This window comes from Cnephaeus nilssonii (genome assembly GCF_951640355.1).
Source record: "Cnephaeus nilssonii genome assembly, chromosome: 14".
Lineage (NCBI taxonomy): Eukaryota > Metazoa > Chordata > Mammalia > Chiroptera > Vespertilionidae > Cnephaeus > Cnephaeus nilssonii.
In genome coordinates this window covers 46857930-46930018 of record NC_137085.1, presented here as the reverse complement: position 1 = coordinate 46930018, position 72089 = coordinate 46857930, and the positions used below count along the sequence as shown (strand labels likewise).

Genomic DNA, 72089 nt, shown 5'->3' with positions numbered 1-72089 from the left:
GCCATATGCTTTGAGTCTTCTTTAGAAGCTACTCTAGGTACCTGTTATGGACTGAATTGTGTCCCTTCCTCCAATTCACATGTTGAAGTCCTAACCCCCAGCACCTCAGAATGTGTCTATATTTGGAGAGAGGGTCTTTTTCTTTTAATTCTCACTTGACTGCACTGGCCAGAATGATTGTATTTGTTAGGCACCCACAAAGGAAGGACAGATGTAGCCTACATCGAGCCTAAACACCTGCTCCCATATTCCAACTCTACAATCTTCCCCACCTGTTCTGCATCCCAAGGCTTCCTTCCAGCGTGAACTTGACAAGACAGTTGGACAAGTCTGCTTACTGTCTCATTCGCCCCACCTCCCACACATGCTCTGCAGGGTTCAGCTTTTAGAAATACATACTTCACATCCAGCTTGTAATGTGCCCAGGACCTCCACCTGTCCAGCCTTCAAGGCCCAATTGCTGACTGTCCCTCCAAGGGGCTCATCTTCAAATGCCTACCTTGCTTTACATTTGGGCCACACTGTTCAGGCTTGATCCCCCTTTCTCTGTTTTTTTTACAGCCTACCCAATTTTTTAATAAAAGTATTTCAGGGAGCTGACACAGGTACATAAAACTCAGCAAGATACCAAAAAAAACCCCCCACAAAAAACATGCATTTGGCATGGAGCAAAAGGAAAACAGCGGCAGAGTTATAAAAGGGAGCCAGGAATGAGACAAACACCAGAAAGCAGACTAGTCTTGCTACAGATTTGGCTCACTTTTCAAGAAACCCACTTGAAAAATGGAAACTTAACAGTTACACAGTTCTCACTGTATGTCACATGGAAACAAATCAGTTGCTCAGAAGTACAACTGTTCCTGGTGTTATCACAAGAAAGACATTTCTCCTGAGAGTTGTTAAACTGCTTTATGCGATGAATGGCATCTTTGACGTCTTGACAGTGGCCAAGTGATGAGGTTTTAGGAAAGCCCTCACAACTTGACACCCAAATTGAATTCATTAACAGTAGTTCTACGGATGCTAAACAGTGGGATTCAGGTAGAATTCCTCCTGACTGGTCTCCTTGAGTTTAGGGATCGGTTCCAGAGGTCTTAGAGAAGGAGAGGGAATCCATGTGCTTCTGGAGGTCCATCAAGCTGTTTCTCTCAACTGAGCCTTGATGAATGCTAGACAGCAGGGAGCGGTTAATTCAGTTTTTGTACAATGGCAAGAACAGATTGTGGGTTGCTAACTAAATTTCAGTTGCTTGCCCTAGGATTGACCAAAACCAGGAAGAAAGATGCTATTTCATTTGTCCGTGTTCGAAAGCTAAGGACCACCTGGAACACCTGCAGGCGAACTGAGGTGGGTTTCCTGGCTGTCGAGGGAGACCACGCACCAATGGGAAGGCACTGTGGGGAGTCTCGGTAAAAAGATACCAGGAGGTTTGTATTACAGGATTTGAGTTCATGTTAGGTGATTTTGGGGGAGCGGTCAAGGAAGCAGGAGTTTGCTCTTGATTGGGTGCTCTCAGGAATTTGGGGACAATCTTTGATTGGGTCTCTAAATTTTTATGTAGAATATGGGGGACTGAAGCATAGCTAACACTGTGATTGGTAAGAAGTGGCAACCTTGCTTATAAGCTGAGAGAGAAGGATATTTTGTTATGTTGGTGGTATTCACAGCTTGTTTTTGTCAGATATGATTATGAAGTGGGTTTATTTTTATCTCACTTTATCACAGTAATCGAGTGACCTTGTCTGACATTGCCTCCTAGCAACATCAAGACCAATTTGCTAATGCCCGGCCAGCTCCCTGCTGTCAGTGCCGCTTTGTCTTTTCCACAGTGTAAAGCTTGAGGATCATCAGGATGGGGCCCCACTAAATTGGGAGGTGGGGGAGAGAATGCCTTCAAGAAGGGATAAGATTTTTACTTAAAACTTTGGTTTGAATCTGCTCAAATTTGCAGGAAAATGAGGGAATTGGGGCCTCCTTTATTCCATATAACAAATAATTTAACACCCCCCCCAAAATGTTTTAGGCAAAGTCCTGCCTTAGGCAGTATCAATCTTAAAAATTAATATTGGCATATTGATGCTGCAGCCCTGAATCATCTGCTCTGGCTGCAAGATTATAATCATGATTTTTTGTTACTTATTAAAAATATAACTCCTTTAAAAAACTGAACTTTACATTAACCATTAACTCAGAAATGATCAATATACTATTATTATACAAAGTTTATAAAACAAAGAGGAAAAAGTCTCATAGTCCTTATTAGTCTAACTCAACTATTGTCCTCTTTTGTTTTTTCCATCTTTTTATGTACATTTTAAAACATATTTAATCATACTGCACAGAGTTTCATAAGCTGCTATTTCACTTTATAATGTACAGTTTCACCTTACATCTGTGCTTTTCCAATAACCGCTGAATCATTTTAATGATGGTTTTTAATGGCTATATAACATTTCACATAAACTTACCATTTTCTTTTCTTCTTTTTTTAAAAATATATTTTATTGATTTCTTACAGAGAGGAAGGGAGAGGGATAGAAAGCTAGAAACATCGATGAGAGAGAAACATTGACCAGCTGCCTCCTGCACACCCCCTACCGGGGATGTGCCCGTAACCAAGGTACATGCCCTTGACCAGAATCGAACCTGGGACCTTTCAGTCTGCAGGCCGACGCTCTATCCACTGAGCCAAACCGGTTTCGGCATCATTTTCTTAGTTACATTTTTACTGTGGAAATGTGTAATTTTTTTATTTTTCTGTTTTAAATAGCACTAGAATAAAGATTTTTTTTTCAAGCTATAGGCTTCTCTTTTAAAATAACTGTTCTTTCTACTTAGAAACTTTCAAGATTTTCTCTTTACCTTTGTCTGGACCTTGGGAATTTTGCCAAAATATGGATAAAAGCTCTTCTTTTTTCAATAATTTTGCCTGAAATCCATTAGGCTCTTTTGAGCTGAAACTCAAAACATTTTTCAGGAAATTTTTAAAAATTTTGTTTCTTCTCTATCTCTTCCCTTATTTCTTCTTTTCTTCTATGGCTCCTGTTATCCACGTTAGTTTCCTGAGTTTCTTGTCCAGGTCTCTTTTCCTTTCCCTCATGATCTTTGGTTTTACTTATTTCTCCCTTTTGATTTTTTTCCAGGCCACTGAATTTGAGTATCAATGCCTTCTTATGGATTTTGTATTAAGTGAAAGGACAATTTTAAAAAATACATTTTTATTGATTTTAGAGAGAGGAAGGGAGAGGAAGAGAGAGATAGAAACATCAATGATGAGAGAGAATCATTGATCGGCTGCCTCTTGCACACCCCACACTGGGGATCAAGCCTGCAATCTGGGCATGTGCCCTGAACAGGAATCTAACGGTGACCTAGTTCATAGGTCTATGCTCAACCACTGAGCAACACTGGCCAGGCATGAAAGGGCCCTTTCTTTTTAATGATTTAGACAGTAAAGATTTTTATTGCTTATAGCCAAAATCATCCATATGTCACTTTTATAGTTATTATGCAGATGACTTTGCTGAACATTAGAGCCTTTATTGCTGTAACTTGGAGCTTAATGGGTAGAAAATAAAGATGAATTTTTCTTGTTCTTTCTCATGCTATGGAAAATCATAAGCAAAATTAAAATAGGGAAGAGCCTAGTATTAATTTTTAAAAAGGCATATTCATTGCAATTTCATAAATCATGTAGAGATATTACAGATCTGTGTATTTAAAAATGATTTGTGGGAATAGATGTAGCAGAATATTTCTACTTTAAAATGGGGTAACATTTGTAATTGGTTACATAGATTTATTTGGCTTTGATTTTTTTTTAAGGTTTTAGGCAAAAGCTATTTGTTCCACATTTTATGTGAAATGCATGGCAAGAACAAGATGCTGCCATTAATAACTGAATCAATAAAATACAGGCAAAGCATACAGAGCTGTGTCAGCATCTTTAAAATAGAGACATGTCAATTCAGTATCTCAGTATCCCACTCAGAGTAGGAAGTTGGATGCTGAGGCAAGCTTGCTGGAAGTCCAGGCCTCTACATGATTAGCTCTAGTATTATAGGACCAAATTATAGGATTAGCTGAGGATAAACTATTATTAGACCTGTCAATATTTGTTAATTGCTGGGTAATACATACATCTAATGTTTACGCCTCAGCACAGCGCCTCTCTCTCTCTCTCTCTCTCTCTCTCTCTCTCTCTCTCTCTGTCTCCCTTTCTCTCTCATACACCATTGCCATCTTGATTTTGACCTGGAAATACTCAAGTTCACTGAGTTCTAGCTGGTGCCCTGAGAAGATCAAGGAACCCCTGCCGTGTGTTGCCCACAGACCAGCTGGGGCTGCACTCACCCAAGACTTGCATTTGGGTGATGCCAGTTACTCAACCCTAAACCCATGCCCTTTGGGGAACCTAATGCTCTAGTTTGCAGCAGCACTGATACTTTCCATGTTACTTCAGAGCCAAAAAGACAGGGCTCTTTATAAATAGTTTGCACATACCACATATGATGATGCTAGAAACTTCTTTTAAAAATATAAAAAATAATGTTCGAGGCTGTGCCTTTACATAGAGCAAAGTTGCAAAAAGACATCTTTTCCTATTTGTCAGAGAAGGAAAACTTCCTTAGTGGACTTTGAGTCCAGTAGAAAGTATTGCCTTCCATGTGCTAAGTGATCCAGTAAAACCACTTGGGGGATCTAAACTTTCAAAGGTTGTGATGAAAGGACCTGTACACCTTTATAGCTTTCTCCTGGGAATGAGACTTATCAAAGGGAAAGGTGCCATTGCTAGAAGGAACTAGGACTCTTGCTTCATCCTCTTCTTTCTCTTCCTGCTCTTCTGCTTTCACCATTTCTTAGGATGGTGTGTGTGTGTGTGTGTGTGTGTGTGTGTGTGTGTGTGTGTGTGTGTGCTGTGTGTTGTGTGTATGTGCAATAACCACTCTCCTTCTTCTGAAGGGGTCCAGATGTCTTCCATCAATTCCCTCATATTTGAGAATTGCATTCTTGTATGATTAACATTCCTTATCTTCTCCTGTTCTATACAAACCATTCTGGTGATTGGGAAATGATAAACTTGAGTCAAAAAAAAACCTACAGGTAGAATGGGAGCTTAATGATGGCAGAGATGTTTGTTATGTTAATTGAAGTATCCCAAGCACTTAGAACAATGTCAGGCACAGCATAAGTGCTCAGAATATTTGTTGAATATTAAAATAATTAATGACTAAAAATGCAAGTGTGTTGGTCATTAATTAAGCAGTTCTGGAGAGTAGAAGGCGCTACTGAAAAAGCAGACGTTCCTCTGTTCTACCATCATGGTCTGAAGAGGTTTGAAGCATTGAGCAGGGTTGGAAGAACTGGTTGAAGAGAGGTCTCAGAAAACTTGGAATTTCGATAGAACAAGGTCAAAGGAGAAGGAAAGGCTTAAAAATAAATGAACAGTATATATCATAAAGAATTAAAAGCAGGGACTTGAAGAAATACTTATACACCAATGTTCATAGTTGCAGTTTTACAGTAGCCAAAAGATGGAAGCAACTCAAATGTCCATCAACCGATGAATGAATAAACAAAATATATTGTATACATACAATGGAAAATCATTCAGCCTTTAAAAAGAATGAATTTCTCATATTTGTCACAACAAAGATGAACATTGAAAACATTACGTAAGTGAAATAAGCTATAAACAAAACAACATATTTGGTTCCACTAATATGAGGTCGAGTAGACAAATTCATAGAGACAGAAAGCAAAAACAGAGGCTACCAAGGGCTGGGGAAAGAGAAATAGGGAATTGTTTAATGAGTGTAGTTTCTATTTGGAATGACAAAAAAGTTCTGGAAATGGATAGCGGTGATGGATTGACAACATTGTAAAATGTACTCAGTGCCACTATTTTGTACACTGAGAGATGGTGACAATGGTAAATTTTGTTGTATGTATGTTTTGCCACAATTAAAAAAAACAAACAACCACAAAACCTAATATTTAATATGCCCAGGAGGCCAAGGAAGCTCCCTCTTTTTTTCTCTTTTCTTCTGCCGTGCTACAGAGGACTCGCATCAGACAAAAATGGCTTAATCCAAGCCCCTCCACTAATGGTGTGGTCTTGATCAAACCAGTTAATCTCTGAATTCCAGTTTTCTCTTTGGTCAAAAGGAGATAATAGAAATTATGATGATGATATATTATTGTGATGTGAGAATAAAAATATTATCATGTATATAAAATGCTTTAGCACAGTGCCTGACACATGGAAGGCAGGCAATAAATGGTCAATTCATAGCTCTCCCATGCTCTCCCCCATCTCGATATTCTGATCACTCTTCCCAGCATCCTCTTTCACCTTTTTAATTTTGTCTCCCATTTTGCCAAATTTGGTTTCCTGATCCAGGGTGTGGATCTCTAACAGAAGGCCCTCTCCCTGGTTGGGCTCAGGGAAGAGTTGCCAAAAAGAAAGCAGTTCCTGGTCCAGTATGTGTTTTGAAAACTTTCTGTGCAGCTATTTCAACGAGGGCTCATGTTCCTTTTCTTGTGCCTCTGGCATTGCTGACTCAGCCTACACGTTCCTCAATGAATCATGGAATTCAGAGTCCAACCTGTTTCTTTGAACATCATCCTATCTCCCTTACACCAAAGCATAAAGGAACTTCCCTCAGCCCTATTATATAGGCTTAGTTTTAAAAATCAAAAAGTTCTACATTGATTATAATGAAACAGTGATTCCCTTCCTCACCCCTGATCCCAGCCATCCAGAGACAGGTACCATTAACTGCTACTGTTCTTATTGCTAATCTTTCACTCCACTTTCTAAATGATAAAACTTCATTGCTATCGTTTTTCCTTGAGCTAGACATTATCCATTGACTTAGCACAATAAAAGATGAAACTTTTATCACTTAAAAATCTTCCCCAACTATCTCTGTATTTTCCCTCTCTACATGCTTTCATTTCACAATTTTAGGTTATATTAACAGTTGGTGTTGATATTTTTAGAATACGTTTTCTTTTGAACTATAGTATTTTTATTATTTTTTCTTGTAGAACTACTTTTTATTTCCTTGGAGATAATAATCATTTAACTTTTTGTTTGGTAAATATTTTTTCATTAAAATTTTTTATTAAAGTATAGTTGACATACCATATTATATTAGTTTCAGGTGTACACATAGGAATCACCACCAGTATGTCCAGGAGTCATCGCTCATCATGCAAAGTTGTTATGATATTATAGACGATATTCCCTGTGCCGTACACTACACCCCATGGCATTTATTTTATAAGTGGAAATTTTCACCTCTATTTCCCTTCACCTTTCTCACCCATCTCTGGACTACATTCCCTCTGGCAACCATCCATTTGTTCTCTATGAGTCTGTCTGGTTTGTTTTATTTGCTCACTTATTGTTGTTTTATTTTATTTTTTTAGATTCCACATATAAGTGAAACCAGACATTATTTGTCCTTCTCTATCTGACTAGCTTTACCTAACATAATACCCTCTAGGTCCATCCACGTTGTCAAATGGCAAAATTTCATTCTTGTTTATGCTGACTAATATTCCATTGTATGTATATACCACATCTTCTTTATCCATTTGTCCTGGTAAGTCTTTTTAAGACTTTGCATGTCTGATAATGTGTTTATTTTATTCACACATTTGATTAATAGCTTAAATATAGGATTCTAGGTTAAACTAATACATTTTTTAGAATATTAAAGCCATCATTACATTTTACTAGTATCTGGCATTATTGAGAAGTCCAGTGATATTCTGATGTCAGATCTCTTATTTGTGACCTACATTTTTATTCTGGAAGTATTTATGACCTTCACTTTGCCCATTTTTCTGAAGTGTTGTGATGTGTCATGGTGTGTGTGTGTGTGTGTGTGTGTGTGTACGCGTGTACAGTAGAATAAATCTGGCTGAATTATTTTGGGAACTAAAAGGATTGGGTTCCTAAAATGGAAAATATTGACTCCCCAATTTTCTATTTTCATCTGAAGTCTTTCTGGTTTATTCTTTCAACAATGTAAACGTGCAGATTTCTATCACGATTAGGGAGAAAGTCATCTAGGCTATGAGAAAAATCTATGAATTTCCTATTTGTTGTATGGGTGGGAGGAGATATGAATATTCTTTAAAATGCCAAGTGTAGAAAACTAGGATGTTAAATAAATGCTCCTCAATAGGGACAAGGTTAGATAAACTGTGGGACAGCCATATCTTGACATAGTTATAGCCTCTAAAATCATGATTTAGACAAACATATTACATAGGAACATGGTCACAATGTATGGCTAAGTGAAAAAATGTGGGTTATTAGATAGGTATAATATGATAGTGTTTTTATTAAAACAAACCCCCAAACTTCCTCACTGAATACCCACTATCTCCATAAAGATTTCAGCAGTAAGACAAGAGATGTGATAAGTTAATTCATGGGATAGAGTTCTTTAAAAATACAACTAAAATGTTGTATTGTCGCATCTGATACAGCTGTAAGGAAATAGTTTATCCGATTATTTTCGCTATTTATTTTCTACTTCTAATTTTTAAATCTGTATGGCTCACAGATGCTTTGCATGATTACTTGGCCAAAGGCCTACAACATCAGTTATCTAGTCCTCTGTAGCAGCCATCTCTGGCACATACACAGAAAACTCAAGGACCCTGGAGCCAAGAGGCATATTAAATGAAGAATAGAAATAAACAAGCTGCAAACATATTTGGAAAAAACAGCATTTTTGTCTTATTCCTGATCTCAAAAGGAATGCTTCTCTCATCATTAAGTATGAAAATAGCTATTGGCTCAAGATTGCTATATATTTTTATCATTTTAAAGAAGTATCTTTCTAATCCTGATTTTCACAGAATTTTTTATTTAAAATAATGCTTAATGACTTTTTTCTTAATAAATCTTTATTGTTCAAATTATTACAGTTGTTCTTTTTCCCCCCCATAGCTCCCCTCCACCCAGTTCCCACCCCACCCTCTGCCCTTACCCCCACCACTGTCCTCATCCATAGGTGTATGATTTTTGTCCAGTCTCTTCCCGCACTCCCCACACCCCCTGAGAATTGTCAGTCTACTCCCTTTCTATGCCCCTGATTCTATTATATTCACCAGTTTATTGTGTTCATCAGATTTTTTTATTCACTTGATTTTTAGATTCACTTGTTGATAGATCTGTATTTGTTGTTCATAATTTTTATCTTTACCTTTTTCTTCTTTTTCCTCTTCTTAAAGAATACCTTTCAGCATTTCATATAATACTGGTTTGGGGGTGATGAACTCCTTTAGCTTTTTGTTATCTGTGAAGCTCTTTATCTGCCCTTCAATTCTGAATGATAGCTTTGCTGGGTAGAGTAATCTTGGTTGTAGGTTCTTGCTATTCATCACTTTGAATATTTCTTGCCACTCCCGTCTGGCCTGCATAGTTTCTGTTGAGAAATCAGCTGACAATTGTATGGGTGCTCCCTTGTAGGCTACTGTTTTTCTCTTGCTGCTTTTAGTATTCTCTCTTTGTCTTTTGCTCTTGGTATTTTAATTATGATGTGTCTTGGTGTGGTCCTCTTTGGATTCCTTTTGTTTGGGGTTCTCTGTGCTTCCTGGACTTGTAAGTCTATTTCTTTCACCATGTGGAGGAAGTTTTTGGTCATTATTTCTTCAAATAGGTTTTCAGTATCTTGCTCTCTCTCTTCTTCTGGCACCCCCATAATTCTTATGTTGGTACGCTTGAAGTTGTCCCAGAGGTTCCTTACACTATTTTCATATTTTTGGATTCTTTTTTCTTTCTTTTTTTTAAAAATATATTTTATTGACTTTTACAGAGAGAAAGAGAGAGGGATAGTGAGTTAGAAACATCAATGAGAGAGAAACTTCGATCAGCTGCCTCTTGCACACCCCCTACTGGGGATGTGCCTGCAACCAAGGTACATGCCCTTGACCGGAATCAAACCTGGGACCCTTGAGTCCGCAGGCCGACGCTCTATCCACTGAGCCAAACCGGTTTCAGTGGATTCTTTTTTCTTTTTGCTTTTCCGGTTGGGTGTTTTTTGCTTCTTTGTATTTCAAATCTTTGACTTGATTCTTGTGATCCTCTAGTCTGTTGTTGGATTTCTGCATATTATTTTTTATTTCAGCCAGTGTATGCTTAATTTCTCGTTGGTCCTTTTTCATATCCTCAAGGGTCTTGCTAAATTTATCGGCCTTTTCTAGAAAATTCTTGAAAAACCTTATAACCGTGGTTTTGAACTCTATATCCAGTCATTTGCTTTCCTCATTTCTTTCATTTGTGACCTGTTTCTTTGTCTCTGCATTTTGGCTGCTTCCCTCAGTTGATAGAGTGGCTTTGTGTGGTAGGTGTACTATAGGGCCCAGTGGCTCAGCCTCCCGTTACCTGAGGTGGACACTCTTGGTGCACCCCTTTGTGGGCTGTGTGCACAGTCTTGTTGTAGTTAAGCCTTGATTGTTGTTGGTATCACTGGGAGGAATTGACCTCCAGGCCAGTTGGCTGTGAGGATCAGCTATGTCTACAATGGGAGAACTTCTGTGCTGGAGTCACCCTTATGAGACAAGATTTGCTTCAGTGGGGCTTTGGTGCTCACTGAATCTGCCCCTTGAGTGCATCCTTTATGGTCTGAGGAGTTGTAATCTGGATGGTCCTACTCTGACCCCTGGGTACATTGGCTCTTGGATCTCCAAGGATGTGCTAATTTAGCCTCTGCCTGAGGCCACCCAGCAGGAGCTACAGAGAGATCTGCAGATTCCTCTTTTTGTTTGGGTTTTGGAGGTGCCCAGATGAGGCCCAGCTGTGAAGCATTGCAAGCTGCTGCGGGGCCTTGGGCCTTCTTTTGGATGTTCTGGGTCTCACTAACTCAGCTGCAGTTTGTTAGGCAAGTCTAGAATTCAAAGGACCAGGCCATTCATATGCAAAAGCATCCACGCTCAGCTTGGATGGGGCAGAGTCTCAGGGCAGAGCAAACAGCAATGGCTTCGTGGGGCAGGATCTCAGGGCGGAGCAAACAGCAGTGGCTTCCCATCAGCCCTGCCCTAAGAGGCCCCCCGGGTCTCAGTGTCCCGTGGTAATCACTGCAAGCACCTCTGAGAGAAAGCCGCCCTCGAGTTCCTCCCGCTGACAGACAGTCCAGTTTCTCCCCGTATGAGTCTGGGTCCCCAGAGTCTCACCCAGAACTGGAGTTCAGAGCACTCAGGAGCTTGTGTCTCCCTCCGGCTTGAAAAAGCCAGCCGCGTACTCAGTTGCCAGCCCTCTCTGCGTGCGGGCTTCCGTACCTCTGCCTTTACTTCCGCAGCTCCTCTGAGTCTCAGTGTGCTTTTCTCTTTCCTTCTAGTTGTAGAATTTCCACTCAGCCAGGCTTCCTGTGGTTCTGGATGATGTCCGTTTTGTCTTTTAGTTGTAGTTTTGAAATTGTTGTGCGAGGCAGCAGTTCAGATGTTTACCTATGACACCATCTTGGTTTCTCCTGCTTAATGACTTTTAATTAATTTTAAAGTTTATTTTATTTTCAATTATAATTTATATTCAATATTATTTTGTATTAGATTCAGGTGTACAGCATAGTGGTTAGACAATCATGTACTTTACAAAGTATTTCCTCCAATGTTTCCAGTATCCACGTGGCACCACACATAATTATTACAATACTAGAGCCCGGTGCAGAACATTCGTGCACTGGGGGGTGGTTTGTCCCTCAGCCTGGCCTGTGCCCTCTTGCAGTCTGGGACCCTTTGGGGGATGTCCAACTTCCGGCTTAGGCCCACTGCCTGCCTAAGCCAGCAGTTGGACATCCCCCGAAGGGTCCTTAGTGCTGCTGCAGAGGCAGGAGAGGCTCCCTCCACTGCTGTTGTGCTCGCCATTCGTGAGCCCGGCTAATGGCTGATCAGTGCTCCCCCTGAGGGAGTGCGCTGACCACCAGGGGGCAGCTCCTGTGTTGAGCATCTGCCCCCTGGTGGTCAGTGTGCATCATAGTGACCAGTCATTCTGCCGTTTGGTTAGGGCAGGGGTCCTCAAACTTTTTAAACAGGGGGCCAGTTCACTGTCCATCAGACCATTGGAGGGCCGGACTATAGTTTTAAAAAAAAACACTATGAACAAATTCCTATGCACACTGCACATATCTTATTTTGAAGTAAAAAAACAAAATGGCAAAAACACCCGCATGTGGCCCGCGGGCCGTAGTTTGAGGACGCCTGGGTTAGGGTTTTATTATATAGGATTATTGACTGTATTCCCTATGCTGTACTTTACATCCTTGTGACTACTTTGTAACTACTGATCTGTACTTCTCAATCCCTTCACCTTTTTCATTAGTTCTCCAGCCCCTGCTCCTCTGGCAACCATCAGTCTGTTCTCTGTATCTATAAGTCTGTTTCTGTTTGTTCATTTATATTATTTTTCGTATCTCACATATAAGTAAAATCATATGTTATTTGTCTTTCTTTGACTGACTTAGTGTTTAATGAATTTTACAAAATGCTTTTTGGACTTGTTTATTTTAAGACTTGTCTTATATGATCAATTGATATGTCATATTCAATTACTTGATACTAAATTATTCTAGCACTAGAGACCCCGTGCACAAAATTTGTGCATGGGGGGGGGGTCCCCTCAGCCCAGCCTGCACCCTCTCCAATCCAAGACCCCTCAGTGATGTCCAATTGCAGTTGGACATCCCTCTCACAATCTGGGACCACTGGCTCCTAACTGCTCACCTGCCTGCCTGCCTGATCTCCCCTAACTGCCCCCTTGCTGTCCTGGTCACCCCCAACTGCCCCCCCGCCAGCCTAGTAACCCCTAACTGCCCCCCCCAGGCTGGCCTGGTTGCCCCTTACTGTCCCCCCTGCGGGCCTGGTCACCCCACGCAGCCTGCTGCTCAGTCGTTTGGTTGCCCCTCACTAACCCCCCTGCCAGCCTAGTCACCCCACACAGCCTGTTCGGTTGTCCGTTCGGTTGTGATGGTCACTTAGGCTTTTATATATATAGATAGCTTGAGAATTATGACTTGATCATGGTTGGCTATGCCCTTTATGATATTGAATTTGAGTTGGGATTTTTTTTTTAATTTGGGATTTTTAAAAAATTGCACTTATAAGTGATGATGGTCTACAGAGGTAAGTGTGATTATGTATTTGTGGGCATGCATACAAATCATCATTGTCCAGTGTGAAACAGGATTATTCTAACTAAAATCAGAGCATCAAATACATGGATAGAAACAGTTATAACTGCAAGAAGCGATAGGCAAATTCACCTTTATTTTTGAATAGTTTGTGACATCATGTGGAGTCACTCTGCCAACCAAAAAGCTTAGTAACTCAAACTGCTATAGCTTTCAATGCTTCTCTTTCAATCATTGATTTTAAAAAAGTAACAGCAAATCTGCATGGATGTAGAAAATATGAACAATACTTTCAACCAGTTTGACCTACTGGCATCATGGAACACTCCACCTCACAGCAGCAGAATACCAATTCTTTTAAGTGCACATGTTACATTGTTTGAGCTATCTGTGTTCTTGTATTTAGGTCCTCCTATCTTTTATCAGATTTGTCCCTAAGTATTTCATATTTTTATGATGTAAAAAAAATTATTGTCTTAAATTTCAACTTCCATTGTTGCTAGTGACTAGAATGACAATTAATATTTGTGTATTGCATCAGTATCCTACAACCAGTTAGATACACATTAATTTTAGTAGTTTTGGGGAGTTGATTTACTAGAATTTTTGACACAGATGAACATAAAAGTTTACTTCTTTCTTTCCAATATTGATGTATTCTTTTTTATTGCCTTATTGCACTGGTTAAAATCTCCAATACAATGTTGAATAGAATTGGTGGGAAAAAACTTCCTGTCTTGTTCCTGATTTAGGGGAAAGCGTTCAGTCTTTCATTATCAAGTGTGATGTCGACTATGAGCATTTCGAAATGCTCTTTGTGGGGTCTAGGAAGCTCTTGTCTATTTTTAGTTTGCTGAGAGTTTTTCTTTTTATATCAGAAGTAGATGCTGTAATTTGTCAAATGCTATTTCTGCATCTATTGAAATGATCATATGTTGAAATAATCTATTAATATAATAAATTATGTTGATTTATTTTCAAATGTTAAACCAATCCTGCATCTTTAAAATAAACCCCAGATAGTCATGATGTATTATTTTTTATATATATTGTTGGGTTTGATTTACTAATATTTTGTTAAGAACTCTTGCATCAGTGTTCATGAGGCAGAGTATTGACTTATTTCTTTTCTTGTAATGTTTTTGTCTGGTTTTGGTATCAGAGTTTCTTGAAATGAGTTGGAAAAGATTTCTTTTCAATTTTCTTGAAGACATTAGATAGAAGGGGTATTATTTTTTTTTTTTTTCTTAAACGTTTTCTAGAATTCACTAGAAAATTCATCTGGAGGGCCTTGAATGCCAGGCTCAAGAGCTTGGCCTTTGCTCTGAAACCTTCCTTGGTTTCCCATGGTAAAAGATGTCTACAAAGTGTGTTCTGGGAAGATGATTCTAGCAGCTGTGAGGAGGATATGTACTGACTGTGGGGCCTAGATAGAAGCACCAGGAAAAACATTATATTCTAACTTCCAAACTCCCTACAGATAAAACCTTGTTCAATCTTTCATAGGCTTGAAGGAATTCCCCACACAGAAGGGAAAGTGACCCCATTTAATGAAAACCACTTATCGCCTGGAAGATGCTTTTTCTTGATCGAGAGGCTAAGAGGGGCTGCAACTGTCGGCACTGAAAAACTACCCTTGGTGCCCAGGGTTTCTAGTTCAGCTGAATAGATGCAACCTGGTCTGACACTTGCTTTATGACGTGCCAACGCCAGTGTTAGACTGCAGCATTTTTAAGTGACTGGAATTTTTTTAAAACAAAAGTTATCATTTGAGGTTTTCTTTTCTGTACAGGTTAAAGGGCCATAAAAGAGACACAAATCTTGAGGACTCGCTCCTAACACAACTCAGTAAAGTTGCTGGCTCCCCACAACGGAAGATCTGTCATTTTGAATAAGCGCACTTTCCTATCCTGGGCATAGAATTCTTCATAATCCCTTCTACATTGTTTCTTATTTTTTAAGAACAATATTGCAACCTGATCATCCGATTGCAGCAGCCACTCTGACTGAGTTTATTGCATCAGCTCTCTGGAAGGAGAGGCCTGTGCCAACGAAAAAGCTTAGTAGCTCAAACTTCACAAATAACACCGTGGGTTTGTTTTCAAACTGAAACCAGCGGATAGTACACGTCCTTCTCAGCTCACGAGTGAAAATGCTTCCCAAACTGTGAGTTTTATGAGAATACCTTTCCACATTTCCTTCTGTACTGCAGCTCAATGCCTGTGTCTTAGTAAAGCCAGCACACCTTTCTCACATAGTAAAGTGCGGTTGGGAGGGTGGCACAGTTGACATCAATGGAAAACTCAGCAGATTAGGGAATGACTTGGCCTTGTCCCTATGGGCGGTGCTGTTGCCACACAACCTCGTGCACAGGGATTTTCATTGTTCACCAAACGTCTGTGATGTCAGGTGATCAGGTGATGGTGGTCTTGAGCCTGAGCCTACGGACCCGAGCTTTCATTCTGTGAGCAGGAAGAAGTCATCTAAGATGGGGGACAGTGACGTAGTTACATTTGCACTTTGAAAACATGATTCTGTCAAAGGTTCAGAAATAGCCAACGTAAAACCGATGACTCACTGAAATAGTCATTGAAAAAAACTTTTTGTGCGCACACCAAACGCACTGTTTGCAAACTGGGAGTGCTCAGACCAAAACATGGAGTGAGGTTCAGGGTTGTGCTGTATTTATACAGTGAGAAAGCAGCCTTCAGTGACTGGTAATTAAGCTAAATTAATGACTAAACTGGAAGCGTCAAGGCTGGTCTCTGTTTGCCTTTGATTTTTAACGATACCACAGTTTGAAATACTCCCAGCTCCTAGAGTCCATCGCAATGATAAATTCTGTATACTGACTAACTAGCAAAATGCTGGGTTCCTACCATCAAAAAGCCACCCGATTCTACCTAATAAATTGAATGATTTGTGACATCTTGTGGAGTCATTCTGCCCCTCAAGCTCCAGATAATATGGGCTTGGATTTCCAATTCCACAGCCTGTAGAAAGTCTGCGGACCCAGCTAAAGAGCTCTGAGTCCCTGGGGTGCTCATGCTCTCTGGGTCTAAGCTCTTGCAGCTACTGAGTTAGTTCAGTTCAGTTAATGGATTACTCTTAAGTAAGGCCCTGTTCTGCTGCCATGTGAACCCAGATCTAGGACTGGGCTCCTCCTCCTCCTCCTCCTCCTCCTCCTCCTCCTCCTCCTCCTCTTCTTCCTCCTCCTTCTTTTTATAATATATTTTTATTGATTTTAGAGAGGAAGGGAGAGGGAGAAAGAGATAGAAGCATCAGTGATGAGAGAGAATCATTGATTGGCTGTTGAGCCTGCAAGCTGGGCATGTGCCCTTGACCGGAATCGAAACCCAGACCCTTCAATCCACAGGCTGACGCTGTATCCACTGAGCCAAACCGGCTAGGGCTGGGCTTTTTTTCTATGATTTTTCATCTAAAGCTACTCACACAAGGTGTAGTGAGTGCCATACACTTTACTGAAGGACTGGATGGGTGAAAGGGTTTGCAGTGAAGAAAATGGAAACAGTCCAAAACTACATATTGGATACTCCTGTTGTTGTCAGCCTCGAGCTCCACGCACAGCCCAAAAAGTCCTTGCACATCAGGTTGCTCCACCTTTTTCTCCCCTCTGCTGCCTCACATCCACTCCTCACCCCTCGGCCCCCAGCCTGAGCCCTCTCCTTGCAGAACGCAGAGGATTCAGTCAATCTATAGCCAACTCCCCAAAGTCAGCCTCGGACCTCCTCTGGCAAATCCATAGATTTTCCTCCTCTTGTGGCAGGATAGAAATTTAATTTCTCTGGACGTTCCCAGCCCTCCTGCCAACAGCTAGTTTTGTTTTTAAATAATCTTTTTCCCAACCCAAATTTCTGGATCGGTACAGACTGATGTGCCACTTTCGGAGAATTGGCCCCATCGAAATCTTCTCTGTCTCATAATGGCCAGGCTCATCGAGTGCTGGGAGCACAGTGCCTGCTGCAGGGGAGGGAGCAGCCAGGGGCGGCAGCACGTACCTCCTGTCTATTCTCGGCCTTGTCCTCTCTCGGGGTTACAGGATCCTGAGACGGAGGAGGTTGCTTTTCTTTCCTGAATGGAAACAGGTACTGGGCGGACATCTGGGAAGAGGCTGTTTCCTGTTTCAAAGCTGTTTGTCAATATTTGGCTTCTCTTCAATGACCTGCATGGATGCCCTTCAGAGACTTACTTCATTCTTAATGCTGTAAAAATAATAAAAGAAATCCTTTCCTGAAGTTGTGGGTCCTAGGAGGCTCTTGTTTTTCAAAAGTGTCATTTTCTGTTTTGTTTTGTTTTTAATTATTTTATTATTTTAATTTTATTTTTGCACTAAAGCTGTTGTTGAATTTCTGGCCTTTTTCTGAGAGTAATTGCTAGTTTGTGGGTAACTTAAGGCATCGTCTGATGAATGGGGTGTGCTTGCTGGATAACTTTAGGCAGACAGTTTTTGCTTCCTCAACTGGGGCCTGTGATTAATTCTATCAGACAAGTACTCAGTGACCTTGGGGTTTGTTTTAGCTCAGAAATACCAGGATCCTAAAATGTCCTGAGTAAAGTAGTTCTGATGATGCTCCAATGCCATTAGAGGACCACGCAGGTAACAGGGGAAATATACAGAGGGTGGATAGATGGAAAATGCTGAATTCTGTCTAAAGCCATTATATTAAAAAAAAATGTGCCACCCACAGAAAGCATGCTTTTAGAGGCCATTACTCAAGAGCTAGCACAGAACTCTGCCAAAATGACCCTGCCGAGAGGTGTGGCTGGAAGGGCTCTACCTTGAAGGCAGGCAAGGACTCCCTTTGAATGGGTGAAACACTTCACGTCTGTGGACCGGATTTATGTTCCATGCTCTTCTTTTCTTCTGGATTCAGACTTCCTTTGTTAGGGAGGAGGAATCTGGCTCTCCTTCCGGCTTCCATGTAGCCTTGTTGAGTCTTCCCACCAATGCTGGGCTGGTGCCTGTCATCCCTGCCCAGTCAGGACACAGCCAAATAGATATCCCACAGGCAAAGAGCATAGCCGAGGGAGGAACCAGCTAGCTTTTCCCAGATGTGGGGACCGTCTGTCATGACACTTTCTCCACTTCAGGGAGACAGCCTGTGCACACAGACCCTTCACACAACAGGCTGGAGGTAGAGTAGAGCTTTCTTCCGTCCTCACCAGCCCAGCCCAAGCCCTGGCCATCTACCTGCCCTACTTCCGTAGTCTCCTAATGTAGCTCCCTGCTTTTGCCTTTGCCTCCCTGCAATCTATTCTCAACAGATCAGCCAGAGTGATCCTTTTAAAATGAGATGTCACTCTGCTGTCCCCAAACCCTCCCAAGTTGTTCCACCACTTTAAAAAGGGTGGGAGAGTGGGAAGAGATCAACCAAAGAACTTGTATGCATATATGCATAACCCATGGACACAGACAGTGGGGTGGTGAAGGCCTGGGTCTTCTTTTAAATCTTTTTTTTTAAGTAGACATTAAAAGAAAGAAAGAAGGAAAGGAAGGAAGGAAGGAAGGAAGGAAGGAAGGAAGGAAGGAAGGAAGGAAGGAAGGAAGAAAATTCTAAAATCTAACCATAGCCCTTGAAGTCTACATTGCTTGGTCTTTGCTGCTCCCTTCACTTCTCTCTCTTTGCCTTGGCCACCTCCAGCTACATGGCCACCTTGCTTTGTTGTTGTTGAATCAAGCTGCTCCTGCCTTAGGATTCTGCCTTTGCTATGTCCTCAGTGGGCTCACTCCCACACTTCCTCCGGGTTCTTTGCTCAGGTCACCTCCTTGGAGGACTACCTAGACTACTGTCTAAAGTAAAACATTCTATCATTCTTTGTTGCCTGATTTGTTTTTCTCTGGAGCTCTTATCACTGCCTGACCTGTTAAATGTCTGTGCTGTGCCTGACTTGCAGCTAGAATGAGCCCATGAAGGATGGAGCTTTGGCCTGTCTTGTTCTCCACTGGTTTCCTAGAATCCAGAATCCAGAACCAAGCTTGGCACATAGGAGCTGTTGAACAAATGAATGAAATAAGGACAAAGCGTGTGTGTGTGTGTGTGTGTGTGTGTGTGTGTGTGTGTGTGTAGGGGAGGTACCTTAAAGGGGCTGATCCATATACATCCTTCCTCAATGTTGTTAAAAGCTCAAACTTTTTGCATTTCCCCCAAATGATGTTCACACTAGGATCTGCCAATTATAAAGCTGTCCTAGAACCTTTTAGAAACTGCCACTTTAAGTCCCTTGAGGCCCGAGAAGCAATGCCAATTGTTACCTAAAATCATCCTCCAGCATTTCTAGGCCCTTCTCAGGAAATCACGCTATTTGCTTGGGGTCAGGTAAAAGGCAAATTTGTTTGTAGTTTTAAAGAACTAATCCTTGGTAAATTTCACATGTAAGTAGGCAAATTTAAGGAAAGATAAATGACTATGGGTTTAAAACATACTCTGTCCTTAATGAACCAGTAGTCAAAAATGCCTCTGAACTAGAGGCTCCAGGATTCATTAAATGTTCAGAACCGAAATTGAGCATTCTTCAAATTTCCTAAATTCTGGGCCCATCACATTTGCTGAGCACAATAAATTCAAAGAGAGTGTTAACCTCACCTGCTGGAGTGCTACCAAGATTAGGGGCTTCTCCCCCACTGATTAAACAGACCTCTCTATATAATTGGGGAACTTAAACCAGACACCTGTGCTCTTTAATCAGCAGAGGGTCACACACACGAGGCTTTCTGCAAAGCTTAAAGATGCAGAATGATTACTCGTGATTTCTTGGAGTAAAAAAAAAAAAATCACCAAGTGCTAGCATTTTAAGGGGAGACCCAAGAAGGAACACTTACAAATGGGATTTAATGAGTGCAGACCCTAATCAGATCTCCAAATGGACAGAAGGAAAGAATTTATTTTTAATCCTCACCTGAGGATATATTTTATTGATTTTAGAGAGAGGGGAAAGAGAGAGAGAGAGAGAAACATTGATTGATTGCCTCCCATATGCTCCCTTCTGGGGATCAAACTCACAACCTAGGTATGTGCCCTGACCTGGAATTGAGCCTGCAACCTTTTGGTGTATGGGATGATGCTCCTGAGCCACCCAGCCAGGGCACACACAAAGAATTTTAACTACATTTTTTTGCTAATGAATCATGATTTTTTTCTTTTTGGCACTAGAGAGGAAAATAGCAGCTATCCTTTGAGTAAAAACACTTTATGTGTGTTGCCTTTCTCTCTTATGAGACTCCTATTTAGTTAGGTGTTATAATTTTCAGAGGCGGACAGAAATTTGGATGGTAAGCAACTTACCTATGGCCACAGCTAGTTAAATAAGAGAGGAAACATCCAAAGTTATATCCAATTCACTGCAAAGTTGGTATTCACTCAACATTTAATCATTAAATAAATCCTTGAATTCATTAAGGACTAACTATTGAGATTTTAAAGATTTTTTTTTTTGGCAGTTTCTCTTGCCCTCAATTTACTTAATTTCCTTTCACTACTTTTTTGGGTTCCCTGAGCCAATTTGAAGGTTTAACACCCAATATAATTCAAATAATTGGGGGCGATCTACTGGAAAAAGTTTCACATGGAATATCCCTAAGGGTCTCAAAAATTTAGCCTTGTTGTAAATAAATTTCAACACAGACTACTTCAGAGCTGATGAGAAGATGGAAATGATTGTACTTGCTTCTCAAGGCCTGTCTTGTCCTGCTGCCCTGGGGCAGCCTCCCTTTTGCCAGGCGCCACTTGTTCTCAATCCAAGGGACGGAGCTCTGGCCTAATGTCTCTTGGTCATAGCAGCTTTGATTTTCGTTTCTTTCATGGCAGGAGTGGGAAGGGAGGGTTTGAGAGTGGCTGCCTATGGTAAGGCACTAATGGTACTGCTAAGTATGACAAGGGGACATCTCTCATTCGTTCAGTTGGGTGGTTTTAGTCCTTTCCCAGAAAGGGATGATGGAGCCATTTGCAGTGATTCAGTTGAGAAAAGGAGAAAGATCTGAGCGAAAGCGTTTTAGAAAAAGTTTGCCATAAGCATATCAAAAATAAACTTTTATTTAAGTTAAATGTACAGTTCATTAACGAAAGAAGAACATTTATCCACAGGTCACCAGGCCTGGGTGCGTTCCGACAGGTACCTCTGGAGTTCTGAAGCTCCTGAGCGTGACCATTGGGTTGCACGTACGGCACATTTTGGTATCAAGTGCAATTTTTAAAAGGGCACGATAGTTTCTCCAAAGCCAATCATTACTGTTATGTTCAAAGAATTCTTTTCTCCCTGTGTAAATAGAGAAATACCGAGGTCTCTGATGATAGATTCCATAATATCTAAAATCAAGCCCTGGAGTTACAGCACCATCACTTACTGACACAAGTCACAATTTTTCCTGTCTTCTTGGGCAAGTCTCTCTTTTGAAAGTCCTAACATTTAAGGTTTGCTCTCTTACAGCTTGTTTCCCCCAATATTTTATACACAGGAATGATGTCGCATGCCTACAAACTCCTTTAGGTACTCTTTCTTTTCTACTTTGTTAATCCTCGCCCAAGGATATTTTTTTTCCATTGATTTTTAGGGAGAGTGGAAGAGGGAGGGAAAGACAGAGAGAAACCTTGATGTGAGAGAAAAAACCCGGGGCCCTTTGGTCCACAGGCCAACGCTCTATCCACTGAGCCAAACTGGCTAGGGCTTTCTTTTCTACTTTGCAATCTAGTATTCTACTTCTGCTTCACATAGATGGCAAAGGAAAAGAATTTTGGAACTTGTGGTCTCTTATAGGCATGACAGGTAACCAACCTGATGAAGAATGCTAGCCTTGCACGCTTGTACGCTGCCGCAGTGGAAGCCAGCCGTAAGGGCCCGGAGACACCCGAGGAAGCACTGCAGCACCCCAAGGTCAGCAGCAACAGGGACTCGGCAAACAGACAATGTGACATCCAACTTCCCCTTTGACACAGTACTGCCCCTTTTTCTGAGAGGGGACGACAACAAGCACATAGGGTATGAAATCACATGTTATTTGTAGCCTCAGTTTTCACATCGAAATAATACTTACCTACTCATGGTGTTGTGAAGATCAAATAAAATACACGAGAGCATTTATTTAGCCTGTTATTAAGCACATGGTAAAAAGTGGAGGGAGCTGCAAACATTTGCTTCCATGTCTCAGGCTGAGGCAGAACCATCCCAACTGTTTCTGGGGTTTAAACCACGCAGTCCTTTAAGACCTTCTAACTATACAAACGTGATATCACACTTTCATTTCAGACTCCAATCTCGTCGGACAGGCGTAGTGGAAAACACTCGGGAGAAGGTGTAATGCGGGTTACCCTCCATATTGATTCATTACCTGTATCTCTCACCGGTAAAGGCGCTTCTCAGTTTCTAGACTATGTCACAATACATGCAAAGAGAGGCATATCATTGAAAGTGATGTTTAGCAGTGACCTTTGCCCTGCACCTACTAAATGCCAGATGCTGTGCTGAGCACTTCGTGTGCGTTCTCACTTAATCCTGACCATGTTGCAGAAGGTAGTCCCATCATCTCTATTTAGAGAGAAAATCAGTAGCTTCTCCAAGGTACCACCTGTAACACTGATGCAGAACTCAGTGCTGCCCATCGCCTCACTTCTCCCTTGAGCACAGTGAAGAAAAAAACAGTCTGTGCTGTGTCACAGAGTCACCCGCGGAGCTGGCACCCCTCCCCTCAGCCTCAGTGAGCATAGATGGAAAGAGATTGACGGGGGACCGTCAGCCAGTGGTGCCAGTTTGTTCCTGTTTCTCTGATGAGCCAGCCTCAAAAACGTGAAGATTTTCTTGTGTGAAGATTCAGGAGATAATAGAGAGCTGGACCATGACTTAATCTGTTTCTTAGTAGCTTATCTCTGGACCCCCAAATTTCAGACAGGCCCTCACTGCTAGCTCACATTCAGCTTTTCTTGTGTGAAGGTACACGGGCATGAGGAATGTGCAAAGAAGGTCGATGACCCTTCACATGAAGCTGAAAAGCTTCTGTGCTTGATTGGAGAGAAATGAGTCCAAAAAATAAGCCCTTGTTTAATCTTCATATACATTCCCCCTGTATTTAGAAAGAAGACCCCTTTGAAGACTTTTACTGCTTTTATGTATTCCTAAACTTCTACAGTGAGATCCATGATATGCCTAAAATGGGGACATACCATTCTCAGTTTTCCCAAAGAGTAAGGCCGAACACTTGATTATGTAACTGAAGGGCTCAAATTCAGTGTATATGATTTTTGTTTGTTCTGTGAGTTTCCCCATCATTAAAAAGCAAGACAAGGATTCTAGTTCCATTGAATACAAAATAATAAGCTGCTTCCCTAGGTGAGAATTCTAGGAAACCACTCCATTTAGACTACCTGATACAGGGGTACATCCCACCAGAATTTTTTGGTTGGGGGTGAAGTTAGTTAAACATTACACTTTAAAGTCTCCCATTTCTAAGTGTGAACTGAAGAGTTAGTCCTGAAAATGTCATATAGTTTTTTCTATTTAAAGCCTGTCTTCTTCTTCTCCTTCTCCTTCTCCTTCTCCTTCTCCTTCTCCTTCTCCTTCTCCTTCTCCTCCTTCTTCTTCTAGAACTACTACTACTACCACTACTACTACTACTACTACTACTACTACTACTACTACTATTTCCATGTGTTCCTATCAAGAATAGAACACAAAAGCTTGAAAGTCATGCCAAAGCTTTAAAATAGCTATAAGAATGTTTTCCGGGAGCAGGTTGAATAGCTGGGATTATTTCTCTCCAAATAGCTTGCAAAGGCCACTTAAAATTTTGCATTCAGGGACTTAACTGAATTTCTCTACCAGGGGCCACAAAATTGTTTATTCCTTTCATCAATCTTAATAGAAATTCTAAAGTGTCTGGAGGACCCACTTTCAGTGATTTTGTGTGACAAGCTGATTTAACTCCAAGCATCCTCCTTTAGTGTTTGAAAAGCTTCATATTTTACCTCTGAATTATCATCTTCTACAATAAATTCTAGAGACACAGCAAACTGACTCCAATACATCTCACAGAGGATTCTTGATGTTCTTGTTTGGATATGGAAGCCCAAGACGCTGGTCCCTCATCAATGTCTATTCCATGCTGAATTGACTGGGAATATATAACTCTTCTTAGTTCAATAGAAATATCTAGTTATTTCATTTCTTCAAATGAGTTTGTTCCTCTTAAGTTAAAGTTTCTGTCCTTGGCTACTTACTGAGGAGGGAAAGATAAAAGAATGAGATGTTTTTGACTCTTTGAAGGTTGGAAAATAGAACTTAGCACCTGAAGGAACACACTAGGGACTGGAATCCAAGAGAAGATAATGGAGAATAATACTTTGTTCTTAAAAATGATGACTTTGGGCCTTATAGTTGACTAATACTATATAATACTTGTAACACCGGTATCATTAATCTTCCTATGAGATAATTTTGTATTGCTCTAATTAAAAAAAAAAAGAAATCAATGGGTTTTATACTACAACAGGGTCAAAGTACCAGTCAATGAATGGTCTTCAGAGTTTAGGTATGATGAATGCTAACCTACTTTTCACTTTCATCCATTTAATCAAAAGCACAAGAGGGATCTATTAACTGAGATGATAGAAGCAACTTCTTCATCTAGAGTTATGGATATCTTGGCCTAAACTATAAGCAAGATGTCAACTGTCTTATCTATAGTCCATATGCGAGTGGAATAGGAGTCAACCGCCAATCCATTTTGCTACTCATCCCTGTGTTACTGCATTGGTCATTTCATTCCCAGAGGAATTGTTACACCTTCTGCAGCTGACTCCCCACCACGATTTGGACTTAAGAGCATCTTCCCAGGGCTTCAAGCCTTGTATCTTCCTCTGCTTGCTGGTATTTAGAGAAAGAAAGTCTTGGCCAATCTGATAGAAAACTTAACTAATTCCCTGTGCTACTTCTTCTTCTACCTAAAATCTGCTTTTCGTACTAAATATTTTAGAAGTTGTCCCTGGAAGGAATCCATCCTATGCCAGCTGGACTGAAAAATTAGGAGATATTACAGATTCTTCATGAAATAACATTAGAGCAGTGATTTGCAAACATTAGTTTACATCATCACCTGAAGGGCTTGTGGAAACACATATTCCTGGACCCCACCTCCAGAGCTTCTGACCTAGCATTTTTAACAAGTTCCCAGGTAATACAGATGCTAACCTTAACCTCTCTGAGAGCCGCTACTTTAGATTGTTCAAGGATGGTACTACTTGTTATTTTTATTAGCTCTCTTCATGGTAGACTGGCTAGACTCATAAAGGAAGAAAGTCCTTTCCCATGCCTTAGAAGGCACTGGTCCTTGAACTACATATATGTAATTATAGAAGATGGAAAATGAATTTAATATGAAGAAGCTGAATTGATAGAAATCTTAGCATATGTTTCTAGATCAGGAAACAAATTAATGAGAAAAGAAAGTTTCCTCTAAGCAAGAGGAATTCCAGGTACATGGTACCCTAGCTTTTTTTTTTTTTTACAAAATAAATTATTGCAGAGGAAATATTTAGTAGTACCTTGTCCTTTTCGTGATGCTTATTTAAAAAAATTAGCAATATTATAAATTTAATTATACAACATCAAGAATTATAGCTCATGTATTTAGTTAGAACATTTGATACTATTTAGACTGTTTATAGTTTCTCCTAGAGGAATAGGCATAAACCATGGTTAAGCTGCTTAGTTTAATTTTTTTAGCACTTGGAAAAAAAATGTACAGTAGTTTGAACACTCAGTCTTTGCAAACCTCCATTGAGGTCAAAGATTTCATTCACAGGTACAAAATTAGTTTACAAATTTTTTGGCAATTTCATCTTAGTAACCCGTTTTATCCTATTGCCATTGTCCCAACCATTGAAAAAGTGTACAATAATTTACATAGAAATATTTTCAAAGTGCTTAAGAATAGTGATTGTTCTCTGGGATATTTACAGGTGGCCTATACAATGTATGTACAGGTGGTATACACTATAGCACAAGTTTCATTGCTGGAATATGGCTTTCTAGGGAAAGTGCATATTTGGCCAGAGGTGGCAATACTGTCTAGAAATTCAAGGGTTATAGGGAACCACATCCAAAGCTGAAGCAGAGTGTGGACAGGAATATTTATGAAAGTCATATAAAAACGGTCAAGTACACAAGCTTGATCCACGCAGATATCTTGATGTTCTTCCAGGCTGGAGGAAGAAAGAGACTTCCGCTGCTGGCTCGGTTACCATTCCAAATTGGGGAATTATTGGTTTAGATCTCAAAGGTTGAGACTTGTCTCAGAAATCAAGCTAGATCATCATCTGTGCTTACAATTGATATCTGCGGAAAAGAAAAAAATATGGAGTGAGCTTGATCACTCATTGGTAGCCCTTCTAATCACTAAAATGGGCCTTGCTTTTGAGTTGGCCATTCAGAAATCAAAGGTGCATAGAAGGGAAGTCAGACCCAAAATAGTATTGAGTTGTGTCACTAATGCAGTTTAACTTGAATTTAGCTGTATCTACTTGGTAGAGAGGGGAAACAGTGTGACTAATTCTGCATCTTCTACTTAATGATCTTAAGTCCTGGAGAAAAATATGAAAAGACACACGTGTGCCATGAATTGGCTACCATTCTTTGTTTTACCAGAATGTTGGAGAGGGAGTGCTCAGCACTTGTTTTGTTCAGGCTGGTCCCTAAATGAAGGCCAAATACTCCATTTGGGTTTCAACTAAAGAACAAGTGACTGAGTGAAAAACTAGCTAGCTCTACTCGGTGGGATAGGACACTTCCAAGCATTTGGTAATTTTGGCCCAAAGAATCTTGCTCAATACACTGACTTTAAGCTAACTCTCCTACATATTATATGCTAATTTACTTATTTAACAGTTCAAAAAGGAGCTACTTGGTTCATGCAAATATTTACATGTAGTTTCTATAACCAAAAATACCTCCAATAGTATAGTGATGACCTGAAGTTGACTTTCTTGTCATCCTGTATGGGGCAGGTGCTTATCAACTGACTTACTTATGTTCTAACAGGCTAGACTGTCTAATCTCTGGTATTTGGTGGTTCCATGATCCTACTGGCTCTTCCCAGCCCAGACAGTCATAGCTTGAGTTTGAAGTCTCCTTACCAAAAAGTCTTACTGCAAGCCATGGCCTAAAAGGACACAAAGCTGACTTACTGCTGGGTACGTGTGTCCAACCGAAGCACTGTGTCTACCAATGTCTATAGACAGGTCCTCTTCAGTGGTCTTCAAGTACACAGGATTGTCAAAGTTCATGCTTTTCATGTTCTTGTGTTGCCAGTTCCGCCACATCAAGTAGCCACCTACTGCTGCCATTGCTAAGAGCACTGAAAAAAGTTAGAAGGCAACTAAGCAAGGTCTAGTCTCAAAACACAGAAAAAAATGTTCATGAATCCATAAGCGACATTCCTACAAGTTTCATGTTCTATGAAGCTGAGATAACCAGAAGTTAGAATCTAAATGAGCAGGAGCTTGAAACACGTTCAGACTAATGGTTAAGTGTTATTCCATAGACTGGGGAAACGAAGTGTCCAGGGCCCCTTCCCAGGCAGAATGAATTAAAATTGCAGAAGCTTCTGGAGAGCTCTTCAAGGGGTCCTCCTAGTGTGTTAGCTAAGCTTGCAATCCAGTAATTTAGGATAAAGAGGCCATTATAGCATAGTGCCTTAGCATTCACACACTCAATAGTAGCTTTAGAGGTTCATCTCCCTGGGTTTGAAAATTCTTCACTATTTTTAATTTACTCCCTATAAGTCCTATCATTCTTCAAGAAGGCATTTCAGCATTGTATCTCCTCTGTATGAAATACTATATATATTTCAAAGAGAATTAGAACAGTTTTCTTTACTTAAAGGGACTTATTGTGAAAGGGGGTAAGCCAGACTAACCATTCTGAAGCAGAAAGCTATAAGCACCCTTCATGTAATAGCTGAACATTTATCACTGCCAGTCACTGTGGGAATGATACCACTAAAGAGAAAGGCATAGACTCTCAACTCAGTGTGCTATATTGGGGAGAGAGTAAAATGTAATTCAGTATCATGAGAGCTATGAAAGTACAAGGGGCCATGGGAAGTATGTCTCTAGATGAACTATAAATCCCCATCTGGTATCTGAGAAGTTCATGGGCTCCACATATATCAAGAATTGACTTACAGAGGGGAAGGATGGCCCAGGCAGCAGAAGTCCCTTTTGGGGGAACACTGACCTCCGATACTGCTGTGGTCACGTTGATCCCTATAGGGGGATAAAAAGAATCAGTTTAGAAGAATCTGAACTTAGACTTGGAAATGCACCCATCTAGTGGAGAGCCTTATACCCTTGCATCCATCACGGATGCTCAGTATCTACTATGATTGTATACCAGCAACAACTGATCTAGAAGTATATGAGAGTCACATGCTGTTATAGCCATTTCATTAACATTTCTCTAACACAAACCTTAATAAGTCAGGTCAGGCTAAGACTTGAAGCTTCTTAGTCTTTGCAGTTTAAAAGTAGGTTACCAATCGGGGCAGAGCTAGTAGTTAAAGGCTGTATTAATTATTTAAGTAATAGATACAAAGTGTGGCTGTTAGTTGAGATTAACAGTTTGCAATACTGAACCCAATACCTCCAGGAACTAGTCCACTAGTTGGTGAAATTTCTGTTGTGTTGGTATCTTTTGTCTCACTGTAAGTCATAGTAGTTGCAGTACCTGAATTATAGAAACCAAGAACCTGGTTAATGCCAAGGTTCCAGAGTGGCTAGTTGTTTAGTCCAGATGAGCCCTGGCTAGGCTATTTTAATACCACGGGAAACAGACAAATCACTGCTGAATTAAGTTGGCATGGTGGAAGTATCAAAACTGGGAGAAACAGCAGTCTTCAGACAAAACCAGACACATGAGACTTTAGGCAGAAGAGCAAGCATTTGAAATTTGACAATTAAAAAAGACACACAGCCACACTTCATGACCCCTCTAAGCAATGTCCAGGCTCCTGAAAGTTACAAAAAATGCCCGTGAGCCCGGCAGCGGAGGCTCAGTGGTTGAACCAGGAGATCATTGTTCGATTCCCAGTCAGGGCACGTGCCTGGGTTTTGGGTTTGATACCCCAGTAGGGGGCATGCAGGAGGCAGCCAATCAATTATTCTCTTTCATCATTAACATTTCTCTCTCTCTCTCCCTCTCCCTTCCTCTCTGAAATCAATAAAATATATATTTAAAAAAAAAAAAAAAAGAAATGCTCTTGAAAACAGATGACCAGGCATACTAGTCTTACCCCAGATTGTCTTGCAACTACTTTCTCAGTATACGCAGCTAGTCCCTGCAGGGACTCAGGATTAAACTAATAAAAACCTCACAATATGAGCTCCTTGCTCACAACATGTGAGTTGAATTTGCCACTCAACCAAGAGCTAAGAACAGAAGACTAAAAATGTAAGTTTAAGTGTGAATTTTTGTGTCATGCACTGGGGCTATGAGGTTTCCTGTAACCATAACCTTCTTTGTGCATAATTTCTGGCCTCTCTCTTCAGAGGAAATGTTAAGGCTTTGTTCTGTTATCTGCACGTTGCCTAGCTCAGTATTGTCATGGGACTAATCAGTAAGAGGCCTGTGAATACTTTGACGAAAGTGTCACTTATAGACTCATCTGATGTTGAAATTAGTTAAAAGTCAACTCTGAAGTAATGCCATGAATACCTGGTAGGCAACAGTACCAGGCAGGTTCTCAAAGCTATTCCTAGAGTTAGTTAAAACAGAATTCTTAAAACCCAGGCTAGTTTTCATAGCTAGTGTCTTATTCTGTGGCCTGTTGTATGTCTGGCTAGTGGATGAAAAGTGAAAAGTCTTACTTTGGCACTCCCGGCCATTTGCCCGTAGGTTGTACCCGTTGGGACAGGAACAAGTGTATTTTGGGGAGTGATCATTAATCTGTGGTGCTGGCAGACATAGGTATTCACATCCTCCATTCTCCATGTCTTCTTCACACCAATTTTTACCTGTTCAGACACAGAAAACCTTTAAAAGAAGTACGCCAGGGTCTGTTATATACATAAAGTCCTGTTCTAAGTGCCAAAGACATGAATCGTTGGCCCCAAGGAGTTTAAACTTGTATACTCTGTCTAACCTTCAAGTTAAACCAATACCAATGAAGACTAAATATAAGAGCACAGACAGCATGCCCTAAGGACACCAGAGATCCACAGAAACTTCTTGGGAGTGGAACAAGAGTTATGCCTTAAACAGATGGATGGTGAGGGAGCAGGTGGAGAATGGAGGTGAGTGACCAGGAGTGGCACTAATTACCGGTCCAAAGCTCATAGTGAAGGCTCAGAGGAAGAAGATAAGCATGTACTCCTGGCTTTATCATGCCTTGTTCCCACAAAATGGAAGGCACTCAACTATATGGAAGTTTAAGAGTTTCATTCATTCATTTTTATGCATATAACATCCCTCCACACATACACACACAACATACACACAGTTCTCCTAATCAGCCTTCCTCTCTCAAGCTCCTGGTAACCACTAATCTGTTTATTATCTGTACTAGAGGCCCAGTGCATGAAATTAGTGCACTCAGGGGGAGAAGGGGTCCCTCAGCCCAGTTTATGCACTCATGCAGTCCGGGAGCCCTTGGGGGATGTCTGCGCCAGGCGGGAGCCTGGCTTCTGGCTAAGTGGTGCTCCCCCTGTGGGAGTGCACTGACCACCAGGGGGCAGCTTCTGCGTTGAGCATCTGCCCCCTGGTGGTCAGTGTGCATTATAGCAACGGGTCGTTCCGCCATTCGGTCGATTTGCATATTAACCTTTTATTATATTGGATAGTTTTCTCTTCTCCAAGGTGTCATATAAATATAGTTACACAGTATCTGTTCTTTTCAAACTCTCTTATTTCATTTAGCAATATTAAGAGTTATGAAGTGTACCTCATTATAGCTTAGTCATTGTATTTCCCTAATGACTAACGGTTTTTAACATCTTTTCATGTACTTATTGGACATGTAGAGCTTCTTTGGAGAAACGTCTATTCAAATAATTTATCCATTTTTAATTTTTTATATTATTTTCCCATTTCCCCCCCATTTAACCCTTCTCTGCACTATTGTCTGTCCATGGATTACGTATATACGCATGCAAGTTTTTTGATTAATCTCCCCCCCTGCCAGCCTCCCCTTTCCCTCTGAGATTTGTCAGTCTGTTCCATGCTTCCATGTCTCTGGATCTATTTTATTCATCATTTTATTTTGTTCATTAGATTCCATATTTAAGAGAGATCATGTGATACTTGTCTTTTTCTGACTGGCTTATTTTGCCTAGCATAATACTCTCCAGGTCCCTCCATGCTACCTCAGATATTTGCTTTTTTAGTTTTGAGTTGTAAGAGTCCTTTATGTATTCTGGGTAATAGATTCTTATTGGCTTTATGATTTGCAAATATTTTCTCCCATTCTTTTCACTTTTTTTCATAGTATACTTGGAATCACAAAATTTTTAAAAATTCTGATGAAGTTCTCTTTATTTCTTCTGTCACTTGTGCTTTTGGTATCATATATTAGAAACGATTAACTCAAGGACATGAAGATTTACTCCTATATTCTCTCTCTTTTTTTTAATGAATGTGCATTAGGGCCACTTGAGAAACTGGGAGCATTTTATTCTATGGATTCTAAAGCTCAGTCTTTTTCAACCTTATATCTCCAGGGCCTAGAACTGTACCTGTCACCTAATAGATTTTTAAAAAATTATTCCCATTTCATAGCCCTTCCCCTTTGGCAACTAAGCTTTTTCTCTTCTGTATCTATGGGTCTATTTCTATTTATTCATTTATTTTGTTTTTTAGATTCCACATATATATAAGTGAAATAATATGGTATTTGTCTTTCTCTGTCTGACTTACTTCATTTAGCATAATACCCTCTAGGTCCATCCATATTGTTGCAAACAGCAAAATTTCATTCTTATTTATTGCTCAATAATATTCCATTGATGTCCATTCATTGATGGACATCTAGGTTGCTTCCATATTTTGGCTATTACTAGTAATGCTGCAATGTACATAGGGGTGCATATATCTTTTTGAATTAGAATTTTTGTTTTCTTCAGGTAAATAGTCAGAAGTTGAATTCTGGATCATATGAAAGTTCTGTTTTTAATGTTTTTGAGGAATCTCCATATTGTTTTCCATATGGCTGTACTAATTTACAATCCCACCAACAGTGCATGAGGGTTCCCTTTAGAGTAAATCGTCACCAACACTTGTTTGTTGATTTATTGATGATAGCCATCTGACAGGTGTGAGGTGATAACTCATTGTGATTTTTATTTGCATTTCCCTGATGATTAGTGACATTGAGCATCTTTTCCTATGTCTGTTTGCCATTTGTATGTTATCTTGGGAGAAATATCAATTCAGGTCCTCTGCCCATTTTGTTGTTGTTGTGGTGGGGTGTTTTTTTTTTAAATCTTCACCCAAGGATATTTTTCCATTGATTTTTAGGGAGAATAGAAGAGAGAGGGAAAGACAGAGAGAAACATCAATGTGAGAGAAACACATCGATTGGTTGCCTCCTGCATGTGCCCCAGCCAGGGCTTGGGTTGGGGAGGATCCTGAACCAACATACATGCCCTTGACTGGAATTGAACCCAGGACCCTTTGGTCCGCATGCCCACGCTCTATCCACTGAGCCAAACTGGTCAGGGCCCTCTGCCCATTTTTCAATAGGGTTGTTGTTGTTGTGTATTTTTTGGTGCTACATTGTATGAGTTCTTTATATATTTTGGATATTAACCCTTTATTAGATGTATCATTTGCAAATATTTTCTCCTATTCAGTAGGTTGTCTTTTCATTTTGTTGGTAGTTTCCTTTGCTGCACAAAAACTCTTTAGCTTGATATTAAAAGTTTCATTTAGATAGAACCAATCAAGTCTTTTGAGGAGACAATATGACCAGATGTGTCTGAGCATCTACACAATCCTATACAAGATGCGTCATGGGGGGTGGAGGAAGGGAAAGTTTGTGGCTACTTTAGAGGCTAGTGCCATAGTCTTAGCAAGAGGGGATGCAGGCCAAGGGGATGTGGAAAAGATAGAAATAAAAGACTGAACATGGAAGGTTGGGAGGGAATAGGAGAGCTCAAGTCCTGAAGCTCTTTTACTAGGAAGTCAGAAATAAAATATCCCAAACTCCAGGTTTGAAGTGTTTGGTATAGAAGGGAAAAGCTCCATTTTAGAGCAAGTTGAATTGCTAACAAGCTACTGACACCCAGCAGGTACTGTGTCATGCTCCTGCCCTTAAAGTGGCCATGAAGGCTCCTGCTTCCCCCGTTACCTGATGGCTGGACGAGTTCATGATAGACAATGATGTCTTGGGCATCATTAAGGTTGTTAACTAGAGTGGCCAGCTCCGACCCAGTGAATTTATTGGCACCATAGACGGCTTCATTTTCTCCGTCTATCCAGTAGACACGATCCTAAAACAGAACCCCCAAATTAGCATGTATGTGTAGGATTAACACAAATCACTGCCTAACTAAGGTCATTATTATTTACTGGCAAATTAATGGACCAAGTGTATTTAAGGCTGGTTTGGGATACTGGATGTAAAACTGTAAGAGAGCAAGTTCAGGTTTCTTAAAGTGCTACAAAGAATCAATATCTAACTTGCCCCAGGTTTTAAGTGACAGCAGCTTTGCAAGTCATGCCCTCTGCTCTCCCCCCGCCCTCCATGCCTGTTCCTTCTCCCCAAGGCGTTATAGTAACTCAAAGGTATACACTTGGACATGAGGCAGGCGTCTTACCTCAAATATCGTTAGTGCGAGAGGATGGGCGAGGAACTCCAGAGACTTGAGCACTATCCTCCGATCTTGGCCGTTCAAGTCCACACTGGATAACATGTGCAACTTGGAATCAAGCCAATAGAGTCGGCTCTTTATGAGGTCTAGGCAGGAAAAGAATTTCGTTGCATGGTAAGTCAGTATTGCTCTGGCTTCCATTTAAAATCTCTGAGGAATCCGATATTCAACTTTTATGATTCCTGCTCCAGCAGGGATTCTTAATGGGATCCCGCAAATCTTGTGAAATGGCATGCCATTTCGGGAAACTCAAGGGGTACCCAAGGTTCTCAAAGTAACTGACTTAAGAAATGTTACTCACATGATAGAAGTTTTAAAAGAGGCTAGCATTTTGTTGTTCTCTCCTTATGAGCCCGAAAAACTATTATAAGCTGGCAATTCAGGAAATGCTAAGGCATCTGGGCCAGGAGTATTTAGGGTGAGAGTTCCCAAGACTCACGATTCACTGAATTTGTGTCAGATATTAGGCCCCAATGGACAGAAAAGCTAGTAATTATGCATGTAATTTAAATTCCCCATTCCATTGGCATTGCTCAGTTATTTCCATCCAAAGTCACTGCTCTAGCGCTGTCTGCTGTAGTCCAGAATTAACGAAGGAGATCAGTTAAAGCCAGGTGCAGGCTGTTGAATTGGTGGTCAACGTAGGAAGAACATACGTACCAAGTGTAATTCCGTTAGGCCATTGGATATCCACTGCCACCAGCGGCCGTCTATCAAATCCATTCATTCCTGCTTTTTCTATTTTAGCTGGCTCACCCCAGTCTGACCAATAAACAAATCTGGGAAGAATTAAACCAGAAATAAGCCTCAGTGGTTTTAGAACGAATAAAGTTGTAGCTTAGGACAAACGTTCAAAGAGTGAACAGAAAATTCTAGGGATTGATTATGACAAATAATAACATTTCAGGCTACAAATTATGTTCTGCGTCAACAAAATTAACACTAAGAACCTACAAGCTCATTCACTATATTAATGTATTTAAGTCAGCCAAAAGTCACAGATTACGTATTCTGTTTTTATTTCTATTTTTTATTTTTTTGTTAATCCTCACCTGAGGAGGATATTTTTTCCCCATTGATTTTTAGAGAGACTGGAAGGGAGGGGGAGAGACAAAGAAAACCATCGTTGTGAGAGAGACACATAAATTGGAATCGAACCCGGGACTCTTCAGTCCGCAGGCCAATGCCCTCACCACTGAGCCAAACCGGAAGAGCTATGTTTCATTTTTAAAAGGCTGATTCTTTCTGAGGAGTGAAGAAGAGTATCTGTTAAGTTTGATAGCAGGGGTAGCTGATCATGTGCTGGTAAGGTTACACAGGGCCCATTTCTGATTACTGTAGGCCAGTGGTGGGCAAACTCGTTAGTTAACAGAGCCAAATATCAACAGTACAACGATTGAAATTTCTTTTGAGAGCCAAATTTTTTAAACTTAAACTTCTTCTAATGCCACTTCTTCAAAATAGACTCGCCCAGGCCGTGGTATTTTGTGGAAGAGCCACACTCAAGGGGCCAAAGAGCCGCATGTGGCTCGCGAGCCGCAGTTTGCCGACCACTGCTGTGGGCTTAGCTTCCTTAGCTGTTTTGTTATTTAGTGGCAATTTAGGAAACCTCTCTGTGAAATGTTTCTAGCGAGGTCTGTCTATTTCAACTGGACTTTCGGTCAAGCCTTGAGGTAACGTAGTTACCAAAATCCTCACAACTCCTGCTAAGACTTAGTTTGATCATCCAGAGCTAACCTGACAAAGCATTCCGACAAAAATAACAAGTCCCTTGTGTACAAGGGTTCAAATCCACCCTCTGTTGCTCATCAAATCAGAAACGTTGTTTCCTTAACTTCGACCAGCAGTCAGACTGCCCTGGGAGGGCCTGTCACATAGGTGACGCCATGACATGTTGAGCCAGACAATTCTTTCTCGAGGGCAGCTGATAGGTCTTGATATTTCAGTTCTACTTCAGGCACGAGGAGGGCTCCTGGCCTGTGCAGACAGCACCCAAAAGGCTACAGGATGCAAAACACAGAATACAAACCCAGACAGGGGGTCCACGGCTATGGAAGCAGGCTCTCGCAAGTCCGAGTTAAACAGGAGCTTCCTCTTGGTTCCGTCCAGGGTAGCTACTGAAATAGTCTTAGAAGCCGCGTCAGTCCAGTAGAGGGTCTTGTACACCCAATCAACAGCAATGGCTGCAGGATTATAGACATTGTCGATCATTTTAACATGTCTACCAACCTTGTCATCAAGGGAGGCGCTGAAACAGAGTAGGTCACAAGAAATTTCAGAGGTTGACGCCATCGGAGCCTGGAAAACAGACTTTCTGCTTACAAAATGGTCCACAGCCTTGTTCGGAGAGAACTCTAGTAACACCGCTCACCGCTCCCATGATTGAGCCGGGCTGCTCACTGATACTGCATTAACAGTAGGCTATCTAGTTGCTGTGTGTGTTCTATATGCCAGACCCACACGCTTCTAAGTGGAGCTATTTGTTTCAGTAGCCACCATCTGAGTTTCTCTAGTTCCCCTTAAGGAAAAGCTGCACTACCATTTCTACTTGTAGCAACCATAAACGGTTCTCAATTAACTGTAAAAGGGGAGAAAATAGGAGAAATTAAGATGTCAGCTGTGATAGTCTTTTAGCTGTAGACACTTTATTTCATAGGTGACTATTCATTTGTAACGAGGAACTGATAGTCATGGAAAAGTTAAAGAATGGGTGTTTAGATTTACTGTTTCCAGCTAATTAGATGCTAGATCAAGACAAGAGAAATTCCTTCAAATCTTCCCAAAGGCCAAGCAATTTAGACCAAACAAGACACCAAGAATGGAACTGAAAGTTACCTGAAGATGGCCTTTTGGCTCAGATCAGCCCAGAATAGTTTCTGGGCAGCAATGTCAGCATCGAGAGCCACAGTGTTCCTTAGCTGCTCCACTAGTTGGATATATTCTTTCCTCTCTAAGCCAATCTTCCTGATGTCTCTGCGATTAGTGAAGATCAGACTTGGCTCTTTCCCTGCAAGACACGAGTCCAGTGTATTTAGTTTTGCTGCAAGAAGGTAAGGTGCTTCTAAGTTACCTCCTCCCAACAGAACAGCACTTAAAAAGTGAAGCCACCGCCCCGGCCAGTGTGTTCAGTGGTGAGAGCATCAGCCCATGCACCAAAGGGTCTCAGGTCTGATTCCTGGTCAAGGGCATGTACCTGGGTCACAGGTTCCATCCCCGCCCCATGGGTCTGTGGAGGAGGCAACCAATTGATGTGTCTCTCACATTGATGTTTCTCTCACCCTCCCTCTCTCCTCCTCCTTTTCTCCCTTCTACTCTCTCTAAGAAATCAATGGAAAAAATATCCTTGGGGGAGGATTGAAAAAAAAAAAAAAGTGAAGCCATTGCTGAACACCTCAGGAGTACTCGTGCCCGAGGCCGTGCCCCAGAGACCTGCAAGTGTTTCCCACTACTTAAGAAGGCAGTTCTGAGGTCTCAGCATTCAACAACAGGGCTGCTGGTGAATAAGTTATTTATTTGAATTGCACTCAAGTATTGGAAGCAGAAAGTAAGCAAAACTGGCAGGTATTCATGGTATCATGTGCAAAAGGAATAGACCAAGGCAGGAATCTGGGGAAATGATCTCTGTTTAACCTACGATAGAGAATGCGCTGTGATTTTAGTAGCATTGCTCTCAAGTACTATTTTAATTCCATCTTCAATTTGGCTATTGTCATCATAGCCTGTACCTTTCCTAAAAGATACAGTCTTACTCTTAAAGATACCAGAGCAACACCAGTCCCAGTTCATTTACCTACAGCCTTGCACACGCCAGTGGCAAGATCCATCTGATAGCCACGACTACATTCACACTTGTAACCGCCTTTTAAGTTGATACAAATTTGACTGCAGATTCCCGGATTTTGGCATTCATCAATATCTAGGAGGGAAATTAGAATTAGTCTTGCTGTTCCCGGATAACCTACAGAGATACACTGTTCTTCCCCACCACCCCCAGGGCTTAGGTTCTCTTCTTTGACTCACCTCCACAGGTTTTCCTATCTATCAGCTCAAACCCAGCTGCACAGTCACATTCGTAGCCTATAACCAAGTCTCTGCAGATATGGGAACATCCACCATTGTTAACCAAGCATTCATTTACATCTGAAATAAAAATGTCGTCAAATTACTTGACAGCTTATTCCAAATTGACATTTGTCCTATTAACATTAAAAATCCAGGCTATCTGCAATAACTTATCTACTTAATCTGGTCAAACTTATGATTTTTTCAGCCCATCTCCTTGGCCAGTTGGTTAAGCAGGATTTGATCAAGTTTCTTTCTGGTCAGTTATCTTTAAGGAGGTAAATTATGAACTAGTTTGTCACTGCATGGGCTCTTGAGTCATAAAAATTCACTCTTAAGTCCAACAATTGAACTTAGTTCATTAAAAGTAGTTTAGCCAGACATTATGCATTAGCCATGCTAGATTGAATGAGCGATCCCAGCTCTGTCCCCAAGCAACCCCTTCACTTACGACATTCTTTCAGGGGCTCGTCACTCCAGTCCCTGCAGTCCTGTTCCTGGTTACATACTTTAGTGATGTCTATGCATTCCCCGCTTCTGCACTTGAACTTTCCAGGGCCCAAGCACTGATTGACTACAAAGAGAAACACAGAAGAGAGACTCCATGAGTGGGTCCGATCAGGGTAGTCCCTTGACAAAGCCACAAGAAGAGGCCCTTACCATTTTTGCAGTTGACTTCATCAGAACCGTCGACACAGTCTCGGATGCCATTACACTGCCTGCTGCCATGGATGCAGCTACCATCCTCACATTCGAATTGGTCTGGTCGGCAGGTTCGAGAAGCTACAAAGGGAGGAAACACCATGGGATGAAGCCAGCCAAGTTGTCCCCAGTGGATCCATGGGAGAGAACCGAACATGCCACGCTGATGAGAACGCTACGTACGACAGTTGACCTCATCGCTGCCATCCCTGCAGTCCGAATCTCCGTCACATCGCCACTTCTTGTGGATGCACTCGCCAGAGCCACACTGGATCTCGCTGGCTGGGCACTTGGTGTGCATCACTGGCTGGCGGCCACACTGCTCCAGGGACTCATCAGACTGGTCCGAGCAGTCGGCATCGTCGTCACACACCCAGCTGAGGGGGATGCAGGAGGAGGCGCTGCACTGGAACTCGTGGGCACCACAGGACGGCGGGGCACAGTTGAGCTCATCACTGCCATCGTTACAGTCATCCTGGCCGTTGCACACAAAATTCCTGGAGATGCAGCGGCCGCTGGAGCAAGTGAACTCGTCAGCGCTGCATGTTATGTTGCCTATTGAAAGAGAGGAGGCCCCATTGAAAGTGCATCGGACTGGACCTTTCAGGACTTTTGTCCGGAAATCTAACCTGCAGATCTTTGATCATGAATCCTAGCTTTCTAGCTTAACTTAAAAGCTAACGTGCAATTATATCAATATCCAAGTTCCTGGAATACCAGGAACAGTCTCACCACATAAAAGATGCAGGGACACTTGAATAAGGACAGAAATAAAGGACCAAGAAAAGAGTTGAAGACCAGAAATTAATTTGAGATGAGAGCCACAGTAGACTCTTATAGGAAGTGATCAATAACTTAAACAAGGAATTTCTTTCTGGAAGGCAGAGACTGAGTTATCTTTAAATGGACAGAGTGCTTATCAGGCCAGACCACATCATAGCTGAGACGATCATGCATCAGGTACTCAGACAAATGTACACTCATAATAAACATTATCACACAATCACCCGAAAGGAGCTATTATGTTATCCCATCATGCATGACTCCTCTTTATATCCTTCAAATGAGGATCAGGACTAACAGGTCTTAAATACTTAAGAGTTTTAGAAAGTCAGTTCGAGGGCTAGCATGACAGTCTAGCAGCCAGGTATGCTAATAATAATAAGCTAGTCAGAGTCAAAGATAAGCCAGTTTGTACTTTGATTCAAATTCGGGCCAAATGGATTAAGTCACAATTTGGTGATAATTATGGTAGAGACCACGACTCTCTTGGGAAGCAAAGTCTAGATTTAAGAGGGAAATGCTTGGCAGCTCCAGGGCTTACCAATACATAAAGCTCAATTCCAGGGTTAAACACCAAAACTCATTGGACTAGGTGCAGTGGTATTGACCTCCAAAGGTAATTTCTACACAGAGGACGTGTTTCAGCGGCAAGCGTCCTCAGCTCACATGCACACTACTGCATTAGGAGGCCCATGCTCCTGGGCAGCTGTGGTTATAGAGGCCCCATAAAAAGGGCGGTAGCTTGAAAGAGCGTTCAAAACAATGTTTGTTCAACCTTGAGATTTTCCCAGGGCCTCACCTTTAAGGTGTAGCATTTATTACACACTTTCCAAGAACAGAAGCATGAAAGGGAAGGAAAGAGAGTTGGCTTTTACAGGTAGAAACTGACAGAAGACAAAATTACCCCTAGTTGGGTAGTTTTTCTTTGGGTATCTGCTAACATGATGTTCACAAACACGGCTATGCCAGTTTAACCTCTGGAAGGGTCAAAATAGAATCTGGTTTTGGAGCTAAAAAATGCTGGTATGATACTCAAGTAATTTATTTCAATAAGGAGATCCAGTTTAGACCAAGGAATGCGTTTGCTGGCCCTATTCCCCTTCTGGGATGGCGCCAAAGTAAGGAAGGCCCATGCATTACTGTCCTCACAGAGACAAAAGCCCACACGCTTGGTGCATGACTGAGCTACTTCTAAATGTAAGTGCCTAGAATGACTTACCTTTGTATTTCTATTTGTGTAGAAGAAACACCAAAGCAAAGCCATGGCCAATGACCATGTGAACTTCTTTCAGATGTTTTGGGGCAGTTAGGAAGGACAAGTAGTTGAGCAGATAGTAAAGTCACTGAAAAGCGAGTCAACGCAACTGCATCTTCATGCTTACGTTAGCTTCCCCTGCCCACCCTTCTTTGAGCAAAAGGGTCTTTGGGATAAGCCACTCAACACTGGTCTTCTTACCACAGTTTTCTTCATCTTCTCCACTGTCACAATCATTTTCACCATCACATCTCCAGGACTCTGGGATACACTGAGTAGAATGGGCGCCACAGCTGATTTCATTTGTGCGGCATGTTCTCATATCTGTTGATGATATACAGTCTCAAAAGAGCCTCCAGACTCATCAGGGCAAAGTCGCTGCTCCTGTGCTGCTTGGAAGTGGTACACCTATGACTCAGTGGCCTGGCATGCTGGTGAAATTCGACTTACTAGTTGAAGCCTGGGTAGATCCTTTGCCAGCTCCATTGCTTAGAAGCCATGCCAACCTATGCTACCTGGCAGTACACCTGAGAGCCTTGACCGTGTAACTCCTTCAAGGTTCCGTGGAGTGCCCAGTTCTGGCTTTTGTTGTACTTGGCCTAGTTAGGTTTATTGGCTGGCCTGCTCCTTGACCATTGTTTATCTGTTGGCTATCAAGTGGTACACCCACATATCTAATCCCAATTTTATTAAAGGCCAGATGGTCTAAGACTCATGAAGCCTTCCTTCTAGGTTCCTTTACAGGCCTCCTTCACAACCTCCTTTAGATTTACATCTTGCAAAGTAGTGACATCCCATACGTTTTGACTTTACTGGGTCATCCTCTACTAAAACGTGGGGCTGAATCTATGGAACCTGTTTTTACATGAAATAGCTTACATGCCTTAACCAAGATTCTTATTACTCCCCTTGCTTCCTTCCTAGAAAATTGATATCACACATTTATTTTCCTTTCTGCTTGATTTTCTTTTGTAACCATTTTCCCAACTGAAACTTTGTTCATTGGTCCTCCACATTTGGTGCTTCAATGGGTCTCTATTGCCTGAAAATGAACTCCTAGACTTTCTTCATCTTGACATTCAAATAACTGCAAATCCTCCTCCTCTGTCACCTCATAGGCTTTTTCCTGAATATCAGCCTAAGAACTCAGATATACATTTGCTTAACTATGAAATTTCTCTTATTTAAGAACAAGCTATAAGTTCCCTACTTTAATAGTTTTAGGTTACATGTTGTTCAAAATAACGATATCACCCTACTTCTAGTCACTCTACCTCTTCAGTAACAGATTTTTCCCCCCCATGAAATGAGAAGCTGTGTATCTAAAAGCTTATATTTGGCCTACAGGGGATCCTTACATCTTGACTTAGCTTCCAGGAGTAGAATACCATCTGCTCATATTCATCATTATCAAACATTTGAAATCTGTGCACCTAGTCAAGGAGTTCTTAATGAAGTCTGCTGGCTTCAGTCTTAAATGTTCAATAGTGAAGCTACCCAAGAGAACGTCAGTCTTGTTAGACTAGGGAGAACATTCTTTAGAGGATACTGATCAACTGTTCATGACTTGACTGAGTTTGGAGTCAATTGGCCTACACTTCAAGGGAGTCAAAGGAAATTAACACCAAGTATTGGATTAAGCAATACTTAGAGATATGAGACACAGACGGCTTAGAAAAGTTCAAGTCTAAAGCAAGGCACACTCACGGCACTGTTCTGGGCTGTCATCAGAGCCATCTTCACAGTCGGGATCCCCATCGCACTGCCATCGGCTGGGGACACACTGGCCATTGTTGCACACAAAGTCAGACTCAGCACACGTCTTCTTCTCTACAAAAGTTTATTTGCAGGGTTAAAGTTGAAGTCCCTTACCCAAGACCCCTATAATCCCAAGGGGGTAAAACTCCATTTTGATGTATTTTACTTGTAAAATAAAGCTGAGTCAGTTAGCACTCAATTGCCAATATCCAGGAGAACTATAGAAAAACCCCACCCTCCCCAGAGGACAAAGGCGCTCACTTAAGAAACTTGGAGGATACTGAAGTCAAGATATGACAAAGGTTTCCAATTATCTTATAATCCAGGGATTCCTTACAGCTCTTGTCTATTTTATAATGTTGATATTAAGTAAGTTTCATTCTCTTCATGCATTTCTTCCAACTCTTTCAGTCCTTTGTAAATTGAATAGCCAAACAGTCCATCCTATGACTGGATCATAGTATAATTGCTCTAGGGACATACCGTGATAACACATGGTGTGGAGATAGATGAAACTCCAGTACTGAATGTTGTCACCCCTACAGGTCTATTGGGGAGAGGAACCCGCCCAGTAAGAAATAAACAGAGCTGGAATCCAAGTACAGGAGAGGTGTTCAGAATCCAGCTTGAAGTGATTGAAGTTGCCAATACCCATAACTGATGGCCAGGGTTAAAATAACCTGAAAGGTATCCATTCTGCTATTAATTCTTACTAGGGTGGGTCTTTTCTCCTGTAATTAGGGTGACCATGCAATTTATTGTCCAAATTAGAACAATATCAGTAGAAAGGGGACACTGTTCATTGTACCAAGAAGATAAGCATAAACCCACACTATCCCAAGTAAACAAGGCAGCTTGGTCACCCTACCCACGAGGAAGTCAGAGGGTAAGAAGAGTCTTAAAAAGTAGCCACATAGGATATCCTCTAGGCTCATCCTTCTTAGACTATATTCTTCCTTACCCATGTGTCTATACCTTCCATCGGAATTTCTAGTTTAAAACATTCTTCTCTAACAAATATTATGTAATGGTAAGTCAACTAAAAGCTGACGATTTGCTGAAAATTTGAAAGGGACTGCTTCAAGACAGGGGTTTAAACTAGGTACAACACTCAGAGTTTAGAGTATCCTAAAAGAGAGGGCCATTCTGGTTTAGCTTCTGATATTATAAAGGGGGGAGACAGTGATTAGAGTCAATTTCTAGAACTCAAGATGAGGAATTATGATGATTTGAAAAAGGTTATTTATCTCCTTGAATTGTGTAGCCAAGGAAACAAGAAAGGCCACATTAGCTCTTAGATTCACACCTATTTCTAAAATTACTGAAAATACCAAAACCCCAGTATTAATGTTTAAGTGATATCCTAGGCCCATGTTCTCCTGAGCATGTAGTGAGGGTGGGGTGGGTGGGTGGGGAGTCTACAAAGCCAGTTGTTGGATTATTGATATTCTTTAGAAGTTGTAAAAGAGGGAGTAGGGGATGGTTGGTTGTAAAGAAACCACCTGTCTTTAAGAAGCAGAAAATATTACAGGAATAGGAAAGACTGGCTGTACTACACAGTGTTGAGAAAAAGATAAATAGCGACAGACAGATTGCTAGAGTTAATCTCTCTCCATTCTGAGCATAGATGGGAGGGTAAGGAGGCTACTTGAACTTAGCCTTGAGCGGGATAGAAAGTTTGATGTGCCACAGGGAAGGAGAGCTACGAGTTCCATCTTAGGGTACTGAAGTCACTGATTAATCAGCTCAGCCTAACACACAAGAATGAGTTACTAGGACCAACAGGAACACATGGCTTGTGGAATTCAAGCTGAAGTTGACTAAATATGCTAGTTGACATGCTTGAAAGAAAGAGCTCCACTGAAACTGTAACCAAGCTCAATATCAAGAGGTTGGACCAGAAAAATAGAAAGTGGCTTTATAAGTTTCCAGTAATTGTGTAGCTTTCCCCTTTGGAACATCTCAAAAGAAGCATATTCAGAGATCCCCTGAGCAATGCTTCCACTTTCCTTTTCTACTTTCATAACTGGGAGGTGGAAACAAATTCTGGTGAAGAAATATTTAATTTTTTCCATCTTATGTGATCTTGATACACATCCGTCTCTCTTGATACACAGCCTTCTCTTCCAAACCCTCCTGCCATGCGGCTAGGAGTTATTTATGCAAAGACTGTTTTTAGGAAAAGCCAGCGATGACCCTAAGATGACCCAGGTTAGTTTCTACTAGGAATTGACTCTAATCATTTTTCCCCCTTTACAATATCAGAGGCTGAACCAGAGTGGCCCTCTCCTTTAGGACACTCGAAACTCTGAGAGTGGGAACAAGTTTAAAACGCTGACTTGAAGCGGTCCCTTTCAAATTTTCAGCAAATTGTCATCTTTTAGTTGATTTCCCATTACAGAATTAGTCAGATGGTAAAAGAAGACTTCTCACCCATGAAGAGAATAATTATTTTCTAAGAAAAAACAGTGGGTTTTGCCAAATATGTAAGTTTAGACTAGAGGAAGAATTACTACTTACACCAAGAGAACAGCTGACAAGAGTGAGTTCCTACGAGTGGGATCATTACAGAGGGAATTATAGTACCTAAGTAAACCCAGAAATAGCATGGGACTGAGTGTCTTATAGAGTAGATGAAAATCTCAGTGCTAGAATGCAAATGATGGAGAAGTGTTGCACAGAACTATTTTTTTGTCTTGAGATTGGAGAGAAGTTTCTTCCCTGAGACTGTAGAATGGACTTCCTGTGCTTCCACATAAGCTACTAATCCATAGATGGGCATGAAAACATCCATGGTATTGCTGAGAGCTCAAGCACAGGACAGCCGGCTACAATGTTTACACTCTAACATGTTAGTAATGACGCGTAAAGAAGTTGGCAATGGTATAACAAGATAGCAGTTGATGAAATTTACATTAAGCTAGTTTTCTTCTGTATTTCTAGTTTGTATAGTAAAGATCTCTATATAACATCTTTTAAAAGGCAGATGACAATGCTATCACCGGCATTCACACACAACATTATTTCAGGATTTTTACAGCATAGAACAAAGCGGTTAGGTACCTACACGAGAACATGTAGTTCTCAGCTGTTCTGGCTTGACATGAGGCTATACAGATTGCATAAACAAGCATTCCTCACAATGATCTTTTCATAGATGCTGATCAAAGGGCACGATGGTATATCCCCGTTGTCTTGGGAGAGATGTCTTCCACCCTGTCTAATGCTTTAGAATTAGCATCTATTGTAGACAGAAAATTAAAGATTAATTCTTATCTAATCTTTGATTTGTGCTGGCTTGTAGTTTCTGTGCCAGGAGTTAGTTGACCCCATGAAACTTTACGGGATCTTTTTACTATCTGTGACTTTCTTTTTTGGGGGGAGGGGGGGCGGGAATCAAAGCTATTTGAAAACTGAACAAAGAAAGTCTGTTCTAAGCAGTCTTCTGTCTATCTTCACTTCTGGTCCTCCCCTCCCTTCTCCTAGCTTCCTACACCAAATGTTTGCCTGATCTCAGATAAACCAGGTCCTGTCGTTTGAAAGGGACTCCACTTTATCTTCAACATTCTGTACCCAGGTTGATAACCCCATGTCAAACATTCAATTATATTCCTCTAGACCAGGGAGTACAGAATCTTTGGACTCTGGTTCAAAGGAAATCTTAGGAGTGGATTCTATTTTCAGGATCTCGATACATTTGTAGAAACTAAGATAACATCACCACTTTTCAATGAAATGCATAACTCCCAGTGAGGTGGCAAGTGAGACTGTCAAACTCTTGACTCACCACAGTTCTTTTCGTCACTGCCATCAGCACAGTCTTCGTCCCCATCGCATTTCCACAACAGTGTGATGCAGCGGCCATTTGTGCACTGGAATTGGGAAGGTTCACATTTGGCTTTTCTTCCTAAAATCAGGAGGGAACACTTAGCTAAGCCTGGGATATAGGGGTGATAAGTTAGAGATTCCAGTTACCCAAAACCTGTGGACAGGGGTCCTCCGGGAAGGACAGCTGCAGACTCAGCAGGCTACCACATTCTAGGAGGCAGACTTGGATGGGTCTTGGGGCCGCGACGGATAGTAACTGAGTTCTTAGCTGGGCACACACCTTTTAGATAAGACTAGACTTCCCAGCCTCCCTCGCAATGAGGAATCACCAGGAGAATCAATTCTGGTTAATGCACTGTAAGCAGGATTGGCATACACAACTTCTAGGAAATATCCTCTATTTTCCTTCCCTTTATTCCTTTCTGGTTCCTGAAATGTGGGCCTGGCGGCTGGAATGGTGATCTTGGGCCAATGCAGCCTGCTCAAGATAGAAGGGATCTAGATTGCCCAGAGAACATGGGGCGTTTCCATGTGCTCTGGACTCACCCCTCTCATTTGTTTAACAGTCACTTGTGGGGCTATAACCACACAGCCAACTCCTAATCCTCCAATGGCATTTCTGGTCCACATTTCATACTGTTATTCATGAATGATGCTCCTATTACAAGCAAAGTGAAGGAGATTTAGAAGGAGCAGCAGGGAAAGGGGAGACATAGAGGTTTAATACCATGGTTCCTCATCTTAGACCTTGAGGTCTGATTGCAAAAAACACATGTTTACATAATAACTCCAAGATAAGATACAAAGCATCAAGAAGGTATAGTTGCCGAAACTGGTTTGGCTCAGTGGATAGAGCGTCGGTCTGCGGATTGGAGGGTCCCGGGTTCGATTCCGGTCAAGGGCATGTACATTGGTTGCGGGCACATCCCCCGGTGGGGGGTGTGCAGGAGGCAGCTGGTCGATGTCTCTCTCTCATCGATTTTTCTAGCTCTCTATCCCTCTCCCTTCCTCTCTGTGAAAAATCAATAAAATATATTTTAAAAAAAAGAAGGTATAGTTAAGAGACAAATGAAAATCTTTTTTAATTTAGTGATGGGAGAAAAGCAAGTAAGGTAAGGTAGAGCCACAGACTTGGGTTCCATTTCTCCAAACCTCAGTTTTCTTATGTTCAATGTATAAACATTTAACTCACACAATGATATGAACTAATTCTTGTAAATAAGTAGGGCACTTAGGTATTTTTTTTGCCTGGCACAGACAGCTAACATCCAGGTGTTTCCCATCATTAGCAGGCCTGTCCTTCTGGAGGATATGATGTCTTTGAGATAACAGGCAAAGATCCGGTTGCTTAATGCAAATATCCTGCAAATATTTGAGAAACCCAGTAGAGCCATGGATAGTTCATGCAGATTACTTAGGGAGGCCTTCCGATTTCCTGCCACCTTTCAGCATCTGCAGCTGTGACATGCTGGCGTCAGAACAGATGCTACAGTGACAAGCACAGACTGGAACTCTTGTGTTATGCACACAATACTCTAGTTGGCCTCCCTACTGTCAGCTCTCCCCACTGTCTGGGAGGATTCTATGCTTTGTGGCAAATTCCCAGGGAGATTAAAATTTGGTCCAAGTCAAGTTCACCATACCGGTGTGGTTATTTTCTTAGGTACTAAATGTATTTGTTTAAAACCTGCTCACAAGAGTCTAGTTAAGCTAAGACCCAGGTAAAAAGCAGTGTGATTCTATTGCATTTCCTACATACATTTCAGACTATTCATTCACCCCACAAATATTTTTTAATATATATATATTTTTAATTGATTTTTCACAGAGAGAAAGAGAGAGGGATAGAGAGTTAGAAACATCGATCAGCTGCCTCTTGCACCCCCCCCACTGGGGATGTGCCCGCAACCAAGGTACATGCCCTTGACCGGAATCGAACCTGGGACCTTTCAGTCCGCAGGCTGACGCTCTATCCACTGAGCCAAACCGGTTTCGGCCACCCCACAAATATTTTGTTGAGTATAAGATACCAGGAATTTAGAAGGGAAAACGGGAGAGTAGAGGTTGCTGTCAGGAAGCATCACCTGCTAGTTTTTATAGAAATACCTGGCTGCCTCCCAACTCTCCCCCATCATCAGTCTAGTCTCAATATATTCTCAATATGCTCAGGGCTGGGGTACCTGCTCCAGGGGCCACTGGCTGTAGTTCTATATCCCCACTATGTTTGAGGGCTGTGGGAGTAATAAGAATCTACGTTGAGTACTGCATTTAAAAAGTAGGAAAAAAAACAATTGATAGGATACATAGATATAAATGTACTTGGAAAGAACAACTGGGTTTAGTTAGGATACTGTGCAGACTGAAAGGCTCTGAATTTTTTAAAGGTTTTAGTCACCCAAGGTCAAAATGAGACAAAAACACTGACATTGATATCTACACTGTCAAAAAGGTAATCATATGGTCAGACTTGGACATGGACTTAAAAGTAGGTGTCACCTGATGGTTTTCCACGTCAGGGTTAGGTACCTGGAAATCTCCTTACAAATGAGTCATCTGGAAGCTACATATTTTATAGACACTCAAACTGTCTTGGGATTAAACACAGACACAGAACACCCTAAGCCTGATGTTTAGTCCCATGTTCCCTTCGAGAGGGTCTCTGAATGAGGCTGTAACGTACAAGCTACAACAGGAACAGGAGACATTAACCATGCCAGCCATGCTGCTTCCCGTGTTGATACTGAGCAGGCTCAGGGCAGACATGAGCATTTTCTTAGTGTTTATTCCAATAGCCCAAGATGAAAAGGAGTGTAATTCCTACCTTTTCTTATCTGAGCTGTTTCCACTTCCCCCAGGCTCCTGCCTGGCTGTCATAAAGCTGTTTTACCATGACACACGCACAGCCCTCCATTAAGAAGGAGGGACACATGGGGTTAGGAGTACAGCCTGCTCCTAAATGTCCCTGCTTGTTTACAAAAGGAGTGAGATGGGCTGGGTAAGGCTGTCAGGCTTTATAAAGGACCCTTTAGAGAGCGAGGCGCATAAAGGCCTTAAGCTTCATGGCCATGTCTCTCCGTTTCCCAAGTGCTTTGTTTCCAGAGATTGTTACTGGGCAGAAGGTGCTCCCCGGTTCTGTTAATTCCCTGCCTCGTGCAGAGCGGCAGAGCTCAGACACGAACTCCAGTGCTGAGAGCGCGGCCACCTGACTGCAACACCGGGTGGGCTTTCCGTCTGAGTGTCAGAAGGATTCTGCCTTCTACCTCCGGGTTCACCTGGGAATGCCGCTGCCCAGGGGAGAGCCAAAGCACCAGACTAGTTAAGACGCTCTTGTTTGCGAGGCTTTGGGGATTACAGGCTTGTGGACCTGTAGTCTGTTTCCATCCAGGACAGTTAAGTCTCAAGTTCAGTATTATACTTTCATAAAGGGAACAGGATGAACTTGAAATCACGTACATCCGAGGTTCTTTTAATTCTCAGGCTCGGCGAGAGCCAACGATGCCTGAAAAAATAACCTGTGAAGTAGAGGAGCTAGGCACTCTACAGGGTGGGACAGAAGTGGGTTTGAAGCAGGATGGCTTTCTTTTGACTTGGAGTTACATAGAAGAATTTGAAAAGGGCTCTATTGCTTTAAGAATTCCACCTGTTGGACTGGATCTAGGTTTCCTTCTACCTCTGACACTTTGACTATCTCTACCACTTTGGATCAGGGGGCGGCACGTCATACGCACCCAGTCACACACATGGCTACTTAAATTTGTACTGAATGAAGTGTCGAAGGATTACTCACTCGCACTGTGACTCACACAGATGGCATCAGACTATGCAAACTTTCTTCAAGGGGCCCATGTCCCAGGAGCCTTGCGTGTCTAAATAGTTAACTACCCAGGCATGTTGGCAGCTCACTGGCTCCAAGAAACTCAGGGTTTTCATGCAAATAGAAGTCTGCCTACCATTGTCTAATTGTCCCTGCACGGGTTACATGGAAGTGCAATATGTAAGCTTCAGTAAAAAACGGCATAGACCTTATAATAAACACCAAGCCCCACAGTGGGCTACAAATGTCCCTGGAGGGCTCGGAGCGACACCTTGGCAGGTGGGTCCACTAGCAATGCCTGGAATATGGAGATGTTTCTGAGTATCAGGCTCAGACTGAACTTCAGCTACCCAGAGGGGCTCACATGGCCACACTGCTGGGACTAGCAGGGCCAAGTATTCAAGTCACTCACACCCCTCCTCTCAGCTTGAGCATGCGGCTGTTATCATCTACTGGAATTTCTTCAGTCCATTTGTTTTGGCACTTCTGAGGCTGCCAAGGGCATTTATTTTTAGTAGGACTCACTTCTGCTTGGCACTTGAATGCCAATCTTTCTATTCATAGGCGAAAGCTTGTTTTTAGACAAGCAGATATCCTAGTCAGCAACGTTTCCCACAGGGAAGGTTAGTAAGAGGAACTCAGCGAGAAGTCCCCGAGATATCAAGCACCAAGTTCGTGTTCTAGCCTTCAAGGCAGCCTCTGAAACACAGGTGGAGGCCAACTAAAAATTGTTAACTACTTAGGCCCGTGGTTGGCAAACTGCGGCTCGCAAGCCACATGCACCCCTGGAGTGTGGCTCTTCCACAAAATACCACGGCCTGGGCGAGTCTATTTTGAAGAAGTGGCGTTAGAAGAAGTTTAAGTTTAACAAATTTGGCTCTCAAAAGAAATTTCAATCATTGTACTGTTGATATTTGGCTCTGTTGACGAATGAGTTTGCCGACCACTGACTTAGGTTAATCCTTCTGATTCACTGCAATGAGTGAATCTTACAATTCAATTGTCAAACACTTTTTCCCATTTACATCAGATTGAAATGATCTTAAGAATCATGGACAAATAACTCATTTACTTCTCAATGCTACATGGTTAGAGCTACTGTTCCCCTTGTATACAAATATCAGGAAACCTGTTCAGAGAATGGAAGTAAAGCACTTGCCCAAGATCACTCTGGGAAGAACTAGAATTTGAACCTGGGCATTCTGTGTTACTGAGCATGTATGTAACCAAGAGCACCCCACGATTTCTTTCAAGAGTGTCCTGTTGATTTATAAGTTGGCCAGTCCAGTCAACTTAATCCAGAATTAGGTAGTTTTTTTTACTTGTCATAACGACACTATCCCACATAGCTTTATTGTGGAGATAGAGCCCTTTCTCCTGTCCCCATTTTAATTTTTAAAAAATGCTGCCAGAGTATCCTCAGTGGGTCCTTCCCTAGGAGGACGACAGTGCTTGGTGTTCCTTCTGAGGACATATTAGTTAAGTAGTGCAAAGGCCCTCTGATACTCTTTGGAAGCTACTGGTTTTTGGTGGGTGGTTCTCAAGCTCTCCTTTGCATCAGAATCCCCTGGAGGGCTTATAAACACAATGCTGGGCCCCACCCGCTAGAAATTCTGATCCAGTGGGTATAGAGTGGGGCCCACATTTACATTTGTAAAGAATTCCCAGATGATGCTGACACTGCTGGTCCCTGACCGCACATTGAAACCACTGCAGGAAGGTTAGAAGGCTCAGATTCTACCTACCAGGGAAGTGACTATTTCATTTTCAGGGTTGGGATATACAGTACTCATCCCCATAAGCCCTCCTGCCCATCACTGGATGGATATTGGTGATAAATGCCTGTCTTTCAAAATGCATTGGGTGACAGCCTGACATAAAGCCTTTGTGCCCATTAGGTAGGGAAAATTTATCCAGATGCCTTAATCAGCATGCACTGTAAAATGTGGTTCTAAAATCTGCCTTCCTCTCTCATGTGTCCCATCTTTGATCAGCCCCATCACTTCCTCTAAATCAGTAGTCCAAAAACGAGGCCAGATTCTTCTCCCCTGACATTTTGGCATCAAGTCCTGGCCTGTCTAAGCCCTCATCTCTCGCTTGATCTAAATTTGTCTCCTGTCCGTCTGCCTCTAGGCTGCCACATTCTGTATCTAAATCAAGATGGTGATTCAAGCAACCTAGTGCCAAGGATGGTATCACTTCCAGGTTTCCCACTGACTCTGGAATTGAGTCTAGTTTATGACCTATTCCTCCCAACTCTTTCCTATTAATTACCACCTGCCATCTGCTCTGGCTACACCAAGTTGCCCCACTCATTTCTCACTGCTGCTTTGTCTTGATTTGCTCATGTTACCCCTGTTCGTCTATCTACCAGGAGTGGGCCCAGATGTCACCCCTTGAATGAGGCCCTCAGTTCCTATCTTGACCAGTTAGGTATGGTTTGGCTGTGTTTCCATGGTCTCCTGTGCCCATCATCCAGCTCTCATGGTCTGAGATGCTCTTACCCACCGGTTTGCATCTCTCCAAATGGACATCCCCTAACATGGGGCCTGGAATTTATCCTTGTAATCCGGGCCCTGGTGTCTACAGCTAATGACTCTTTCAGAACTAGTGAGTATTCATGGATGCGCTAGTTGATTTGTTAATTCATTAATAAAGCTGCTTTGAACTATAGACTTTCCCCAAGCATTCTTCCCAACTTTTGTGAACTTGAAACCAAGTGTGACCAGCTGTTTCACTAGCTCGAGTACTTTGAAAGAATCTAGGTTATAAAGGCCACTGTTCCCTATGCCTTTGAGGGTTCCTTCCCCTCATCTTTGTGACACTTTCTCATTTAAAAGTAGACTTCTTTCAAACTTGTCTGTCAGAATGAGAGTGCCAGTGTGGGTATGTCGGCCTCATTTCCATGTGAGGAGGAAGGTTTGACACACAGGCAAAGTTAGCAGTGGCTGACTGATAAAGTTAGAAATTGGATACGTGGGGCCCAGATTTTACTTCTGACATGTTTGAGCGCTCTTTGGTAATGTTGGCAACAATCTGTTGGGCTTGAATTGCATCACCTCTGTAAGATCATCTGCAGTGGTAAAAGAGTTTCTGGCTTTGTCACATTGGAGTCTACGTTCTTGGTGATTTGGGGGAAACTTCGTAAGGTGTAACCCAGGTAGCATGTGGGAACTCCAGCAACTTTGAGGTGCCGGCAGCCTCTTTTATGATTAAGTCTTAAGCACTGGGTCTGCTCACTTCTATCCAGTGCTTCTCTTCCACACTGTGTTTGAATCATTGATTTCTTAGGTTCACTTCCCCACTAGATTAAATGCCAGAAAGTAAGGGACCAGATACCTGGTCGCAGTGTCTCCATGCCTGATGCCATGTGATAGGTGCTCAGTAGATTAGAGGTAAAGTGGGCTCAAGCAGATGTACAAAGAAGGTCAGCACTACCCCACCACGTACTTAGTAAACCTACAGATCAGTTAATAACTCAGATCTTGGGAAGGCTTCTTAGGAAAATTAAAGATTAGAGGCAGTTTATAAAATAGGAACCCTATTTACTCATAGTATTTGGGGGAAGTAATAAGTTAAAACTCATGAAGTAACTTGCAAAAGTTGTCTTTTGCCAAGGTTTTATCCCCCATATCACATCTAGGTACATAAAGGTTTTACCCCCTTTGCTTGTCAGCTTGCAAGACTCACTCCATCCCCCATATCACATCTAGGTACATAAAAGCTACTAGCCGGCAAGGCCAACATGGATGACCCAAGTTGGTGGCAAGATGAACCATTCTAGCCAGTGGTCCAATCTTTAGTTTCTGCCCCCAAAGGTATCTCTTAAATATAAGGCTATGAATACCCCCCCCCCCCACACACACACACTCCATCCACCCATGTAGCATCTCTGAAATACAAAGTGGGCAAAGGATTCCTAAACAGACATGAAGCCATTTTCTTTTTTAAAGTAGAATCTGTACTTTGTCCCCCAGCACCTAGCAGGCATCCTCTTGCTTAATTTAGAGCCCAAAGTAGCCATCAGGCCCAGGCTTTCCGAGGGAACTTACATGAAGGGGAAAGTGTGCTAACTTTAAGGTTTCACCTGCCATCTCATTAGATCCTGCAGTGCACCTAGCAGATCTAACTAGGTGGCATTAACAAGATCCAGATTTTTTATTGCAAACCAACAGAAGAGCTTAGCAAAGAGATGCTCATTCAAACTGAAAAATGCGCAGAGTGAAATCGAGATGATTTTCACTTACAAAGCCAGATTTTCCTAGAGCTAAGTCATACTCTGCCTTGAAGTCCTATGAAAAGCTATCCTCAGGTTTCCTAGCTAAAAACTCTTTAGCTGGGCAAAGAAATTGCCTCTGGACCACTTACCTCTGCTTAATAGGTACATCTAATCCATCCCCTCTGCAGAAGGGATTCTTGGACTCGTTGCCTTGAAAATAGTCACTGTGCTGTGGCCTAAGTACTCTTTTCAGATTAACTTGAAGTAGAAGGGAACAACTTAAGCAATTTTGAGGCGATCAACTAACCATCTGGAGAGCAGCTGCATCAGCCCACCAAGAAGCTCTCCTAAGGCAGGTACATTTATCATAAGCATCCTCATAGATCTTATCATAGCCCTCTGAGGCACTTAATTTCTTTTTAAAAAATATTTTTTTATTGATTTTAGGGAAAGAGAAAGGGAGATGGGGAGAGATAGAAACATCATTGGGAGAGAAACTGCGATTGGTTGCCTTCTACACACCCCCTACTGGGGATCAAGCCCACAACCCAGACATGTACCCTGACCGGGAATCGAACCAGCAACCTCTCAGTACAGCGGATGACACTCAATTCACTGAGCCGCACCAACCGGGCACATTTAATTCTTACAGGCTAGTATGTGAAGGCAGCTTCCCAAAGAAAGGTCAGCATCTAGAGTAAATTTAATGACTCAAAATCATATAGGTGACTGCCTGGGCTTGATCACTACTCCCTCTATTGAAAAGGACAGCGTTATTCACATTCTATTAGAAATAGAAAATGAGCCGGCTTGGCTCAGTGGATAGAGCACCAGCCTGTGGACTGAAGGGTCCCACGTTCGATTCCAGCCAAAGGCACGTGCCTGGGTTGCGGGCTCCATCCCCGAGTAGGGGGTGTGCAGGAGGCAGCCGATCGGTGATTCTCTCTCATCATTGATGTTTCTATCTCTCTATCCTCCCTTCTTCTCTGAAATCAATAAAGAAATTAAAAAAAAAAAGAAATAGAAAATGGTCTGATAGTTAATGAGTATCTATATATTTATGCTGTGCTCCAAGTCTTCTGGTCTTTGGATCAAAACCCAGAGCCATATGGCTGGGAGCTATCTGTTCCCTTGATCTTACGGCCATGCTCTACTCTAGGAGTTCTTGTTACATCTTTACAATTTGATGCTCCTCCTGAAACAGAAGGGCTCGTAACTACTTTTCAAATTTTCCAGAATGATAAAAACCACTCAAGTGAAATCGAGTCTATGGTCATCCAATTGTATAAAAGGCAGAAACACTTCTAACAGACCTTCACTTCCTTTGACCATGGAGGCTGCCATAACTAACATATGCGGTTTTGTTGTCCCAAAGTCTTAACTTTTGGCAGCTCTGCTGAACTTGGCTTTAGGTACCTTGTGACTCAGGCAATAAAACCAAAGAATCAAAATGACACAGAACAGGTGCACGATGGAATGTCACATGAAGTGGCCAATTTGGGGCGATTTAGGGAACAAAGCTGTTCAAGAAGTTGTCTCTACCAATCCGGGCTTGCCTGACGACCCTCCTTTAAAGAGCCCTGCTCAGGTCCTCATGCTTTGGCCCAGATGAGAATTATGACCATTCCCACACCTTCCCTTGGCGCTACCAGATGAACCAGGTTTATTTCCCTCTTGCCCTCTAGTCTCCTATCCCTCCAGGTCCATGACTACTGCCATTTCACCAACGCACCCCCCACAATAAGAAAAGTGCTGTGTACTCTTTTGCTAGTTCCTAGCCGTATCTGAATAGCTCTCACAGAACCTTTGTTCTTCTGGGCTTTGGGCTGAACAAATCTATGGTACCCAGAGCCTACTCTTGACTCCATAGGCTGGAGGAAAAGGTCCTAGAACTCCGGGGATTTTGCAGTCAGGTATACTACACTGAATTTTAACTCCTCTCATTAGCCGGCTTTAAGTTCCTTGCCAGGGTCTTAGAGCACACCTTCCCTACCCTAGAGTATTGTAGACCAGCACCATGAGTGTATTTGCGCAAGTGTGGTGTGTGTGTGTGTGTGTGTGTGTGTGTGTGTGTGTGTGTGTGTTGGGGGGGTGGTGCAGCAGGGAGGTAAGTGTAGAAGACTTACCAGGGCCAGATGTCAGCCTACATGCCCTGGGACTTTGAACTCCAAACAGGACCAGTCTGGGTTGGCTTGGGGTCAGTACCTACATCAGCAGACTCCAAATTCCCACCAGGTCAGAAGGATGTGCCTCCTTTCCTTTGAAGAATTTAAGTCTTGCATGGGCTTCTCCACTGTTCATGGCATGTCACATGTTTCATATGTGACCTAGGGGAGCAAAGGGTCCTCACCTACCTAATACAGGTGAGCATATGGCTTCCAGTAACTGTTTTCAACCATGTAAGTGCATTCCTAGCATTTTATAGGATCAAGTTAACCTCCAATGTGTTAAATTATAAGAGAAGTCCATGCAGCAAAGAGAACATGGAGTAAAAATGAATCCTTTCTCCTACCTTCCTGGACAGTTATCAGTAAGCTCTAGTATATTTTTTTTAGTCTTGGAAGTGGTGTGAAAAGTATAATGCAAGTCATGGCACTATTCTGAAAAATGGTTTAATAAGTTAGTGCTGCTCATCCATTAATGATTAATGTTGGAATCTGCAAACTGGTGAGCAGGGCTTTTCAGGCTCTCGGGTTTGACACACATCCGAGGCCATGCTCGGGACACTTTCCGAGGAGGCCAGGCCGGGGAAAGCATTCGCGAGAACAGCGGGTCTCAGCCCGTGGGGTTTCTACATTCCCTTAAAGATAACACTTCTCGGGCTGCTCCACAGCGAGTCCGCAGAGCCATGTGACCAACCTAAACGTGACCCTGCGGCCAGCCAATCGCAGCGCGCAGACAAGTCCGTCCCAGCTTCACACACCAAAGGGCAGGGGGCATCCGGAGACTCTAAAACCACCAGGTATTGCCCGAGAGAGGCTGTCTGACCACACACCTGAAAGTTCGCTCTCACTTCAGGAGACACGTGACTGCAGGCAGGCGGGTCTCCTAAGCCACCCGGCAACCCGGGCCAGGGACTCTGAGATGGGTACTGAGGACGGGGCAGCGTTCTGTCCTAAACCCCCCCCCCCCCGAGAGCTGGCAAGCAAGCCCCCTGGGGTCCCGTCAAGATCACTTCAGGGCTCTGGTCGAGCCCCCTGAGAGGGGCTTCCCGTCTCTTGCCTAGGAAAGTTGTGCGTCCCCAGTCGGGAGAGTGGCTGAGACCGGGCTCCCAGGCCCCGTGGGACCCGACAGCAGGCACCGCTGCCCTCGCCACCAGCCCCAGCCACACGCCGGCTCTCCCGCTATTGCCTTTGATCTATTGTTTACGATGGAGGCTAATTACAGTCACTAGATTAGGACTCGGTTCCTCTGGAGGAAATCTCGCCGCGGAATAAGGATCAGCAAACTAACCTGATTAAGTCTTTGTTCCCCTCCCCTCCCCCGTTCAGCTACACGGAGGACCCACGAGGTGTACAAAACGCCGCCACGGGGAGGGGTGGGCAGGGGAGAGGGGAGCAACACCTCGAGAGGAGTCCAATTGCAAGCCTCACTCGTCCTCTAACCTGCACTCCGGAGAGACAGCCCGGCGCCGGGGGAGTCCCAGTCCCGGCGCGCAGGTTTGCACACTTACAGCAGCTCCGGGGCGACCACGGGCTGCAGCTCACCGACCGTGCGCCGGCCCAGCGCCCTGGGGGACTCACAGCCCCGGCTGACACCCGGGCCCCTCGGCCGGGTGCCGTGTCCCCAGAGACGCCCCCCCGCCCCCGCCCCCTCCCTGAAGTCCAAGGAGCGCGCCGGGGCGGCCGCGCACGTCCCCGGGCCCTCTGCCTCCTCTCCGAGCACTCCGCCTGGCAGGGGAGACAGAACCATTGTTCGGTGGCTCCGAAGCCCACACTTCCCTCGCCCCTGCCAAGCGGGGCTGGAAAAGGAGGCGAGGCCGTGGGAGGGAGTGTAAGGGAATGAAGACTAGTTCAGGCAAGGCTTCAGGACACCCCAAACCCCACTCTCCCCCAAGCCCGGCTCTCCGCGGCTGCTACGCTGACAGCTCAGAGGCGCCACCAGGGTGGGGAGGGGGGAAAGGCGAGGAGAGTGAAGAGGTGCCTCCTAGGAGGGGGGTGGGGGGTGGGCAGGAGGAGACCCGAGCCTTGGGGGCCCTGGGCGCGGCTGGGTCCCGGCGGCCCGTGGAGGGGTGCATCCTCACTTACCTGCTCCGGTGGCGTCGCTCTCCCCGGGCGCCCAGCACAGCGCGAGCAGCAGCCCGAGCGCCCAGAGCGCGGACGTGCCCATGGTGCCCGCCTGGATGGTGCCGCCGCTGCTGCCGCCGTTTGCTCCGCACAACAAGTTACCAGCCTTTCGGAAAGGAGGAAGGAGTTGGGGGCAGGGAGAGAGGAGGGGAAAGGAGGAGGGGAAGGAGTTAGAAGGGGGGGGGGGGAGGAAGGGAGCTGGGGAGTAGAGGACACCCCCTCTCCTACAACTTGCACAATTTCCTCCCCACCTGCCAGCCCACCCACCCTCCCACCCACCCACCCACCTCCCAGGGCTGCAGCAGCAGTGCAAGCCGAGCCTGTGGGCAGAAAATAATGCAGGCGCTGCAGGAGAGGGGAGGGCAGAGGAGGGGAGGGTGCAGGAGAGGAGGGGAGGGAGAGAGAGGGGGTGGGGAGTGGAGAACCTAGGAGAAGACCGAAGAGAGAGGAGCCCGCAGCAGCCGAGCACCCACTGCTGGAGCTAGGGGTGAGGAGCGAGGAGGGGTCAGGAGGGGAGTGGTCAGCGGGGCGGCGGGGCGGGGGGAGAGGTGTTCAGCCCTCCTTTCTCATTGATGCGCTGGTCTCCTAAGGTGCCTGTGCCCGGGGGGTGTGAGTGTGTGTGCGAGTGTGAGCATGCGGGCGGGCGTGCGTGGCCGTAGCAGTAGCCTTGGCCGTGGCCGCCGCTGCCACCGGGACTGCTCCTGGGGCCGGCTGCTCCGCACGTCCCCCAGAGCTCACGGGGGCCCGGAGCGGCTGCTGGTTGGTTCTCCGGCCGCCCGCGCCTCCAATCCTAGATGCCTGTCCTAATTTCCTGATCCAGGGAACCTGCCGCCGCAGCAACTGTGCGCTCCCTACAGTCGTTCCTTACTGTACCCTCCCAGCAGCCGCCAGCAGTAAATGCAGCCGCGGCGGCAGCAGCTGGGGCCGCAGCAGCAGTTGACGCTGATGCAACTATAGCTGCTATTGCCACCGCCTTTCCACTAAGGCGGCTTGCAGCTTCCAGGGGCAGTAATCAGCTCTCTGCCACCCTCTCCCGCGCCCCAGAGAGAGACTGGTAATGTGAGGCTGGTAGGTAGCATCTTCCTCTGGCCTCTGCTTCCCACGTGAGTGAAAGTGGTAAAGAGAAGGGGGTCCAAACGTTTGGGCTGCCCTGATGTGGGGTTCGGGGTGTCTGTCTCAATTGCACGCGGAGATGCCATTTTTGCTAAAAAAAAAAAAAAAAAAAAAAAGTTAAATGTGTCTTTAAGTGTGTGCGAGTGTGGGTGAGAGCGTGCACCTTGTGGCTTGTCCTCTGTATAGAACCAGACCAAAATAACCCAGGGAAATTGTCACGGCGGCTCTGCATTCTCTCATCAACATTAGAGTTAATTGCTAATTGCACAAAATGATCGTTTGAGGGCCTGTAATTAAAAGCTTAACTTTTTCTTGTTTGGGGGAGGGGAAACACACACGTTTATTCTTCTTGATGTAGTTTGTAATAATCAATTACATGGCCCAAGGAAGGAAAAGGGGAGTAAAGGCATGACTTCTATAAAGGATTGATTCTTGTTTTGTGCCTGGCAGTACTGAGCCCACATACGATGCTTTGGGGGCACTTGAGTTTTCTTACACAGTTTCCCCTGCTGTGATCTGTTAGACTTAACAAGACACAGCAGGCACACCGAGCTATTTTGCCTTCTTAAATAAAGGGTTTATGCTTTTTAAAAAGTTGTTTTTATCACGAATGCTCAAACTCTGCTGATTTCAATAGGACCGTGCCCTGGCTGTATTCTGTTGTTGAGGTGGGAAGTGGTGGGCACTACCTTTGCTCCTTGTTCTGGTTCTCCCCGGCATTTGTCAAGGCTAGTTGTCAGGTGGGATGTTTATTAGCAACTTACTGTGTCCAGGAGACAAAGAGGGTAGGAAAATTCCAGAAGGATACACTTTGGTAGGACCAGAGGTTATCCAGATAGTGACTAATGCCCATGAAAGGGCTTAAGTCTATGTATGTATTGGTGGAGTCTGGCACAGCAGCTCCTTTTGAATGCTGTTTTGCCCACCCCACGTTTACATGTTTGAGACAGACCTACAGCAGCCACACACATGTTGCATGTGAAACTGACTTCAAACTTGTTTTATGCCATTTAGTAGTGAAAATGCATGGAGGTGCTGTTCACTTACTGGGCATTACAGTGTGATGGTAAAACCTTAGGTGATAGCACCTTCAGTATTCTCGGGGTTCTGAAAGACCATCTGATAATGAACTGTGGCCTTAATATGAATAGACACAGTGTTAATAAACAGTCATGTGGCTTGTTTTTAATATTTTACTCAGAGACAAATGTGCATGACAAGTTAAACATTGATATGGTATAACAAGGCATCTTTGACAAACGTATATTATGCTTTCTGTCTCTCCAAGGGATATAAATAAACTGTTGGAGAATTTAGCTGATGCTCTATGCTCAGTCCCATAGCTTTTTTGTTGAATCAAAAGGAAGCATAACTTTTGGCTCTGACTCTGATTGGCTGTGTAACTGGGAAAATCATTGTACATCTATGTGCCTGCCTTGGACCTATAAAGTGAAAATAAAACCACAAAGTATCCAAGTTCTCTGTGGCCTCAAAGTATCAGCTCTCTGAAAAGTGCTGGTTTATAGAAGAATAGTTTATAAGGAGGAATGCATTTGATTAATACAGAAAATAACTGAATGACCAAAAAGATAAGTGTATCTTTTGAGTGGAGTCTAGTGTGGTTGAACTAACTGGAGTTAGAGAGATTCAGAAGCCTCCAGGTAAGTACATAGGCAATCCCATTCTTCCCACAATCTGCCACATTTATTTATTTCTTGGAGGAACATACATTGAGCATCCCTGGAGGGCAGGCAGGCACTGTGCTAGGCAGTGGGCATATGGAGATGCTAACCCCAGGAAGTTCAGTCAGGATCTGGTGGGGGAGGCAGAGAAGTGGCAATTACACTACCCTATGCACAGCACAAGGATGCTCCAAGTGCTATAAGATTACAGGGGGAAAGCATCTAATCTGGCTGGGGGCAAGGGTATCAGAAAAGGCTTTCTAGAGCACTTGTCTTCAAGCTGAGTAGATTCGTCATTTTTACCAAGCAATTTCAATTCCTCTTACTGCTGGACACATGATAGGATTTTACTTCCTGGCCTTCTCATGGTTGGGTGGGACTGAAAGATTAATTTTGACCAATTATTTGTGAGCAGAAGTTACAGGGTGCCACTTGCAGACTGGAGCATTTAACTACTTGCATGAGTCACTCTTTTTGTCTACATGATGACAAGAAATGTTCTATGGAGGTGGCTGCTCCATTAGCCTGATATCTAAATGACTAGAGTAGTTCTCCACTTTCTGCCTGTCTCTGGCAATGATCACAGAAAGGAGAGATTAGCAAGTGGATCCCTGGCCTGTTTTGTATGATCTATCAATAAGAATAGTTTATATATGGTACATATACACTGAATGGCCAGATTATTATGATCTCTGAATGCATAATAATCTGGCCACTCAACATATATCTATACCTATACCTATACCTATACCTATACCTATACCTATACCTATACCTATACCTATATCTATATCTATATCTATATCTATATCTATATCTATATCTATATCTATATCTATATCTATATATATTAGAGGCCCGGTGCATGAATTCGTGCATGGGTGGGGTCTGGCCAGCCTGGCCAGGGGGAGGGGACATGGGCGGTTGGCCGGCCTGCCTGCCGGTCGAGCTCCTGGTCGAGGGGACGATTTGCATATTAGCCTTTTATCATATAGGATATACACTGAGTGGACAGATTATTATGCATTCAGAGATCATAATAATCTGGCCACTCATTCTCTCTCTCTCTCTCTCTCTCTCTCTCTCTCTCTATATATATATATATATATATATATATATATATATAGTTGTGCCGAGAGAGAGAGAGAGAGAGAGAGAGAGAGAGAGAGAGAGAGAGACTATGCAACAGGAACCATATGTTGCTCACAAATTCTAACATATTTACCATCTTTGTCTCTAGAGAAAAAAAAAACTCACTGACCCTTAACACAGAGTGAGTGAGAAATAAGCCTTTTTTTTTTTTTCATCTACTGAGTTTTTGTTACCTCAGCATGACCTAGCATTAACCTGACTGATGTAGGGGGTGAAGACGGAAGGGAAGCAAAAGAGCATCAAATATTCAAGAAAATGCAAGGTATTCAGGATTGTTCAATGGTGGGAAGTAAGGCAGAAGACAGGCAAGGACTAGATGATATGGATATCTGAATGTCATGCTAACACTTTGGACTTCATCCCATGGGCCATAGTGGGGGCTTGTGATCATTTTTTCTTAATTATAAAAAAATTTATTATAAAATACAGAGAAAAATAAAAATTTAAAAGCATACTCAGAGATAGTAACATACTTTTTTTTTCTTTCCTTCTAAAAATGTATTTAACTTTGTCCTCAAGTCACAGAATTGTATTGACATTATTATAATTGGTCCAGTTATGGCTCTCTTTAATTATTTAATTATTTGTTAATTTACTTTTGTAAACTAAAAAAAAATACGTCCATGTGCCCACTAGTAGAGCCCAAGAAGTAGAATATTCACAGTAAGGCATCCACCGAGGTGCTTCTCCACATAGGCATCTCCTAGCCTTCGCCCCCGGAGGAAACCGCTATTGTGATGGATTTCGATCAGAGGCCAGACCTCCAGAGTGTTTTATAAAGTTCTACTCTGTCAGTGGTATGAAGGCTGATTTCTTTGGGAAGCAGAGTAGAATAAGGCTGGAGGAAGGACAGATAGAGACTCTGGTGGTGAGGGAACACCTAAAAAAAGGAGGGGAAGAAGCTATTATTGGCAACCAGAAACGTTCATGTAACTCCTTCATGAGCCTTTCTCCCCACTCCTATGGGTATATCTCTTAGAACAGTGTTTTCCAAACATGCACACTCCATAAGAATCTCTGGTCATGCCTGCTGAGAGCACAGATTCCCAGGTTCTCCCTCGGAGATCCTGATTCCGTAGGTCTAGGGCAGTGCCCAAGAAGCTGTGTGTGTGACCTTACCGCAGATGAGTCTTAGGGTTAGCCAGGATTAAGAAACTTTCTTAGAGAATTCTTCTTTAATGCACTTTTAACTACCATGTAGCTTTCTTCTCTCAAATATGTGTATATTGTCCAATTTCTCCATAAAAAATGCTAAGGTTAATGTTGGGCTTTTTTCTTCTAAGTTCTATAAACTAATAAACATGGGCAAAAGAAGTAATCTTCAAGCCAATTTGTTAGTTTGAAGCACTGATTAATGTGTTTTCTATGCCACAGCCTCGCCATAGTAGCTAAGAAGTGAAATGAACTGTCCCCTTCTGAAGATGTCCCCTTCTGAGGTAGTTGCTGGCAATGTCCCAGGCCTCCATGGCATCATTTTCTAATTGTGTGGCAACCCAGTGAAATGAGTGGGATTTCCCCCACTTTGGATTCCATGCGGAGGGCCTGATGCTCTAACCATTGGATCACACACTTCAGCTTTCATAGGAATCACCTGGAAGGCTTGTGGAAACACAGATTGTTGGGCCCTACCCCAAGAGTTTGATTCACCAGGTCCAGAAGGGGGCCCAAGAATTTGTATTTCTAACAAGTTCCCAGGTGATGTTGATGTCATTGGTCAGGGAATACACTTTGAGAACCACTCTTCTGAACCCATCAGTATAACTTCCCCCCTCAGCCACTGTGATTGACTCAAGGGCCTCAACCAGTCTGCCTGTGGGCTTCTGGGCACACTGATTGGATATTTCAGCCCTTAGCACATTACACAAGTCGGTCCAGTTACAGTGAAGCTCAGGGCTTTGGCTTGATTAGAAAGGCACTTCTAAGCCATGTGGTGTATGGATATTAGGCCAGCAGTGTTGTAGCCATTGTGCCCCCAGGAAGGAAGCCAATTTGAAGACTGACTCACTCATGGAGAAGAGGAGGCCGAGAGAATCAGAGAAATGACATCCAATCTGAGCCCAGGTTAGCTTCTCCTGAAAGCTGCCTTTCTGCAGAGCTTCTCAGTTACCTGAGCCAGTAACTTCCTTTTGTTGCTTAAGCCAGTTTGGTTTGAGTTTTCTGTTACCTGCTACCTAATTGACACAGGTGCCCTCTTGAGGGATATAGTATGCTTACTGTAGGCATTGAGCAAAACACATGGGGCCATCCAGTGGGAATAACATGCCTGACCCCTCCTGGAGAGTATTCAGAAAAGGCATGTAGGTTTTAGTAAGGACTGTCTTATACAATTGCTTTCTTCTGGATCCTGGCAGGGTCAACACTCACTCCTACTTCTACCACAACTCAAACGCTCAATGAAGACTTACCACGAATGAACCCTTATTGAGGGTCTGATCTAATAAGAATATGTTTTTTGAAACCCCCAAGTCCAAAACTATTTTGCAGACTGTTTTTGAGCAATTTAAGAAAGAAAAATATGGTCAAATATGGTAAAGCGTTTACGGCTGGAGTGAAACCTCAAAATGGGTTGAGTATGAGGTTAGTCCAGTGGTTCCCAGCTGGAGCAGTTATGTCCCCAGGGAACATGTAGCAACGTCTTGAGACATTGTTAGTGTCTGTGCCTTGGGGAGAGGTATTCCTGGCATTTAGGGAGTAGAGGCCAGGGCTGTTGCTGAACATCCCACAGTGCACAGGACACAACAAAGAGTTATTTGGTCCAAAGTGTCAATGCTGCCACAGTTGAGACATCCTGGTCTGGACTTATGAGAAGTCAGATGATTTTTGTACTGTGTGAGCTTTCTGTCTGGAGAAGGGTAGGGGTACATTATTTGGAACTCGGATGGCCCAGTAAAAAGATGGTCTCTTTCTGAACAACGACAGCATCAGGGCGGTGGGTCCATTCACAGACCTGGGAGATGTGCAGCAAACCACAAGTCGTTTACATTTAAACGGAAGTAGACCCATAGATGACACCCACATTCTGGTTGCCTTGTGAACTCACTGGCGTCCTTTAGTTTTACAGAGTGTTGCGTTGTGTTTGGCTTTTCTATGAGGAATAAAGCACCGGACCAATTCTCTTTTACTTTCCAGAAACTCTGATCATTAATCCCTATGATTTTTGGCCCAAAATTTGATTGTTCTCATTTGTCATAAATGTGATTTACAGAGGTTTTGGAATGGAAAGCTATAGCGTTTAAAACACTCTTATAATAGGAGCTTCTATGGAAATGGAGGCTTTGTGGCCCCTACTGGGCTAGCTAAGTATAGGTGCATTTTTGGACACAAGAACTTGAATTTGCAAGTTATGAGTGATGCGGTAGGTATCATTTAACTATGAAATTTCCATTTTCAAATGTTTAGTTTTGTGGGAGTGGATAGTTGATGTATCTAATGCTTTCTTACTTACTGTATGGTTTACATTTATATTATGCTACTGCTCACACTCCTTGAAGGGCCGAGTTTCTGAATGAATATGCATAGAAACACATTAATGAGGTGCTGCAATGCTGATAACAGCTATATCTGGAGTGGGGAGGAGAGTCCTAATAATGTTCAAGCCTGCCTTTAGGGTTCTATAGTGGGGTGAAGGAGGTGCAAGTAATTCAGAGTTGTTGGAGGGTAGATTGGCGTAAGGTGGGAGGACAAGTGTGTAAGGTATTTGAATATGGTTTGGATTTTTATCCAACAAACAGTTACTGAGCCACCGAAAGTTTTTGATCAAGGGACAGTGAGATCAGATGTGTGTATTTACAAGGGTGACTATCTGAGAAGGTCATTATGTTTGTACAGGATCTGGAAGGCACCCAGGTGGTACCTGCAAGCCTTCTTGCACTGAATGAACGCAGAGAGCCAGTGTAAGTTAGTGGTTAGGAGAGAAGGTGCTGCCCCCATGTTCAGTGCAGTGTTATTTACAAGAGCCAAGATATGGAAACAACCCAGGGGCTCACCAGTAGATGAGTGGATATGTATGAATATGACTCCTAAAAAGAGAATGAAATCTTACCATTTTCAACAGCATGACTGGACCTAGAGGGTATTATGATAAGTGAAATAAGTCAGTCAGAAAAAGACAAGTACCATATGATTTCACTTATGTGTGGAGTCTAAAGAACAAAATAAATGAACAAACAAAATTAAAGCAGACTCATAGATACAGAGAACAGACCGATGGCTGCCAGAGAGGAGAGGGGTCGGGGGGACTGGGTGAAAAATGAGAAGGGGATAAGAAGTACAAATGAGTAGTTACAAAATAATCCCGGGGATGTAAAGTACAGCATAAGTGATATTGTGGTAACTATGTATGGTGACAGGTGGGTACTGGAAATACTGGGGGAACACTTTGTAAAGTATATGGTTGTCTAAAAACCACTGTGCCGTACACCTGACGCTAATACAAAACAATATTAAATGTAAGCTGTAATAGAAACACGAAATTAAACAAAGAAAAGAGAGAGAAGGTCCTGGAGCCTGTCCTCCTGGATTCAAAGCCTGGTTCCCTCGCTTACTAACGGATATTTTAGGCACGTTATTTACCCTCTCTCTATGCCTCAGGTTTTTCACCTGGAAAATGATCAGAAGTGCATGTAAGAAATGCTCAGGAATTGTTAGCTCCTATTGTTAATCATAATGACATTTATTATTGTTGTTATTATCAGCAGGCACCCTATAAAGGTAAGCAAAGGAGTTACAGGCATGGGCCCAGGATTAGAAAACTGGAAGGCAATGGTTCTGCACTCTGCCCGCAAATTAAAATTCCTAGGAGAGCTTTGAAGACTGTCAACACTGGAATTCTTCTCTGATCAAGTCAGTGACAATGTCTGCAAATGGGGCTTGGGGTGAGCATCTTTAAGCTTCCCAGGTGACCTACCTTCTAACTGTGACCTGCTTAGCGTCATGCCTGAAGCTCCGGGCCAGGGCAATGCAGAAGGAAAGCTGGGTGGTGAAGGTGAAATGGACGTCACCCTTAGTGAGACAGGGAGGTTGTGGTGGCTGCTGCAGAAGAAGCAAGAACAAAGCCCCTGCCAGTGTCCCAGAATGCTCTCCCCTTCCTCACGCTGTGGATCCCGCTCCTGGCCCGGCATCCCAAGTCCAGCTAGATTGCTCAGCTGTCAGAGAGCCAAGGCCTGTGGGTGGTCAGAGGCTCTGCACAGCCAGACTGTCAGGAACCCAGCTGGCCTCTGCCTATCAGTGATGGATTACAGATCACCAATCTCATGACTTTACAAATCGATCTACCAACAAGGGCTGCTGGAGTACCTTCTGTGGGCCCAGCTGCCTGCCAGGTGACTGGAGGGCAACAACTAGATAGCTAAATGGTTGCTGCTGGAGAGTGAGCTGCTATTGCTTTGTTTGCTTTTTCTATAGGAGCCAAAATCAGGCTTGTTAAGTGGTCATTGACAGTCCTTTCTTCGAAGTTTTCTCTTGGATTTGCTGCCAATAGGAAGTGTATTATTCCTCAGAGCACTATAGCATTCATTTAGCGAGTGCCCACTCAATTATGAGGCATGACAGAGTTTGCCATATGAAAGAGGAAAGACCACTTAATGGTTTCTAGAGTCAGAAGTCTGGAATAAATGGATAGACAGATCAAAGAGTTAAGGGGGTTTCACTGTAATGGGAGAAGCACTTTTAGCAGGAGCTGGGTCTCCCACTGAAACCTTAAAGGAGCCCTTGAATCAGTTGTGTGGGGGACAGAGTGTGTTTTTTAATATAAAGGGATAGTGATGTTAGCTGATCATCTGATAGGATAACAAAGTGCGGGTTGTGCTTTTGCTGCTAAACCATGGTGGCAACAGACTTAACGCCTGGTAGAAACTGGAATTCTGTTTTGGGATCTTAAGGATTATTTTCCCTACACCAGGAAAAATCGAACTCTCTCAGAAAGTATGTTTATCACAGTAGTTTTCTATGATTGTTTTTATGAATGGGCGGTTCTTGCATGTGAGGGAAATAAAAGGCTTCACCCTTTGGGTGAGGTTTCCTTCTAGAGTTGAATGATTGTTCATGGTTATTGACCCCAAAGTGAAGGACGATTGATGCTTAACGACCCAAATCAGACCTTGTTCCTAAATTATTTAGGATTTAGGATTTGCTTTTGGAAGAAGGTAATGGAAGGCCATTTGGAATCACAGATTAGAGGTCTTACATAGATAGAGATGAAGAGGTGGGGAAGGATTGGGATTAAGATGAGGGAGTTTGAGAAATGAGACATACCTGAGACTTCTACTAAATCTAATACTTGCCTTTTACCTTCTTATCTGCAACACCCTAACTTTACCAATATCCTTTGAAATAAAAATTTATTCTCCCCTCACCCCCCACTATAAGATGTAAGCACTTTGAGGGGAAAAGTGATGATGGCCTGCCTTATATATAAAATTGAATTGGAATATACGGACAGATATTTTAATCAGGTTCTTTTGGTAAACATGGGAAAGGCACCCCTCTGGGAATACGTGACTGCAAAGAGGATGGATCATTGTTTAGTTTTCTCTTTATAATCCTTCATTTCTCTCTTCCTCCCCTTTGGCAGTCACTCCAGGAAGGAACAATGAGGGCTTGGCCAGTGTGGCTCAGTTGGTTGGGTGTCATCTTGTGCACTGAGAGGTTGCAGGTTTAATTCTCAGTCAGGGCACATGCCCAGGTTGCAGGCTCAATCCCTGGTCCAGGGCGTGCAAGAGGCAGTTGATCAATCCATGTCTCTCTCTCTATCTCTCTCTCTCTCTCTCTCTCTCTCGCTCTCGCTCTCGCTCTCATTCTCTCTTCCTCTCCATTCCTGTATCTCTAAAAAAATAAAAATAAAAACATATTTTAAAAAAGAAAGAACAAAGAGGTGAGGGAGAGAGCGTTAGCTGGCACAAAGACTATTCAAAATATTCCACAGAAAAATCTACAAAGGTCATTTATGGAAGATCTCTTTCCTTTCTAGTGGCTCCATGGAGCTTGCCTAGCTAGAAGGACAGTTTTAATATGTGAAACAAAAAAGTAATGATGGCTATGTATCATGTAGTATGAGAGGAATGTCTTGGGTTTGCACACTCCTCTGCTGAGGAGGTGCAAAGTGCTGTGCAAACATGACATCATTACTCCCTAGGTGGAGACTGTGGACTGACTCTCAGGAGAATAATCCCTCTGAGCAGTTTGGAGGAGCTCAGGCACAGACCAATGTCCTTTCTGAGTTTAAGCCAGTGTCCCCAGATAGTGTGAGTTCTGAATCTCACGATAAGATGGGCATTAATACTAAACATGGCTAGATGAAGTCTAAGTGAGGTCGCTTGATGAATTCTACATCTCATGCTTCAAAAGTAAATTTTTATGGTTTCTTATTCTTTTCTTCCAAAGGGTCATGCTTAGAACTGGCCTCCATCTAGCATCTTTTTTTTTTTTTTTTTTGAGCAAGGCAAAAATAAAATGATAGAACAAAACAAGAGACACCAAGTAGCATTTGTGTTATTATGACAGTACCAAACTGGCTCATCCCAGGTAAAACCTGGAGTCTTAGACAAGATTCCTTGAAGAGAGAAATGAAAACATTCTTTCTCCCTCTGTTTTGATTAGGACCTCATGGCAGAGTGCAGTAGTTGGAAATTTTGTTAATAACATGAAGGGAAAAAATAGCAGTAGTTATTTCTTTTTCTGTCTTTGCAAGGAAATTTAAATCATATCGACTAAAGTTGCTTATTTTTCTTTACTTCATTCCATCCCCCCACTTGCAATCCTTGCCCTGCCTTCTGCCCGGCTCTCTTAAAAAACCTCAGGAGGACCTTGCCAGGTGGCTCAGTTGGTTGGAGCATTTTCCCGTACACCAAAAGGTTGTGGGTTCAATCCCCAGTCAGGGCGAGTACGGGAGGGAACCAATTAGTGTTTCTCTCTCATATCTCTCTTTCTCTCTCTCTCTCTCTCTCTCTCTCTCTCTCTCTCTCTCTCTCTCTCTCTCTTTCTCTCTCTTTCTCTTTGTCTCTCTCCCTCTCTCTCCTTCCCTCCCTCCCCCCTCTCTAAAATCAATAAAAACATATCCTTGGATGAGCATTAAAAAAAAAAACTCAGGAGGTTCTGCCCCTGGGGAAAAAGTTTACAGGATATGAAGAGAAATGGATCTGTGCCTTGTAGATATAATATCATTTCCTCAAATCAAGTCCACTTCAGGGGAAGATTCACTGGAGAAATTATCGGAAATATTGCAACAAGGATTATTTGGAAATTGAGGGTGAAAACAGGAACTATTTACCATCAGGTCAAATTCTCTTCCCATTTCCTTTGACTCTGATGTGGCTGGCTTCAGTTCATGTATTTCTACTAACAGGTCTGATATGCTGTCAGACAGAGTAGCTGTTTCATTATAAACTTTATTTAACCACCAAAGTATCTCTGGAAGGGAGCGTCACTGGCCATTTAAATCTTGCTCCACTGTAAATACTTGTTCTGTGTCTGGACTTGACAGTGAGCATGTTGGGTTGACAATCACAGCAGCAAGTCAACTCCCTTTTCATGTGGTTATCTGGATTTTTTTTTTTTAGGGCTTTTTGTGTTTCTCTCCCCAAATACTCCCTTATTGTTTTTTTAAAATGTATTTTAGAGAGAGAGAGAGGGAGAGGGAAAGAGAAACTTCAATGTAAGAGAGAAATATTGATCGATTGCCTCCCGTGCATGTGCCCTGCCCAGGAATCGAACAGGTGACCTTTCAGGGCACGGGACAATGCTCAGCCAACTGAGCCACATCAGCCAGGTCCTCCCTTGTTAATTTTTGAAAATATCTTCTTGGGGATATGGTGGGAATCTTTGATTTATTTGCATTGATTGAGAGGTGGTGATGATTTGTGTCCTTTATTTATAATTGGACTGCCAAATTCATCTTCTGTACTTCCCCTGTTGTACACATTGCTCTTGCTGAGAAATTTCCAGTGTCTTTCTTTTCAAAATTTCACCCCTTTAATATGGATACTTGGAGCCTCCTGCCCCCACCCATCTCTGTGAGTTCACCACACCCTCTTCCCAGATAAAACCCCTGCTATAGTTATATATATTTTCATAGTTTACCTTGGAGCTAGTATCATGTGGGAAAGGGGGAGAGGGCCTATGACATTTTTGCCATTATATACGTGTTGTCATATCCAGTTGGGAATCACAACACATGACTACTTGTTTGACATGTAACTTTGCCTTCCTTTTGTTATTTTTAACTTTTTAAGGCTCTGCCCAGACTTTCAACTGCATTGACATTCCTATGATTTTTGGGATCACAAGTTTTGGGAGCTCACACTAGAAGGTTCTAGCATGCACACACGTAAAGGGCCCTTTCAGTGGTTAACAAAGACTATCTGTACCCAGCGTGTACTGACTGTACCTTCCATAACCTGCTGAAATTCCTGCTGGAATCAG

General features: G+C 42.8%; 1 protein-coding gene across 2 annotated transcripts; it reads right to left on the bottom strand.

Moving 5' to 3' along the window:
• Positions 1-25854: 25854 nt before the first annotated feature.
• VLDLR (very low density lipoprotein receptor) lies at positions 25855-59040 on the bottom strand. 2 transcript variants are annotated; one of them, XM_079791131.1, is made up of 20 exons: positions 59013-59040; positions 58687-58831; positions 46366-46485; positions 42528-42650; positions 41022-41144; positions 38966-39337; positions 38741-38863; positions 38532-38654; positions 38039-38158; positions 37809-37934; positions 36854-37025; positions 36048-36266; positions 34679-34797; positions 33965-34104; positions 33496-33637; positions 30020-30166; positions 28797-28880; positions 28340-28420; positions 27341-27510; positions 25855-26492 (listed from the first exon to the last, which is right to left on the bottom strand). In XM_079791131.1, the coding sequence occupies exons 2-20, from the start codon at positions 58766-58768 to the stop codon at positions 26457-26459; spliced, it is 2622 nt and encodes an 873-aa protein (XP_079647257.1). In that variant the 5' UTR covers positions 58769-58831; positions 59013-59040; the 3' UTR covers positions 25855-26456. The 2 variants fall into 2 exon arrangements, with proteins under 2 accessions (XP_079647257.1, XP_079647258.1); XM_079791132.1 differs by lacking the exons at positions 28797-28880; positions 59013-59040 and having other exon boundaries at positions 58687-58892.
• Positions 59041-72089: the final 13049 nt, after the last annotated feature.

Excerpts from the sequence above, each read along its gene's own strand:
- VLDLR (XM_079791131.1), bottom strand. The coding sequence starts at position 58,768 with ATGGGCACGTCCGCGCTCTGGGCGCTCGGGCTGCTGCTCGCGCTGTGC. Across the intron at positions 39,338-41,021 it reads AGAAGATGAAGAAAACTGTG|GCAACATAACATGCAGCGCT; the intron begins GTAAGAAGACCA and ends CTCTTTCAATAG. Across the intron at positions 38,655-38,740 it reads TGAAGTCAACTGCAAAAATG|TCAATCAGTGCTTGGGCCCT; the intron begins GTAAGGGCCTCT and ends TTCTCTTTGTAG.